Source organism: Eleutherodactylus coqui, chromosome 2 (assembly GCF_035609145.1).
Source record: "Eleutherodactylus coqui strain aEleCoq1 chromosome 2, aEleCoq1.hap1, whole genome shotgun sequence".
Taxonomy (NCBI): Eukaryota; Metazoa; Chordata; class Amphibia; order Anura; family Eleutherodactylidae; genus Eleutherodactylus; species Eleutherodactylus coqui.
Genome location: NC_089838.1, coordinates 300,200,007 through 300,266,249, shown reverse-complemented (window position 1 = coordinate 300,266,249; position 66,243 = coordinate 300,200,007). Strand labels below are relative to the sequence as shown.

Below are 66,243 nucleotides of genomic sequence, written 5' to 3'. Positions count from 1 at the left end.
ACGGGCATCCAGGGTTCCAGGGGACCCTGGAGCTTTGTTCCAGACACTTCTGGTGGCCAGGCATGTCTCAGGAGATCCGCAACTTTGTGAAGGGTTGCTCGGTCTGTGCTCGCAATAAGAGTCGGCGGCGTCCTCCGGAGGGTCCTCTGAGACCGCTACCGGTTCCTTCCAGTCCATGGTCGCACCTATCAGTAGATTTCATCACTGACCTACCAGAATCCCAGAAGTGCACCACTATATTAGTGGTGGTCGACCGGTTCTCAAAGATGGCACATTTTGTGGCGTTAAAAAAACTACCCTCGGCAAAAGAATTCGCCACGATTTTTGTAAAGGAAATAATTCACCTACATGGGGTTCCCCAAAATATTGTATCTGATCGCGGGGTTCAGTTTGTGTCGCAGTTTTGGCGTGCCTTCTGCAGAAACCTGGGAACGTCGCTTTCCTTCTCTTCAGTGTTCCACCCGCAGACTAATGGTCAGACTGAGCGGAAGAACCAAGATTTAGTGCAATATTTACGCTTGTTTGCTAGCGAAAAGGCTCATCAGTGGGCAGAGTTCCTGCTGTTGGCGGAGTTTGCACTAAACAACCGCCTTTGTTCTTCCACTGGGGTGTCTCCATTTTTTTGTGTATACGGTCAGCATCCTCGCTTCCTTACAGCAGTCCCTACTCCGTCGGTCTGTCCTGCAGCTGATGTCGCCACAGATACGCTTCGGGGGGTATGGAAAGAGGTACAGAGAAACTTGGAGGCAGTGGGGGCCCGTATACAGTTGCGTAGTGGGAAGAGTCTGTCTGTGTCTGAACCTTACAGGGTGGGACAGAAGGTATACCTGTCTTCTAAAAATCTCAAATTGCGGGTCCCATCCTTGAAGCTGGCGCCACGTTACGTGGGGCCGTTTGCCATCACACGTGTGGTGAACCCACTCGCCTACAAGCTGGGGTTGCCAGCCACATGGAGGGTTCACAGGGTATTCCATAAGTCGCTATTGAAACCTTTTGTCCCTTCGGTGATGCCCACCTCCGGTCCCCCTCCGCCCACCCTGGTCCGGGATGAAGTTGAATATGAGGTCCAGGAGATACTGGATTCTCATTGGTGTCGAGGAACCCTACAATATTTGGTGGCCTGGAAGGGGTTTCGACCAGAAGATCACTCCTGGGTGGCCGCACGTGATGTTCACGCTCCCGTGTTGGTACGGCGGTTCCACCGTCGTTTTCCGGATAAGCCTGGTCGAGTTTCCGGGGTCCCGGAGGTCCCCCGTCAGAGGGGGGTAATGTTACCATGCACGGTGGCGCTTGGTCCCGCGGCTGGCGCGCGCCGGTCCGATGTCGGCTCCGGCGTCCCGGAGCTCTGCTATCGGGGCTCTCCCGGCGGCGTGGAGCAGCCAGCGTGCAGCAGCGTGGGCGTGTCCACCCGTAGGGTGCCGCCCGCTCTCCTCCACCTTCCATATGCAACAGTGGCCACCATGTGACTGGTGTCTTTGCCGGACCCTTTCACACTGGCCTGGTCTTCTGCCTTTGTGCTCATGGGCAGCACATACAAATGCAGCTCTCTTTTTGTCTTCTGCGTCTCCTCTGCTGCTTCTCACGCAGCTAAACTTACTTATATTGAGCCAAAATGGCTGCCCAGAGTTCTAGGGGTCCATTACCATATATACTCGAGTATTAGCGGACCCGAGTATAAGCTAAGTCAATAAGTTTTACAACAAAAAACTGGTAAAACTTATTGACTCGAGTATAAGCCAAGCTATACTCCAGTATATACTAGGTAAAGAAAAAATGCAATACTCACCTCCCAGCCGGCATCTGTGTCCCCAGCGCGATGGTCTCCCCGTTGGTGCGGCAAGCTGCTTGAGAATTCTCCCCGCTGTCAACTCTTCGCTCAGCTTTGAATTCCCCCGCCGTCAGCGCTGTGTAAGTAAGTGCTGTGATTGGATCAAGAGCCAGCCAATCACAGCCGGCGCTCGATAAACCAATCACAGCCATTCAGTGATGTCATCCACTGAATGGCTGTGAATGATCAAGCGCCGGCTGTGATTGGCTGGCGCTTGATCCAATCACAGCGCTTACCTACACAGCGCTAAAGGCGGGGGAATTCAAAGCTGAGTAGGGAGATGATAGCAGGGAGAATTCTCAAGCAGCTTGCCGCACCGCATCAGCATCACGCACCATCACGCTGGGGACACAGACGCCGGCTGGGAGGTGAGTATTGCCTGATTTTTTTTGTTTTTTTACCTCACTCGAGCATAAGCCGAGGGGGGCTTTTTCAGCATAAAAAATGTGCTGAAAAACTAGGCTTATACTCAAGTATATAGGGTAATTTTCAGAAAAAAGAGGGTGTTTTTGTACAGTATTGTAACAACCTAGAAAAATTATATCATTTTGATATTATCGTAATTGTACTAACCCACGAAAAAAAGTTATCATGTCATTTATATGACACAGTGAACGCGGCAAAAAAAACCACAATGGAAGAATTAATGTGTTCTTTCTCCCTCCCCCCCCCCCCCAAAATAATAAAAGTTATATTATACAAATATAGAATTTGGATCATTATATATGTGCTCCAAAAGAATAAAAATGAACACTACAGCTCGGCTTGCAACGAACAAGCCTTCATAAGGCTATGTCGATGGAAAAATAAAATTATTGCTTTTGAAACGTGGTGATGAAAATCCCCAAAAATCGTCACGTCCTTAAAGAGACTCTGTCGAGGGATGTAAGTGTTATACTTACCTAACCCGTTGTTCCCCCAGTGTCAGTGCTGGAAGCCACCGATTAGTGCTGCTAAGTAGTCCGCCCACTATAGAACTAGAACGGGCGGACTACCTAGCAGCACAGCTTAATGCATAGAGTGACGGCTTCCAGTGCTGACACTGGGGGAACGACAGACTAGGTAAGTATAACACTTTCATCCCCAGACTCAACGGGTCACCTACTGTTAGCCCATAAGCTTAGTTTACAGTAGGTGACAGATTCCCTTTAGGTAGCAAACTAGGCTACGTCCTTAAGAATTAAGGATGAATTCAGGCACAGTGTTTTTCCTGTAAAAACACCACTGCACTTTTTGATGCTGTTTTTGAGTCAAAGGCAGAAGTGGATTCAAAAGGATGGGGATAAAAAGGAAGGACTCCTACTGCTGGACCCACTTGACACACAGTGTCCGACTTTTAGGACTCCTACCGATCCTGAAAACGAGTATAATACAGATGTCATCTACTGGGGAGAGGATGTAGAATGAGGGTCGCTTTTGAACTATAAGGTTTCCATTCTACAGACTATAATATAAACATTCAGCAAATACACCACTTTATTAGAGCCCTGACCTGACCCTTGCACAATTGGAGCTTTCCTTTAAGGAAATTAGACCCGTGATTCCCAGAGTGCAGTGACAGGGTTTCCGTGGATCAGTTTCAGTGTGCATCCACATTAGATGGGAAAAATCCAGTGATCGGAGCAACGTCCAACGAGACCTTGTCATCGGTGCTAACTAGCCAGGGCCAACTGCCAACCTTGTGGGGTTTTCTTGTGCAACGATGTGGAGAGTATACCGAGAATGGTGTTGTAGTGGCCCAGTACATGCTTTCCTGGCCCCCTCCATAATGCCATACATGTATTTCTTATGTAGATGCTCTGTGCAAAACTGTCTTGTCATTCTGTTATGTGTATTGCACAGCTGCAGCAAGTGAGAGGTTAATGTCTGCCAAGTGTGAGCTGACTGTCTGTAAATGTATCAATTTATGTCCTGTCACGTGGTATGAGGCTATAAATGTGAGTGCTTGAGAGCGGGAAAGGAGTTCAGAGTTCCATCTTGGCTTCCATCTGAGGTCCACATGGGGGTACCTTCAGCCCTCATGTGTTGAAAATGGAAGAGGAGGAGAGGTATCCCGAACGCAAGGATCAGCATGATCAGTAAGTGAGCCCCCAGAAAGAAAGAGAGTGTGAGCTAGTCCTAAGGCTTTCCTACACAAGGCCCAGTGCAGAGATACTCTTCTACTCAATTGTTCATGCCCAAGCGTCCTGAAGTCTGTGACCGCTGGGTGGAGGTACTCGTTTCCAAGTCTGTCTGTATATATCTATAATGCTACCTGCACTTGGAGCACTGTCTATCTTTGCCTTGGATTCTTGAAGTGTTTATTCAAATAAGGTTATTCCAGGCCCTGACCGTTCCCGGGGACCTGAGGTACTATATCACTGTCTGTGGCTCATTTATTTCCCCGCCGATGTTCATGCCAGGGGGTGCCGGAATGGTGGCATCACCCGTGACAACCACAATCCCTGTTCCACAATCTATCTATCCTAGGGGGGTCCGGAAGAGGCCCATCACTGCCCTGGTTTTGGCTGCATGCATCCCTCCGGGAGGGAGCTTGGTAAGTGCCGCCATGACAAGCCAGCATCTTGCCCTCCCAACTCCTCAGTGTATGCCATGAGTCCGGGGTCACCCTACGGGACGCTGCAGTGTGATCGAGGAAAAACATGTAGGGATCTAATGGACATAAACAACTCATCACCGAAAGGGGTCAGAGGAGGATGTGAAGTATTATTTAGATCAATAGGCACTGCACACCTCAGGCAAAATGCAGCTAAATACAACATTGGTGCTCCAACTAACATGTCCGAATGCACAACTAGTTGTTCCTGAGCACTTATGGGCTATAACAGCAGATGACCAATATCAGCGCATTACTGTCTAAGACAGGGGTCCCCAACTCCAGTCCTCAGGGACCGCCAACAGGTCATGTTTTCAGGATTTCCTCAGTGTTGCACAGGTGATGTAATTATTATCAGTCCCCAGACATTGCCGGCGGTGTTCTTACCATAGGATATCCTGAAAACATGACCTGTTGGTGGTCCCTGAGGACTGGAGTTGGGGACCTCTGGTCTAAGAGACACAGAAAGGCAAGACTTCAGCAGGCAAAAGAGCGCAAAATTTGGATCACTGAGCAGAGGAAAAACATCTCCTGGTCAGATTTATCCAGATATCCATTGCAGTGTGCTACTGGGAGGTCAGAATTTGGCACAGGCAGCATGAATCGATGACCCCTTCCTGTCAGCTGATCAGAACATGTCAGTACTTTCATCTAATTGATTGCAACTACAAGTAGCTTCCTGGGCCAAGTAGCTTTCCTGCAGAAAAATGTCAACATCTAGTGGGTTCAACGCCGCGATAAATGTCTGCAGTTCTGAAGGCCAAGGGAATTCCAATGCTCTACTAGATTGGGGTCTCTTCTCTAACGAACAGGCTATTCAGTGTTTATGCGATTACCTAGTAGCAGTTCTGTAATATGATCACCGTCTATAGTACAAGGTCATCCAGGAAATAAGTGGTGGACCACAAAGTATCATGCAGAGCAGAAGATGTGAGTTCCAGCCCGGTGACCACCTCGGCACACCGCTCACATGATCACACATGCGGGGCGAGAGAAGGGCTGACTTCCCTGTTATCTCGCACACAGCCTATTTCCGTTATACATATAGCTATGTACAAAGGTTATAAATAGACAGAAAAAGAGAACATTCAAAAATAGGTAGAAGGGTAGAAAGTTAAAGACACACAGATGATTAATAGAAGTTAGAAAATTGTCCATAATGCCCCCAAAACCTGCAATGTCTTCACTGGACAGCGACGTGATGACTGGCTCTTGTAGGGTGCTGCACATTGTGTGCACCCTTCATTAATGCACATAATGACAATTTGCTAAATCTTAACAGAGTTATCTCTGATCAGGACTATTAACTGCTTAGATGCTGAACACATGTCTAAGCAGCCAGCTGGAGGAGGAAGCTCCCTCTTGTGAGCCATCAACATGATCAGGGAATACCAATGGGTTAGAATGGCAAGGCTCTCCAGGCTGTTATGTAAGGATGCCCATTTAGACCTGTCTATGGCAGGGCTTAATAGGCCACATTGAAAAGTACCATACAGTACACTGCAATGCTGAAATATTGCCGTATATGGTATGAGTGATCAAGCGAATACAAGTTCAAGCCTTCTGTAGGGACAAAAAAAAAAAAAGAAAAAAGGTTTAATAACGTTTTAAACACTAAAAAAATAAAAAAATCTAAAATGTTTAAAAAAAATCTTTTACTATTTTTACCAAAAAAAATTCATTAAGAACAAAATGAGTATCACCACATCTATAAAAGTCCATACTATTAAAGTGTACCTGACTTTTCAATGGGTTTTCTAAAATTCTCCAGGTCCTCCTTACCTTTTCCTTTGCTTCTCTTTGCACCCCGTTTCATGTTTGTAAATTCCAATTTTCAGGGGGTCTTCTCCATTTTTCTGTTGCCCTGCTGCGTGTAATTCATTTACAGGGAGGGGATGTGTAGCAAGCTTCTGCTAGTAGTTTGCTATCCAGCACTTTCTTGCCCGTACACACATACATGCACATGGTGTAACAGCAGAAGAGGCAGAAATTGTGAAGATTGTTATCACAGTGTCTGCAGCTCTGTCTGCCTGCAGCCTCTGATTGCATGGATCCGTCTGTGAAGGTGGCTCCTCAGGCTGTTGCTATGGAAACATCCCTGTGTCCTTGTTACCGCAGAAGCTCTGTACCTAAGGATAGAGAATGGATTGCAGAGAAGCTGGAGGGAGACCCCTAGTGGCAACCACTTCAAATGTTGTCTGAAAATTTAATGCCCCTTTAAAATACCCCACAATTTATCCTGAACGGTGATCACCGGAAGAAGCCTACTCAAGTGCTACCCCCATTGTTCACAGTGCACAGCAGCTCATAAAATGAAAAGTTCACTTCCCAAATGCAAAATTCTAGGCACATCGGTTAGGTGAAGCAATGTAGGCTCAGCATGGAGAAGTGTGCATGAGCCCTAGACTGTAGTTTCACGGTTGAGTCCCCCACTGATTCTGAGAACAGAGCTCCCCTGTCCCTCCTCATCCTCACTGTGGGCTCTCTGCACTCTCTGCAGTGAGGGGAAGATTGAATGGAGCAACAGTCGGGCATGCAGTGCGGCTCCATCCACCTTCAATGGGACTGCCGGAGATTGGCACATTGAAGAAGAATAGAGCAGCACTGCGTATGTGTGACTACAACTCCATTTAATCTACTCAGTGTCGGGGGTGCAGTGAGGAGAGGGGAACAAGGGAGCCCCATTCTTGTAATCTCAGCTGTGAGCTCCTCACCAATCAGACTTTTATATAGATGATAAAAGCTAATTCTAGGACAACCGCTTTAAAGAATTAATTTAAGAGGTTTTCTGGAACTTAAAAAAATATAATAGAGAGGAAATACAATAAAATAGAAAAATAATCCATACTCCCCTTTGTAAATGGCCCCCCAATCCAGAATAGGATTTCTGGTCCCTGTTGCCCTGATCTTAGAAGAAGCTACTGTAGTCACATGATGTTCAATGAGCACATGTCCGCTCAACCAATCACTGGCTTCAGTGGTCAGGTGCCATCATGGAACTATCACAGTCAAAGCCAGTGATCGGCTGAATGGTCACATGCACAATGAAAGGCATGGGAGCGCTGCAGCTCCTTCTGGGATCAGAGCAGCTGGGATTGAGGCATATAGGGAGATGAGTATGGCCTATTTTTCTATTTTATTACATCCCCAGGCCATTATATCTTTTTTTTCTTTTGTACTAGAAAACCCCTTTAAAATATTACTGTATTAAAGGGGTTCTCTTATGAAAACAACCCCAGTCCATATACTCTTTTATGGCATATCCCACCTGGGAGACCATTCTATGAGCCATAAAGCAGAGTTGGTCCTGTTCTCGAGGACTCAAGTAATTCTTTTATTACATGGATGAACATTCATCTGCATTCATCGTGCCCGGCTGGCTGAGGCTTCAGAATATAAAAAGGTTGTATAGGCTTCCTGTGGCAAAGTTGGCTGTTCGTTGGGAGTACCAGAAGCAGGATTGCCAATCAGCTGATCGCCCCGGGTCACGTTCTTCAGGGGATTGTCTTTGATGAGACAACCTGTTTATCTATAAGTTTTTATATTATAGTAAGACTTACCAATGCAGGTCAATGTGCATCGTCTGTTACCCATGTGCTGTCCGATGCTTCTCAGGTACATCTCGCACTCACGGCTAGCGTGCCGGAAGCCTCATTGTAGGTTTATAGCCACACAGACATCATTTTCACAAATAGTGGTGGTAATGTTTTTGTCTTCAATTGGACAAGAAAGAAAACCTGTTATCTCATCAGGTCGGTCTCTCCCTGGTGTGAACACAGAAGTGGGTGAATTCTCTCACCATTTTCCAATGAAATACTCAACAACCAGTCATATGAGGACCTGTTATTTCAACCGATGCAGTTAGTTGGTAAAGGGGTTGTCCCATCAAACTTACTGATCGGTGAAGGTCCAACCACTGAAACCCACACTTATCCCGAGCAAGAACGGCCATTTGCAGGTTCTAGAGATGAGCGTCAGCCTTAAACGAGCGTGCTCGCTCATCTCTAGCAGGTTCCCTAAATGAAGGGAGCAGCGGTCGCACATTCATGCTGCTGCTCAATTTGTTTTACTGGGACTGCTGGAGATAGAGATAGACAAGCGCTTGAACTAGACTATCATTATGCCGCGGGGGATTTCCCGCAGAATTTCCACCAGTGCCCGCCTGCATAGGATTGCATTACAAAACGCTATCCTATGCAGACAGCCGTGATTTGTCCACGTGAAAATATACGCGGAAAACAAATCGTGGCATGTTCTATTTCTGTGCGGGTCTCGCAGAGGCCCGCATAGAAATGTCACTCTCGACGCGCCGGCTCCGCTCTGCATCAGTAGGTGAGAGCCGCACTGGTCCCTGGGTTTTCAGTGGAAAATACTATTGACAGCGCTGCAATTACACAGAGGTCGGAGCAGAAGCAGTGAAAGTCTCCGTGCCGCCCTCTGTGTAGTAGCTGGCGCTTGTAACTGCAGGCACAGTTCGCATTGATTTCAATGAAAGACGTGCTTGCAGTTACAAGGACCGGCCACTACACAGAGGTCATCGTGGAGACTTCAACTCCAACCTCTTGGCATTTACAGCACTGAGAGCATATGCAGCGGCCGATCGTGGCGAGCCAATGTGGGGAAGACCACGGGTAAACAAGCTAGATGTCACTGGTGGCTCTGTGACCTCTCCCTGTAATTGTGGCAAAGGTGCCTGGCTCAGTCGCGCACAGTGGACAAAGGGTTATTACAGTCAACAATTATTGACGGTGGTTTGTCACGTGATGCCAGTACCTCTTTCTAGGGACTCCAAGAGTAAATGACGAAATAACTGACACGAGTCCTGGTAGCTATGATAAGCAAACTGGAGGTACACAGTTTACTTTAGCTTTAGGAATATTCAAAACAACAATTAGTCTTGCAGTAAGGCCTCATGCCCACGGCCGTGACGGACTCTGCCAGTGGAATTCAACAAGCGGAGTCCGTCACAGCGCCCCTCCCAAAGACCACATACTCACCTCCAGGAGCCGCTGTGCGCCTCCCGCCTGACATGCCGGCACGCATGCGCAGTGCAGCGCATGGCACAGCCGGCAGTGGGCAGGGACGCGTATTCACACGATACTTCTGCTGTGCTCACAGCTAAATTATAGCATGATGGCCGGCTTCCATTGACTACAACGGAAGCAGGCAGTGCGTATTACCGTGGTAAACAGAACATGCCGCGGTTTATTTCAGGCTGCGGAATTCCACAGCGTGAACATTGAGCTATTAGGTTCAATAGAAATCCGGTCATGGGCATTAGCCCTAATGGCAGAGGTATTGCTTTGCATTCAACAAATAACGTTACTCCACGGTTCAGTTAAGTACAACACAAATCAATCTTCAATGCTCCCTCTCTATTTGCACTTAGAGGTTACTGAGTAGAATTCCCACAGTCCTAGTTATCTGATGGGGCTTTGCTACAAGATTACATAGCAGATGAATGAAGTTGATTTAAGATGGGCCTCTTTCACTTTCCATGGCTTTACTTTTAACCGGGTTTTGTGTAACTCACTGATAAGAAGATAGGTCACAAACTTTCTCCTCCACACTGCTTTTGATTCAGAAGCTTGTTAATCCTTGCTTCCCTCTCCAGGCAACACCTCCTCCATGTCCTCTTCCTCCTCCAACTTCCTCCTCGCTACTTCTCTCTCAACTCCTCCTTCACTTCCTGTCCCTTTTCCCGTACTTACTCCAACCACATCCAACATCCTGCCTAACCCTGCTGTATTTTCCTGCTCTTGGTTCTCACCCCCCACCTCTACCAATCAGGGCTTGCATGACAAGCAACTAGAGATGAGCGAGCATGCTCGTCCGAGCTTGATGCTAGTTCAAGTATTAGCATACTCGATGGTGCTTGTTACTCGAGTGAGTACCACACCAAGTTTAACCCCTCCCCGTTTTGACCCCTTACCGCAGGTCCACAGCAGTATGCTTGCGAGAGAGAGAGAGAGAGAGAGAGAAAAAAAAAAAAAGCTCGGCACCGGGTGGGTCAAATACAAAAATGCTCGGGTCTCCCATTGACTTCAATGGGGCTCGTTACTCAAATAGAGCTCTTGAATATTATGAAAAGCTCAACTCGCTTAACGAGCACCAAAGCATTTTGGTACTCGCTCATCTCTACAGGCAACCTATCAGCAGCCAGCTGTTGCCAAGCAGTTAGCTTTAGCTTGTGAAGAAAGGGGAAAAATAGGTATTTCAGTCGATGTTAAACTTAAAGGGGTATTCCGTGGAAAATACTATTGATGACTAGTTGATCGGCCTGGGTCCGTCGCTTGGGCCCCCGACCATTCAGCTGCGTGGGCGCATGTGTAGTGGGCTGGAAGGTCCTCCAGGATAGCTACACAATCATCAGTTCTGTAACAACTAGCTATGCGCTCCTAGGAGACATAGAAGGTGCTGTACATCGGAAAAACTCTGTTTTGTGATATACATTCCCTAACACGTAATATACACGCTAACGCAGAAGCAGCATGTATGAAGAAGACATGGCAATGGAACGAGTGCAATAAGCAGTTATCTGTGGCTTCTATCAATATTATGGAAGCATCTAAAAATGGAGGATGCGAACACTGGCGTCCAGCACACACCTCATGTACTTGTCCCTGTTCCGCTCTTAGATCACCTAGGGGTGCATTCACACTGGCGAGAAAATCGTGCGAGTTTCGAGAGTTGCGAAACATACAAAACTCACACGAAAATACAGCTGATTCGTTGTAATGCGTGTATTCACATGAGCGATTTTTCTTACGCAGTGAGAAAATGAGACGGAAAAATCGCAGCATGTTCTATTGTCGTGCGCGTCTCGCACGGTAATAGAACGTGCAGATGTGCGGTTTCCCGCACATCGCACGGATGGAGTGTCCATGTTCTGTGCGATGTGAGTCACGCCTGAGAATGTCAGCGACTCACTCTCACCGGTATTAATGTGCCTAGATTCCACTGAAAGTACCTCGCAAGCTGAAAGAGTTCAAGCATTCTTCGCCGCAGATCCGGTAAAAAAAAAAAACGGAAGAAAAAGCGCTGAAGGAAAACGGAACCTCCAACGCAGATGATAAACCACCCTAAAGTAACGGAAAAAAAATCTGGTGCTGTCCTAGAGACATGGTCGTTACATGTGAGCGGGATAACAGGAAAGTCTCTCCAAGACCGGATTCCCACAAGCGCAAGCAGATTTGCGCATGTTTTAGCGGAATGGGTGTATTTTACTCTACTTTTTGCGCGTGCAAATTGTGTGCAATTACGTGTGGAAACACACGCCAGCCACTGAAATGGTCAACAGTTTCGTGGGCTTTCCCTGTGTTAATGTGCATATTTTTTTACGCAACCGAATTGCGCACGCCAAAAACGTGCATGTGAAAATCAATGTTTTTTTTTTTGCATATTCAGCGCACAAATTTTTTGTGCCACAAATACACATGCAAATACGTTTGTCTGAGTCCAGCCGTAGGCCTGTGTCACGCAAACGTATTTATGCACGCAATACGCAGCGAAAAGAACCCATTAATTTCAGTGGGTTCATTCACATAAGCGTATTTTGCGCGCACGTTTCTTTTTTTTGTCAAATTTTAATGAATAGGAGCACGGTGGCGTGCATATGGTTTGGAAGCGCGAAACGTTTGGTAAAACCCGCACATGCGTATTCAATTACGCAATAGCAATTTCGCAAATGCTCTCACGCCAGTGTGACACCGGCCTTGGGGCCATATTGGTTGGACCGTTATCACACTTGTAAGACAGCCATGTTCACCGTGAGCGGATTGCGATTTGCATTTTCAACAGGAAAAATGAAAAATCGCACTTGCATGAAATTCGCATGTACATACGAGCGTGCGGTGATTTTTTTCATTCTCACCCATGGGACACAATGGGTGGGATTTCTGCGGACTCGCAGAAAAAAAGAACACGCTGCAAATTTTCTATCTCGCAGCATCGAACGTGTAAATGGAAGCACGGAAGCAAGCGGGTCTACTTCACTGCGAGGTTTATGCGATTCACAACACGCAACAGTTGCACGAGAAACTCGCTCGTGTGAATGCACCGAGGCCTGTGTCACACGGCGTATTTGGGCAGCGTTTTGCACGCACCTTACGCAGTGAATAGAACCCATTGATTTCAATGGCTGTGTTTACATGCGTGTATTTTGCGGGCGAATTTCAGTCGCGCAAAAAAAATACGCAGCACGCTCTATTTTTTTTACGTACTTGCGCAGGAAAATAGCACATATTGAACTAATTAACCTAATTGCCCATTTCAATGAATGGGAGCATGCTTGCGTGATTTTTTGAGCGCGCAAATGCACACAACGTGATGTGCAGAAAATAGCACCCACTGATTGCATCAGGGTCGTTTACACGCACAGATTTTTCCTGCGCATCTCAGTAGTGTAAAAAAAACGTGCAGTAAAATAAGGCATGGGACATTTGCGCACCCAAATTGGGATGCACAAATGCACACAAAATACGTGAGATGCGTGAAACACGGCGTAATTATGCAGGAAAAAGAACACATCCAGAGCTCATTAGACTAATTAGCCATTACAATCGGTGCGTCTTTGTTTCCTGCGTGTAGATTAATGTGCCTTGCGGGCGCAAAAGTACAGAAAAATACGCACGTAAAAAAGCATCGTCCGTTCCTCAAATACGCATGCGCTTGTGTCTTATGGATCTGTGTAAAAGAAAACCTGTCTGGCGCTCCTAGTAAACGCCATTTTTATTCCGTATTCTGCTCTGGTAAGAGGGAAGCTACAGATTGGTTGCTAGGGGCAACAGGCTGGTTTTCTTTCAGCTTCACAATATAGACCTGTTATAAATATTTATGGTGTAAAGAAGTAAAAAAAAAATCTGGTAAAGTGTTTTTGTGTAATTACAGTACAAAAATGGTTATAAAAATGACAATAAAAAGCCATTCCAGATGATCTTCCTCTGTGCTGTCATTTCTCTCATTTTCCAAGATGGCGCCCGCTCCCTACAAGATGGATCCTATTTTCTAGTTCCTCAACCAACATGGCGGCTTTCTTCTACCTGCTTCGCCAACTTCAGTTCATCCTAAAGAGAGGTTGCTATGTCCTTCCTCCGCCGCTTACATTGACTCGCTTCCCTTGACAAAGATGGCGGCTTTCCCTCACGCGCCCTTTCGCAATATGTCCGTTGGCGGCCTTCAACCGTCACCAAGATGGCGTCAGCCCCTCCTCTGTTGTCTATGGTTGCGGGGATCCCTGATCGCGCGTGCGCAGTGCGTGGTGTGAGCGGTTGCGCACGCGTAGATTGTTCCTGGGGGGGACAGAGGAGCATGAATGGAGCAAGATGGCGGATCCTGTGCAGGTGAGGGGGGATCCTGAGGATGTGCAGGGATGTGCTGCAGGAGTGGGCAGAGCTGTAGTAGATGGGCACCACTGGGGGTCCGAGGAGCTCTTCCTGGGCCCTGTGTGAGGAGGTGTAGGGTGGCAGAGTGTCAGCACAGGGTGACAGCAGCCTGAGGCCTGCAGACTGAGCTGTGTGTATATAAACATGGGGGGATGTGTGTGCTCAGAGCACTGCAGGGCTGCACCGGGCACACACTGGCACTGTGCCCACCTGCTGCACTGGATTACATGGGTGCAAGCAGGGCATGCATGGAGATGCAGGTGGAGTCCAGTGCCAGCACTGCCCTACAGTGCAGTATCACTAGCCACCAGCTGCATGGTGCATAGTGCCCGGCTATAGCGCTGCCATCAGGTGCCCCCCTGTACTGATGCCTGTCACTCTGCGCCGTCAGACTGGCGATTGGAGGAGATTTCCGATTGGTCGTTTTTAGCACCGCAGTCATAGCGGCTGACGCTAATCCTCCTGTCCGTGATCGCCGCCGCGTGACGCGTTCTACGGCGAGCCTCAGCCCCTGAGTATCGGGTGATCACGTAACGTCGCCCCGTGAGAGGGGCGGCCGCCGGTCCTTTGGCTTGACCCTGAAGGGACTGTCCATTTATTGGATTTCCAGGGACGCAATAACGTTAAAGTTGCACCCTCATGTCATTTTTTTTTAAACTCCTTTTGCGCCGCGCCGGCTGGGGGTGATAATAATCACCGTATAGCGCTCGGCACAAAAATAGATGCAATAACGCAGTTCTCTAATAACGTATCGCCGTCTCTGCCAGTAGTGGTTGCAGGAGGGGCTTTGGTGATGGAGCAATTACGGTAAAAAAAGGAAATCGTTGGATTGTGCGAAACTGAGCGATTACCATTCGGTATAAACGCGGGCAGCAATTAATGACGAATGATAATTGTCTTATGCAAGCGTAAAAAATATCGCTGTTCAGTCGTTCACGGCGCAGAACCCTGAAAGCCCAACGATCCGGAGACCGAGCGAATGACAGATAATGGACACGATATTCTGTGCGTGTAAACAGGTGGCGGTTTAAAGCGTACGGCTTTGTCATCGTGCCCTCGCTACAATAATTTGTTCCTCCGTATAAAAGCACCCTTAGGGCTCACCCACACGGGCGTATGGTGCGCGCCTATTTTGTACGCGCAAAGCTAAAAACACATTTATTTCCATTGGACTACTCACACCTGCGCGCGTGTCCTATTTTGGCGCGTATTACGTTCCAGTGTAGGCTATAGAGAAACAACATACACAGCGGGTACCCGTGTAGATGCGTATTTGCTGTGTACTGCGTATTTTACGTGCGTAATTCGCGGAACACATCCGCCCGTGTGAGTGAGGCCTAAGGGGTTCACATTAGGAGTTTCATGTAGGGTAACGTGTTAAATGTATATGAAAGAAGTATACACACGTATGGCGCTTTAGGCCGCGCTCACACGAGCGTCATTTTATTGCGTATTACACGCCATAATATTATAATCCTCGGTGAGTGGGGCCATGTAAAGCGCATCACTTTTCATTGATCCATTCGCACTTGCGTATATTCGTTGTGCGCGATATGCGAGTAAAAGGACCGCAGCATGTTCTATTTTGCCGGCCTTAAGCATACGTTTATAAAGTGTATGCGTTAAATGGATAGCAGTACGTTTGTGTACTTTTTTTTTTTTCTTTTTATACATCAAAAACGGGAAGCGATACGTGGTTTTTGTAAAAACTTCTCGCACCCTGGTGGGAACGGCCTCTCGAGGCAGTTTAGATTTTCCTGACAGCGGGATGAGAGTAATGGCAGATCTGATTTGCGGAATCTGCACAGAAGATGCACAAATCCAAACTGCTCATAGGGAAGCACGAGCGTCCGCACATGAAATAAAGCGTGTGGATTTGTTTTGCAGACCTCTTGGTCCGGAAAACAAATCGCAGCATGCTCCATTTCACTGTGGATCCCGCATGGGCGGCTTCCATTGAAGTCAATGCAAGTCGTCTGATCCGAGGCCCATCTGCAATTCAATTGCGGACGGGTCGCGGGAGAGCAGGAGTTAAAAAAAACAAAAATACTCCACTGCGGAAGTACGTCGGACGGCGCTGCCACACGCATCTACAGTGAAGAAAATAGAAGACCCGGATGGGTGAGCAGTGTCCTCGGCCACGGGCAGAGCCATATTCCGCTGTGGGCTCCCATAGCACAAAACACGCGTGAATATGAACTCCATTCTTTAGAATGTATCGTACACACCAGCAATTATTTTTTTAAATGTATTCAATAGTTTTTTTTCCCCCCTCGCCACGATGCTGTGAGGTAAGCAGTCACGGCGTATCCTATATTGTTCCCCCCCTCGCCACGATGCTGTGAGGTAAGCAGTCGCGGCGTATCCTATATTGTTCCCCCCTCGCCACGATGCTGTGAGGTAAGCAGTCGCGGCGTATCCTATATTTTTCCCCCTCTCTCCGCGATGCTGTGAGGTAAGCAGTCGCGGCGTATCCTATATTTTTCCCCCTCTCTCCGCGATGCTGTGAGGTAAGCAGTCGCGGCGTATCCTATATTTTTCCCCCCCTCTCCGCGATGCTGTGAGGTAAGCAGTCGCGACGTATCCTATATTTTTTTCCCCCCTCTCCGCGATGCTGTGTGGTAAGCAGTCACGGCGTATCCTATATTTTTTTCCCCCCTCAGCGATGCTGTGAGGTAAGCAGTCGCGGCGTATCCTATATTTTCCCCCCCTAGCCGCGATGCTGGGAGGTAAGCAGTCGCGGCGTATCCTATATTTTTTTCCCCCCTCTCCGCGATGCTGTGAGGTAAGCAGTCGCGGCGTATCCTATATTTTTTCCCCCTCACCACGATGCTGTGAGGTAAGCAGTCACGGCGTATCCTATATTTTTCCCCCCTCGCCACGATGCTGTGAGGTAAGCAGTCACGGCGTATCCTATATTTTTCCCCCCTAGCCGCGATGCTGTGAGGTAAGCAGTCGCGGCGTATCCTATTTTTTTTTTTTACCCTCTCCGCGATGCTGTGAGGTAAGCAGTCGCGGCGTATCCTATATTTTTTCCCCCCTCAGCGATGCTGTGAGGTAAGCAGTTGCGGCGTATCCTATATTTTTTCCCCCCTCAGCGATGCTGTGAGGTAAGCAGTCGCGGCGTATCCTATATTTTTCCCCCCTCGCCACGATGCTGTGAGGTAAGCAGTCGCGGCGTATCCTATATTTTACCCCCTCTCTCCGCGATGCTGTGAGGTAAGCAGTCGCGGCGTATCCTATATTTTCCCCCCCTCGCCACGATGCTGTGAGGTAAGCAGTCATGGCGTATCCTATATTTTTCCCCCCCTCTCCGCGATGCTGGGAGGTAAGCAGTCGCAGCGTATCCTATATTTCCCCCCCCCCCCCCCCCCCCCTCCACGATGCTGTGAGGTAAGCAGTCGCGGCGTATCCTATATTTTACCCCCTCTCTCCGCGATGCTGTGAGGTAAGCAGTCGCGGCGTATCCTATATTTTTCCCCCCTCGCCACGATGCTGTGAGGTAAGCAGTCATGGCGTATCCTATATTTTTCCCCCCCTCTCCGCGATGCTGGGAGGTAAGCAGTCGCAGCGTATCCTATATTCCCCCCCCCCCCCCCTCCACGATGCTGTGAGGTAAGCAGTCGCGGCGTATCCTATATTTTCGCATCCCTCGGAACGCGTTGTTTTCAATGGGACAGTCAAACACATCTCAGGCCGTGTGATTTGTTGTTTCCCATTGAAATCAATGGGAAACACTCGCCGTTCCTCCAACACACGAAAAACAAGCGCAATTTCACAGTGAAGTTTGCATGAAAAACACCTCCCATCCGCAGGTAAAACGCACGTTGACACATTTCTCAGCCCAGTCTCGCGCTCGTCTGTCACTCCGGTAGCCGCGCGGCGTACAATATTTCATAGATTTGGGGCAAAAAAAGCCAACATGGCCTGCTGCAGAACTGATAGAAAAAAGGAAAGCTGCGAGTGATAAGTTCCCTCCTTTGTCTTGTGATTGTCGCAGTGATGGCGAGGAATCGTTTAAGCGATTGTGTAATACGACCTCGCTGAGGTGTGCGGCGGCGGATGTCGTTATGTAAACAGGCGTACTACAGGGTGGACGGGGCCTCGCTCTTATGGCTCTGGTTGCTAGGGGCAACAGTTAGCGCAGCTTTCGCTTCTATTTCTGCTGAGGTAAAGTGAAAGCTGCGCTGTGATTGGCCGCTACGGGCAACAGTGACGGCTTATTCTGTGAGCTCTCATCCGAGTGTGGAGTCGGCCTACTTTTCCATGAACGTAGCCGTGGACGACCCAATAGAAATGAACGGGCTTTTAGCACCATGTATTATATGCGTAAACAGTACGCACGTAAGACGCGGGCGACATAAGCCCGTCAGCGGCTGCGGTGTTCACGGTGGTAGATATGACACACGCTTCCGTCACGCTGTCCTGAAAATTTCCGTTTTTTTGATTCGCCGTAAGATTAGAAAAATGAAAATAACGGGACCATCTGACTATTCTGGGGTCTCTCTGGTTTCTGTCATGGAGTCTGTCATTTTACATAAAATAGCGCGGATGCTGCACTACATTTTTCCAGCGTTTATGGTTAAATTCGCCGACGGAGGTGTGACAATAAACTCGTTCGGCCGCGTTTTAGGGGTCCGATGGCCTAAACTAACAGCCGCAGGTTGGAGCCTCCAAAGTAGATGCAGTATAAAATAACGCACTCTGCGCCATTTCAGGTTAGGGAGAATGCCTGTCGGAAAGCTAGGCGGACCCCATTACAGTCAATGAGATTTGTTCTGCGCCATTTAGGTCCGGCATTTCCAGTCTTCAGCCCTGAGTAACAAATAGATGTGAACCGCCGGTGTGAAGGATCACTGAGGCCGGACAGATTTGTGCCCATGCAATACGCAGAGAACGGGTACGTTCACGTGCGTGTATTTGCCTGCGCAATTCTGTTGCGCAAAAAATGTCTTGCTCAGTGTCCTGTCTGGGGCGGCCTGCGCACGGGAAGACTGTCGCCCATATTAGCGGTTTACAGCAATTCGGGCGGTAATCGCCCCGTGTAAAAGTACCGCGACTTTACTGAGGAGGGTGCCTTCAGCAGCAGGAAGGGCGCTGATCGTGTTTAGTACCCCTCAGCTAGGCGCACATTGGTTTCGTAATTCACTTACTCTCGCATCGCGCAATTTTTTTCGCCCGTGTGAAACCGACACTTGCGATGTGAGAGTGAATGAAAACACAGAATTATGAAACCAATGGTTTCCTTCACATTTGCGATGTCTTCACTCATGCGATCGCAGCGTGTCCTAGCTTTCTGCGTTTTGCGGTTTTTTGCTTTTTTTTATCTCCCATGTTTCCCTATGGAACTTGCGATTTTCGTGTGCTGTGTTTTTAATATTAGAAACCCCTATTGACTTTCACAATAAAAATTTTTTAAAAACGCGATTTTTATCGCAGACGGCAGCCGACGATTGAATGACGAACTTCTCGATCGCCGTCCGTTTTATGCGGGCAGGGCATAAAAATGGTTTGTTTACACATCGTTGCGTGTAAACAGCAGCAGTTTAGTCGTTCAGTCACTGTTACAGTGAATGTGAATGACTAAACGATTTGCGAGCGAACGCACTCTTGATCCGCCTGTATAAGCAGCTAATTCTGTCATCGTTCGCTCGTGCGTGCGAACGATAAACCGCTCCGTGTAAAGCGAGCCGCAGGCCTCCTTCTCATGGCCGAATTTCAGGGCAGATTCTGCACCAAATTTTGTGGCAAAATTAATCATTTTAGCATTCTTTTGACTGCTATGTAAATCGTAGTTCGTACAGCGTGGATTTTACCTCACGCAGATTCTGGAATTGTCTGTTTTTAGCGCAGTTTCCATCTGAAATCTGTGTAGATTTACCTCGTTCACAGATGGTAATGCCCTTTTTAAACGAGCCGATTCTCGCTTGAACGAGCGAGTGACGTCCCCGCTAACTCGTTCACATTCGCGCAGCCTGCTTATACAGGCTGATCCGCATTGAGAAGCGTTCACTTCTCGTCATGTTCAGCAGTCCTATGTAAGACCCGAGCGGGGAGCGTTTAAACATAACAGTAAGTGAACGAGCGATGATGATTTTTATGCCCGCTGAAACCTCCTCATGGGCATCTTCGGGGGCTGGCGGTTGTCGCCATGCATTCCCAGAAGTAGTCGGATTGAAGTTTCCTGGTGGTGATCTGATTATCGGGACAGAAATACTTTTTGCTAGAAAAGCAATACATGATAGGGTGGGACTTAAACCGCCAATCGGTATCGGGTCCACCTACTGGGACCCCAGAGCGTCCCCTGGTGGACAGCAGCTGCTCATACGGTGGTCTTCTCCACTGCAAGAATGGAACTGGCAGCAAGTGCTAAGTGAGGGCGATTGTTGTGTCGTAAACCCGTCTGCCCGTGTAAATACACTGATGCCTAAATATGTCCCGCTGGTGACTCCTCGCCGGTCGCTGCGCACTTTTCGAGGAGCATGGTGTGATATCTCCACATGGAGGAAAGGGAGGAGATGAGTTTGACTTTGAAGATGACCTGAAGTGACAGCAAGTAGATAAACGAGGGTGGTGGCCCGTGTTGGCTAAGGTCAGGAGGGTACAACTAAAGGACAAGGACTAGACTCTCGCAGGCGGCGGGCCTTTGGTGATGCCCATGTGTTGGCATACGTTGCCTATTGATGTAAAAAGAATACTTTTATGGCCCACTCTTCCCAGTGCCAGGAAGAATAGCTGGGGGACATACTGTGGATAAACGCTGGACCGGTAACGATGGGTCGGAGTGATGGTGGATGAAGTGGTCGGTTGTGACATAAGGAGATTTGTATCTTTAGCATAGAATATTCTTACTATCGTGATCTGGGATCAGCAATCATATGGGTGATGATTGGGGAGGCCGGTGATTCCATGAGGGCACCATTACATGGCTGCGGGCTACGCTCTTGTCGTACCGCTGATTGCTAGGCTGCACATGCCCCGAACTGACCCTAACGCAGCTGAATACAAAGACAGGGCCTTATATGAGGTATGTGCTATATGTCAGGGATGGAGTCCGAACTACTTCAGAGCCCCCCTTAATTTGGGAGGGGGGGGTGAGGTGTAACATGATGACAGAATAGCGGTGCAGCGAATGCTGAGTCACCATGTGCCAGCGCTGGGTTATCTGGGGGTGGCAGATCACCCTCTTATTCCCCTCCCGCCCTCTTATCACATGGCACACACCCTCCAGCTTCCCAGTCCGTGGATCCCGCGTCACAGATATTTACAAATTTACTGTAGACGCTGGCATGTGACTGTCATCCCCGCTCCGCCGGCACACGCTGATAACACGCGGGGTCGGCGGAATTGTTTCCTGCTTTCATGCATATAACACATTGTGTAAGGCAAATTCTCATTTACTTTCTTTTGATTGTTCATACTTTTCAAGATCTCTGCTTGCAGTCAGTGAATAGCAGGAATATCCGTCCTGGTCGCTTGCTGCTCGTGTTGGGTTTGTTCGACCTGTAATATTGCCGCGGATCTGCCCACGGATTTAGCCCTGTCAATAGGCAAAATACGTGCGCCGCACTCTGAAGCATTTGTGCATGTACAGCTATGGAGAAGCGTTGCGAGAGTGAGTGAAAACGTATGATTATGGAACCAATGAATTTCAGTGCTTTCATTCTCATTTGCGATGTTTTCACTCCTGCGATGCTGCGTGACAAAAAATCACAGCATGCCCTTTCTTTCTGCAAAATCGACCATTGCTTCCAATGGGGCTGGCGGCAGCAGCGCCAGCCCCATTCAAAGCAATGGGAGAAGATCGGGATCCCCTGCTGCAACTGGGGTTCCTTCAGCCGTGCAGGGATGTGAGGTTGTCACATCAAGGGGTTTAACCCTGTTCTCAATGGGGCGGGCTACAACAGAGGCCAATGGGAGAACATTGTGATCTCTTGCCACAGGGGATTCTTTCATCCCCGCGGGGAGTCCCCTCATCACTGAACACTGTGGCAGCAGCAGGAGATCGCTGCTGCCCCATTGAAAGCAATGGGATGAAGGGATTCCCCGCAGGGATGCGAGGCTGGTTTCGCATTAAACGCTTTGTGCATCCACAGGGTTTTTAGAAGGCTTGTGAGCGCGATATCAGCCCGTGAATCCCAGCCTAATATCGCCCCCGCCAGTGTGCAGGAGCCCTTGCACAGAGAGAAGCCACTTATTAGTCACAGGTCCCGCTATTGCGCAGGATGACTAGTGGTCAGAATGGCTCCCTTGAATGATGTTCCGGACGATGTGAAAGAATGCCTACTGTATTCATGTATCCGTATGTTAATATATGTAGGCTCCGTATCTACACTGCTTGGGGGATATATACGCTGGGAAGACCTACATGTGTCCGAGGGGCGGAGATCTGCTAGTTCTTGGGGTCCCTGGTGGTTTTCAAGATGGCCGCAGCGATTCTTAAGCTCCGTTTACACCCAACGATTTATCGCTTGAGTTCGCTCGTCCGGCCTGTTTATACCGGCAGATACATCGTTGGGTCGTACAAACGAGAAACCGTTCACATTCGCTGTATAAGCGAGTGAGAACGACTGAGTGCTTAGTGAATGAGCCAACCATGATTCTGATGACTGCATTAAACGAGTGACTAATAACAATGAATCGCACTATTTATCGTTCGGCGTGCGATCGTACGCTGCGTTTACACTGAGCGATTATTGTTAATTTTCACTCGTTCCGTGCAAAAAGAGCCTTTAGACTACCTGAGCGCCAGTTCCAGCGCTCTGATTGGCTCCTCCCATGGCCGGTCTGTAAGCAGTGCCTGACTGCCAGTGCCCGGTATGTGTTGAGCAGTGACAGGAAGGCTGCGGCCATGTTGGGGCCCTCGGAACAAGTGGATGAGCAGTGAACGAGGTGGTAGCATAACGCCCTCCGACCCGCACTCAGCCAGCGGGGTGCCCATTCGGACAGCAGTAGCTCGTGCGCGGTTTGGACGGTTTGGGGGTTTTTGGTCGCATGGACCATCCTGCATGAGGATATCCTCATAGGCTATAATGGAATACATGGGCAGCGCAGGGCCGACAACACCGCTGGCTAAGTAAGGCCTCACGCTCCATTCAAAGCCTCTGGCACCGACTCGACCAAGCCGCATGATGGATGCCCGGCAGACCGCCATATAGTCGGTGGAGTCAGACGCCCTTCATGTCCATCATACGACAGATCACTCTCCGACCAGGATGGAAGAGGAAGACTGACTGAAGCTGAAGATACTGGGCAGCCGAGCCAAACGGGTTACATGCCTACTGGTATATAGGGTGGGCCACACAAAAGTATCCCACTTATGAAAGCGGTCATGAAAGGACATCTGCTTGTGACCCACAGCAACCAATCACAGCGCAGCTTTCACTTTACCTCAGCAGTATGAGGAATGGAAGTGCGCTGTGATGCGTTGCTATGGGCAACAGGCAGATGTCCGATTAAGCAGCTTTCATGAGAGTGTGGGATCAGAGATGGGCGACTTTTCTGTGGCCCGCCGTGTATAATGTGTGGAGGCGGCGCACGGAGCCGTCCTCGTCCAGTAACCGCTACTAAACGACTGGCGGTCGCAGCCCTTATGTGCAGTTACCGGGTGAGGGATGTGGGGGCTTCTGCTTGTGAGGGGAACGGAGCGGCGGGCCAAAACCAGCTGATTTCCAGTCAAACTCTGCACCAAAAGTGCTAATTTTGTTTTGGATGTGGAAATGTGGCTTTTGCCGTGGAGTTTTGTGTTGTGGAAGATCCGCCGCACCTCTGCTGCCCACGTACGTACTTTTGGTGGCTGCTTTATTTACTCTAACGACACCTTTAGATTTATCTTCTAATTGGTACGGGCTTTTTGGTAGCATTTTTTTTTATTTCACACATTCTTGTTTACATGCGTTTTCAGAAAATGGCAAAACTACCGCCGGCTCTGATTGCAAATAAAAAAAATAAACCGCCCCTCCGAAAAATAAAAACAAGAGCCCCCAAAGGACACGCAGTGAGTTTTTTGTGTTTCTCATTCACCCACCACTACCGGCTGGCTGCCATGTTTTTTACCATTTAAAAAAAGGCTAGAAAATCACCAGTAAAAACTGAATAAAAACCCCATTATGGCCCCTTTGCAATACACAGAAAATAGAACCATCGATTTCATTGGATCGGTCACTAGCGCATATGTTGTGTGTGCAATTGCAAAAAAAACCAAAACCGTAGCACGCTGTACTTTCCTGTGCATTTGTGCAAGAAAAACACCTCTGACGCTTGTTAAAGAACTTGTCCATTTCTGTGGCCCGGGAGCGTATTTTATTGCACGTCCTATTGCGTACGATTTGTGTGCGCAAAAAGTACAGTAAAAACGCAGTTAAGCATACAAATACACAACTTTCATTCCGCAAAACCGCGCAAATACGCTTCCTTAATGACATTTTCCGTTTCCCATCCTGGTAGTAGCTGGTTCGTGTCGGGGTAAAGCTAGGAAGCAGCACCTTCGTGTCAGAAATCGGCGCTCACACAACCCGACCTGTTTAACCAGATGATATGTCATGTGATCATTTTGGCTGTTTTTGCATTTTTGTAAATATGAATATGCTACAAGTAGCGCCGTATTCAGACGGCCGGATGCAAGTTACACCGGAGGAAGTCGGGCACAATTTGCATCAGGCTGCACAGAAAAGCCAAGTAGACCTGAAAGAAAGCTGTCACCTCTCCAGCCAATCACAAGCTGCCGCCGTCACATGCCTTATTACATTACCGCAGCTTGGCGAGGGCCCCAGAGGTTCACCGTGCACCTCATGTCAGCCATTATGGTATATGGCATTGCCATATATGTGGATGTGCCATAAATGTTTAAAATGGGAATACCCCTTTAACACCTTAGTGACATGTAACGTTCATGCAAACTACATGCACACGGGAAGTGTATGACGCGGGCTTAAGTGCTGAGCTCATTCAATACTAGATGGGTATCTGCTCAAGAGCCGAGCCCATTCTATACATAACAGGGGACGGCTGTGGGATATATCTGACACCCGCCCACAATGGCTGGGATCACAGACGACTCCGATCCCAGCCGCTTAACACCTGAGAAGGCCATGGTATCTGAGAGGAAGTGGGCTGTCATAGCAGCTGGGGGTCTAGTGAGGGGTGCCTGGCATCTCTGTACCCTTATTACACCCTGCCTGTGGCATAATGCACTGCAATACAGAAGTACTGGCCGATTCTAGTGAGACTTTCAAAAATATCTTAAAAATCTATTAACATTCCAAGGGTTCCCATTTACCGTATAAAACGTGGGGGGTTCAGATTAGTGCGAATTGTTCAAATATCTTGTTATTTCCCCTGACGGTGGAGGGGGTAAATAAAATAAATAAATCTAAATATACGGTACATATATACACTCAATGCCAGAACATTCTAGGTAATAGGATTAAATAATGATTGGGGATCGTGTGTGCCCCACAATGGTACAAAGACTGTAAGCACTCCACAAAAACTGAGCCCCCATGAAGGTCCATTGCCGAAACCGTTACACCTACGGCTCTCAGAATTTAGCGAGTCACTAAACAATTTTCTTTTTAGTTTTTTTAAAAGTAGTAAAACGTAAACTATATAAATTTCGGGAAAGGATTTTTACCAAAAAGTGAACATCATAAACCCCTCCCCCCCCCCCCCCCCCCCAAAAAAAATGGCTGAATTGGGGGTTGTTGTTTTTTTCAGTTCTACTCCAAAAAAAAGAAGTTTTGAGCTATGTCGACTGAAAGCTGGGGATGAAAACATGGCTGCAGCAACAAGCGGTAGAGTAGGCTGCTCATAAATACCTGTAAGGTAATTGTACATATTTGGTAGGGATTGCGTGCCAAGGCTTCCCCCACTCACTCCCCTCTCCAGACTGCAGGCCTTGAGGTGATCAGCTGATCTCTCTTGCCTCTCGCTCTCCACACCCCGGCAAACAGCTGATCTGGGACAGTAGAGGGGAGTCCTGCCAGGAGGACCCCGTTCTGTTATGTTCTTGTGCCCTTATAGCATCTTGGTCCAACCCCTTCACTAGACCCTATTGTGGATAGAGTGTATTGTTAGTAGATGGCTCTCACTTCTCTCCTGAGAAGGCATTGTGTCTGCGCTTTCTTGCCTTTTCTTTTGAGATCTAATTGGTTTTTCCAGCCTTTTACAAAATCTTCACTTATGCCAGATATACCGATCAGCCACAACCCCGTATAAGTCATTAATAGTGAAGTCCTGGACAATCCCTTTAACTCCTTCCCGCCGCAGCCCTTTTCTTTCTCATTTTCCTTTTTTTTTTTTTTTTCTCCGCACTTTCAAAAAAAATCATGCCTTTTATTTTTCCAGTGATGTAGTTACATGAGGGATTGTGTTTTTGTGGGAAAAGTTGCATTCTTAATGGTACCCTATAATATACTGGAAAACTTTTAAACATTCCTGAGTTGGGGGAAAATGGGGAAAAAATGCACTTGTACAATTTTTGGTGAGCGTTTGTAATATTTAACAGAAGTTTATCTTACTTATTATTATTATTATTATTATTATTATTAATTTTTTTTTTTTTTTTTTTTTTTTAAGAACCCGCAGGACACTTGAGCTCGTTTGATCGCTAATACTGTATAATGCAATACCGTAATATTGCGTTATACCGTATTCTGACAGGCAGTCTATCAAGACGTGCCACAGGCATACCTTAACAGGCAGCCCTGGGGGCCTTTTGAAAGACCTGGGCTGCCATGACAACGAAATGGCACCCTCTGATCTCACTGCTTGGGGCTGTTTGGAACCCCCAAATACTGATTCGGGGCTTTCTAAAGGGTTAACAATCAGCGTGAATGCTGATCATGGCTGTTGCCAGCAGGTGTCATCTGTTAAAGATGGCCAACACCCACTGTGTATGTAGAGGACTCGGCTCCATACACAGACACCCGACGTGTGCCGTATATATACGGCGCATATGAGGAAGTTGTTAAGCACCATATATGGTCACCGTCTTGGTCACCGTGAGTGGTCAGTTCTTGAGGTTGATGTTGGACAAGTGTAAGGATGACTGACAAGGGCCACAATGGGATATCTAGATAACTGGGTCAGAACATCTCCATAATGGCACGTCTTGTGGGATGTTCCTGGTATGTGGGAGTTCCTACTAGAAGTGGTACAAGGAGAGACAATCGGTGAACAGACAACAAGGCGATGGCCACCCAAGGCTTATTGATTTGTGTGGTGAGTGCCAATTAGCCCGTCTGGCCCGATCCCACATAGGGGCTACTGTAGACTGTGGAAGACGGCTTATGATAGAAAGGTGTCCGATCACGCCGGACATCTCCGCTTCCTTGAGCCGATATAGCCGTAGACCAGTCAGAGTGCCCATGCTGGCCACCAGTGTCTGCAGTGGGCATGTGAGCATATGAATTTCTTGACCTCCAGATCTCAGTCCACTCAGGCTCCTGAGAGAGAACAGGTCCGACCCATGGAGGCCGCACCAAGCATGCTGGTGGCAGATGTCATGGCCCCGTTCAGAGGACTAGTAGAGTCCAGGGCCGTAGGAATGTACCGACTCCAGCTTATAAATAATCTATATGCTAAACGCTGTATAATTAATTCTATACGGAACTCGTTGCATATTTCCTTTTGTAGGAATTTAGGGAAGTTTTGAAATATCCTGTAAAAATATGTTGTAGTCATCTAAGCCCATATTTATGCTAAGGAGGATGTGGAAACGGCTATGGGCCCTCGGGCGGTATTGACACATTGTCACCGGTTTGTATGTTCTACAAGTGCCTGCACTGCTTACATTATGGAAAGACAATGCTTACATAGGAAAGATGGCTTGTTCAACCCCTGCCGGGGGTTTCCAGCACAGCGATGGGGGTAATCACCGCCTGCTCGTCGCGCTGGCTCTGCGTCAGCCTCATGTAACTCCTCTTCTCTCCCCTTATTTCTCAGAGTCTAGCCCAGCTAGAGATCCTGTGCAAGCAGCTGTATGAGACCACCGACACCAGCACCCGCCTGCAGGCCGAGAAAGCCCTCGTGGAGTTTACCAACAGCCCGGAGTGTCTGAGCAAGTGCCAGCTACTGTTGGAGAGGGGCAGTGTAAGTACATGCAGGGGAGATCTACTATATATATAATATCTGTGTCTATAGAACAAATGCATTTCGTGCTAATACGATACCCATTTCTCCTTGCAGAGGTTAGGTGTAAGAGGTTTAACGCCCTAGGGAGGTGCCGTTTTTTTTTTGTTTTTTTTTTAACCAAGCGCGATAAATGATAAGTTAACTTTATTTCGCATATTACTATGATTACAGAAGTCCCACATTTTTGGCGTAATGGACGCTTTTAAAAGAAAAAAACAACAAAAAAACAGTTTTCTTCCTTTTTCTTTACGATGTTCACCATCCCCGGCCGTTACAGATCTGGATGACCTGTTTTTTGTTTGTTTTATTATAATAAAAGATGTAAGGGAAATTTTCTTTCTTATTATTTATTTATTAATTTTTACTTAGGCTAATGTCACATAGACGAGCGCGATATTGTGCCGTGAAATTCGTCCCCGTGTCGCGCTGTGGAACATTGCGTTTTTCCCACGGACACAAGGCATTTTTGTTTTTAAAAACACCCAGCATCACTTCAGGGAAGTAGTGATCCTCCAGCACGGCTGAAGAGCGGCAAGTGTTTCCCTTTGTTTTCAATGGGAGACCTCGCACTTACGCGCACCTCGCATGCTGTGTGATGTTTTTGCCGGGCCCGTTGAAAACCAGGAGTTCCGAGAGGACACCCAGACATAGGACATGCCGCTCATGTATATATTTGTGCATCTCGCAATGCACAAATCTTGCACGATTTTCTCGGCCGTGTGAAAGCGATTTAAGGATGACTTTTTTTGATCATTCCTCAAAGTGCTTTATTTGACTTTTTGTATTTTTAACTTCAACTGGAGGCCTTGACTCTGGGATGCTTTGGTTGCATTGTGCCTGTCAGTACAGAACATAGTAAGCCTTTGTATATGGCAGATCTTGGCGAGCTATTGGTGATCATGGCACTGACCACTGATGACAATGTCCGGCCTGTTGGTCTGACAGTGGGTTTAGACAGTCGGCTGATGGCTTAGGCTGCCGAGTGGCAGACCCCCAGCTATCAGCTACTGATGACTTATCCAGGGGAATGGCCATCAAAGAAAAACAGAGCAGCCAACCCTTAAATAGGCAACATTGAGAATTACTGTATACTGTAACACTGAAGTTCTAGTACAAGTTATTGCAAGTTCAACTTGCCTATGGGGACTAAAAAACAATGTAGAAAAAGGATTTTTATAGACATTAAAAAATAATAAGTTTAAAAAACCCTTTACCCATTTTTACAATAAATAATTCTAAAGCATTAAAACTAAGACCCATTTGGTGGTGGTGTGTTTGTAAGATCTGAACTACTAACATGTTGCACTATTTATCCCACACGCTGAACAGAGGGGGGTCCTCATGTCTTGGCCAGAGGGAAGAGCTCTGTAGCACCGACCCTGCATTACATAGACCACCCGTTGATGTGAATAGGCACTGTGTAATACTTCATTTCCATGTGGTGGTGCTTCAGTGAAGTTGAACACTTACTACCAAGTTTCCCCATAGATTACTGCCCATTACTGGGGGTCCAAGCAGAGGGGTACTGTGTGATCAGCTTACTGTCAATGCAGAAACCCATTTAAGGTCATTTGTAATCTTTTTTTTTTTTTTCTTTTGCCGCAGTCTTCATATTCCCAGCTACTTGCTGCCACATGTCTCACGAAGCTGGTGTCCCGGACCAGTAATCCTCTGCCACTGGAGCAAAGAATTGACATACGTAAGTACACCACAGTAGGCAATTGTTGTAGTGTGATGCTGATCCATTAGGGGAAGTTAATGTAAGGCCACTTCCACACAAACGTTTGTAAAAACGCTGCGTTTTTAAACGTGGCGTTTTACACCGTTTTAGAAAGGAGTTTTTGACAGGATTTTTAACGCACCCCGTCATTGCAATGAGTGATTTGGTGCATCAAAAACACACTGCACAAAAATAGAACATGCAGCATTCGTTTTAGCGCGCATTAGAAACGCTTCGCTAAAGTGCTCATCTGAGAAGCCCCATTGAAATGAAGGGAGGCTCAGTACAGCATTTTTAGCGGGGATTACAAAGGCCCTCTAAACGATGTTAAACGCCTGTGTGAGAGAGGCCTTACTCTGCCAAAGCGTAGTTACTCTCTGTAACCCCTGTTGGGGCATATGGACATCATAGAGGGGAGTCCTTTGAGTGGCACTCTGCTCTATAAGCCTTAGTGAAGATTGGATTTCACTCTTGCAAACCCAGCCCATATTACACAGACCGCTACCGTATATATTTGATTGGCTTCCACGTACCAGTACATTTCTATGATTCAATTCCCCCTGTGATTTCAGTTGAGCATCGGTGGTTTCTGAAGCTGGGCCTGTGGCGATCAGCTGACAGTTGTCACTTGGCTATTTTCCCTGTAGATGGGGCCACTATGGCAGCTCCAATATAATGCACATAGGTTTATAAGATAAATGGCTCAGTGATTAGCACTGTTACCGTGCAGACGGGGACTGATGTGTCGCTATATAAAGGAGTAAATAAATATAAAAATCTATAAAACAATCAAGTTCCTAAAACGTCCTCTTTTTATTTCTGTTTTGTAAAGTGAGAATGTAAAAAAAAAAGCGTTTAACCACCTCAGGACCTTCGAACGCATATAATTGTCCTGTGGTCCTGAAATGTGTATGGAGCGGGCTTGGGCACAGAGTCCGCTCCATACCCGGCTGCCATAAGCTGTTTCTGATCGATCGCTGAGCTCGGTTATTGGCTGCAGCCCCTGTGACCGGGCGGGACTGCAGCTGTAACCAGAGCCATGGAGCGGGGGGGGGAATGAGCACGAGACCGTTTGTTATGTTAGTTCCCTGGCAGGGGGTTGTTCATAGATGGTACAACTCAGACAAGCCTTGAAAAAAATGAAAATAAAGCTATGATAAATCCTTGGTCTTGAAGTGGTTGAAAAAAAATAATTGAGCACGGTTTATTTACTTTTTACAATCATTACTTATATGCAGAACGACACGTGGATCGGTACAACCTTTGAACAGTGCAAAATAAAATTTTAATATATTAAGATTTTTATTTTGCCTCTTTAAAACAATCCTGCAATCAGGATTTCAAAATTGACACAAGCCGACAAATTGTGCAGAATCTGAACAATTATCGTTCTGCCTAAATGCACAGACTGAGCGACAAACGGTAATATGTTCTGTTAGCGTTATCTCTTATCATGCGTTAAAACTGAACGGCGATCGGCCCGTGTAAACAAGCAGTTGTTCATGTATGTTGCTGCTCCAACCCCTGAGTAGTGGGCAGCGCTTGTAACTGCAGGCGCAGATTTAGTTAAAAGCAATGGCCACTGCGCCTGCAATGAAAAATGCCAGCATGCTATGGAGGGTTATTGCTGCGGAATCCGGAGGTGGATGCTCGCTCCGGATTTCGCAGCACAAAACCGTTTGGTCACCTGCTCCGTGTGCATAAGGCCTAATGCAAGTGACTGGTTGTGTTCAGGGGTTCCATCACAGCGGTTTTCAGCAGCCCTGACGTAATCCTACAGTGTGGTAACGAACGCTCTCTGAATGATCCTTCTGGATATGTAGACTTTATTCTTTTTTGACATGTTTGGTTTTCGTTGCAGGGAACTATGTATTGACTTATTTGGCCACCCGCCCAAAACTTGCTTCTTTTGTTACCCAAGCCCTGATTCAACTCTACGCCCGTATTACCAAGCTGGGCTGGTTCGACAGTCAGAAGGATGAATATGTGTTCCGCAGCGTCATCGTGGATGTCACACGCTTCCTACAGGTTAGTGGTCACTGACCTCACGTCTGCTGCACTAATGTCATGCTCATTATGTATCCTATCGCCCTGCTGGGGTTCTCTGCATCCACTGGAATCACTTTAGGGCGGTGTGCCTACACAGTCTGACATAGTTAAGTTAGGCCTTCTTCACACGGGTGTATGCAAACTGCGAGCGCCATAAATGAGTATTTAGTTTTTTATGCACGTATCGCGTATTTTACTGTACTTTTTTTGCCCACAGAACAGGACATGTTCATTTGTGCGCAGAACACAAACATGCCCCTATTTAAATGGCCATTTAGCCTAATGCACACGTACATTTTGTGCACGCAATACCCCGTCAGTGTGAAGGAGCTCTTACTGCAGACAGTGCCGGACTCTAAGGACAAGGAGAATGATAACAAATAATTTGTCAATGTATTTGTAAATTTTCAGGAGAAATAACAGAGGAACAACAGAAAGCATAGTTCTAAAAGGAAGTTCCAGAATTGTTATATCTTGGGGAAATATTTAGGGGAAAGAAGGGACTTGTTATTTGTATAGTGCTAATTTATTCATTACCCCCCCAGCAAGCTGGGTGCTCATTTTACCAATCTCTAACAAAACATGATAATTGCAGGAGTAGTAACTAGAGATGAGCGAACGTACTCGGATAAGCACTACTCGTCCGAGTAATGTGCCTTATCCGAGTACCGCTGTACTCGTGCTGAAAGATTTGGGGCGCTCCGCTGCTGATAGGTGAGTCGCAGCGGGGCAGAGCGGGCGGGAGAGAAGGAGAGAAAGATCTCCCCTCCATTCCTCCCCGCTCTCCCCTGCAGCTCCCCGCTCCGCAGCTTTACAGCGGTACTCGGATAAAGCACATTACTCGGACGAGTAGTGCTTATCCGAGTACGTTCGCTCATCTCTAGTAGTAACTCATTGACATAGCTGTAGGAAGGCTTGTTTTTAGTGGGGCCAGTTCTATTTTTTTAATGTCACCGCTCCGGAGTTCATGTAAAGTGCTGTATGACATTTATTACGTCTTTTTGACGGGGAGATGAAAAAATGTGAATGAATTCCGCCATTGTTTTTGGGTTTTGATTTTACAGTGTTCAGCATTCGCTAAAAAAATAACTTTTTTAATCTGATCCGCCCGATTACTGCGATACCAAGTTTATATGAATGTTTTTGTTTTTTACTACTTTTGCACAATAAAAACACGTTTTTAAAGAAAATACAATTGAATCTGCTTCACCGCATTATTAGACACTGTTTTTATTTTTCCGGCGGCGGAGCTGTGAGGTCTTGTTTTTTGCAGGAAGAGTTGTAGTTTTTATTGGTTCTAGTTTGAGGCACTTGGGACTTTTGGGTTGTTTTTTTTATTGCATTTTTGGGAGATGATCAAAAAAATAATAAAAATGCAATCCAAGTTTTAAAACTTTTTTTTACACTGTTCACCATACGAGATCAATAACTAAACCTTCTCATTGTCTGGGTCGTTCCAAATGCAGGAATATCTGTTATGTGGTTTTTGTTTTTTTTTATTGTATTTTATCCATTTAAAACAGTTTTGTTTTTTTGTGGGGAAAAATATTAAAACTGGATTTTTTTTCTTTAACTTAAACGTTGGTGAACCTTTTGGACACTATTTTCAAGTGTATAAGTACACTGCATTACTTATACAGTGCATTCTAGTAAGCCTATGATAGCAGCCTATTAGACTCTGTGGAAGGCTGGGCTTAATAGGCTGTGTTACATAGTAGACCTGGAGGCCATTGTCAGTCTTTCAGCTGTCATGGGACCCATTGGTACCTTGTGATCGCATTGTGGGTTGCCGATGGGTAACAGAAGGAGCCCCTACAGTTGCTATTGATTGTGGCATGTACAGGGTTAATCTGCCCGGATCTGAGGTTTCTCCTCTGCTGGCTGTCAGTAGTAAACAAATAAAATATGTATGTGCAGGTTTAAAGCCCATTAGTGAGGTCAGTGAAAAGGCGTTGTGCGGTCTCTAAGGGGTTAATCTGTTTGTGGGAAGTGTGCCGTGTGTCTATGTAATGTGCACACAGCTTGTAGGAAGGTCTGTTTGGGTTTATCACATGCTTTGGATTATGATCATATGAGTTGTACTGTTTTTGTTGATTCTTTGCAATCTGTATAAGCAGTGGACCTCACAGTGTAACCTGAAGAGGAAACCGGCACTGAGAACCGTGCTGGGCATCTACTCAGACCAGTGTTTTATATGCCAATCTGAGTAGAAGCCGTTGTCCAGGAGAACGTATCAGGATAGGTATCAATAGTTAAACGGCCAGGGTCTGCCACTCAGGATCCCTGCCAATCACTTGATCGCTGAGCCAACTGTCAGAGTGGACATCACCGGAGGCAGATAGTGTTGTCTGTATTGCAGCAGCCTGATTTAGAACCATAGAATGGTAGAGTTGGAAGGGACCTCCAGGGTCATCAGGTGCAATCCACTACTCAATGAAGGATCGCTAAATCATCCCAGACAGATGTCTGTCCAGCCTCTGAAGACTTCCATTGAAGGAGAACTCACCACCTCCTGTGGTAACCTGTTCCACTCATTGATCACCCTCACTGTCTAATATCTAATCTGTGTCTCCTCCCTGAAGTTTCATCCCATTGCTTTTCCTTGTACAGATGAGAATAGGGCTGATCCCTCTGCACTGTGACAGCCCTTCAGATATTTGTAGACTGCTATTAAGTCTCCTCTCAGCCTTCTTTTTTGCAAGCTAAACATTCCCAGATCGTTTAAGCGTTCCTCATAGGACATGATTTGCACTCCGCTCACCATCTTGGTAGCACTTCTCTGAACTTGCTTGGTTTGGTACTGCAGGCACAGTGCCCTTTAAATTAATTGGGATCTGTGCCTGTAGTACCCAGCCAGGTCGCTACAATGTTATCTGCTTCCAGCACTGTCCACACTGACAGTGATCCACTGATCAGTGGGGATTCTAACAGGAGGCCCTCACCAATCAACCATTGATGACCTATCCTGAGGACCCTCTAAGAGCACTCCAGTTCCAGACCCTCTAAGAGTACACCCAATGCATTAAGAGGCACCCATCTGTTAATAAATGTTGTGCAAGTCAAGACTATCCCATGTTCCAGTATGTGGCATCTCTGGCACAAATCGTAGTAAACCCGATGGGCTGCAAAGGTCCCGCCCCTTTTCTCAAGTCCTGACAATTTTCAGAAAAGCGAGGGTTGCTAAAAGGTAAAAAGCTGTATACAATTGCAACTTGTGTGCTAATGTTCAGGAACTAAAAAATTCTTTTTAAAATCAGATGAGATAAAGGTAACGCATACGCAGGGGGCCAAGAAAATGTATATACATCTCAACATGAACAATATCTATATAAAAGCTTTATTACTGGATTTATATGGGCACCAGAGGCTTTCTCAGTCATCCAGCTACTGCCATCTTCAGAGACCACATATTACTACGTATTCCCACCATAAGTCATTTCAAATTTTAGAAACGGGCATAGGTAACCATTATATGGGGCCACCCTGTATATAGATGGCACAGGATCCACCATTCACAAAACGTGATGGTCACAGCTCACCTCATCCCCACACAGACCACAGCATGCCTGGAACCGTCTCCCAAAGAAGTCAACGAATCCTCTCCTCTCCTTCGTGTCTATGGCCTATGAGGGTGCTGTAAAGCATCTCTCTAAATGCTAACTGTCCCTCAGCCAAGATGGCCGCCCCCGTAGGCATGTGCAGGAAACAGAACAGAAAATAAAAACACATTAGTCAAAAATATCACTATGTAGTTTTAGTAGATAAGAAGTCCAGGTGATACATTCCCCGATCTCTCTTTGGTGTGATCAGTATGTAACATTTGTCCTCAAGCTGGAAGACTCGCCACATGCAGGGACATTCCTTCAATCCGACAATCCAGAACTGGCGACTGGTTCCGGCGTAGAACTACAATATAATGAAGCAGAAGCCTGAGCAAAGCCAAACGGGAATGTGAATTTTCTGCCGTCATTTTGAAGGTGGTAGTCATATATTTTCTGTGAGCGTCCCGTAATTCAGAATATTTGTAACTCGTTTTTGCCTGACGAAGGGAATCGGTTCACTTGTGTTCTTTCTAACATTCTGGTGTCAGAAAGAACAGATGTGGGGCAGATCAGTTTATGGTCAGTTTATTCCACATTGACCTGTAATGGGTCAGTCCAGTTGTGTTCTTTCTGACATTCTGGTGTCAGGAAGAACAGAAGTGGGGCAGATCAGTTTATGGTCAGTTTATTCCACATTGACCTATAATGGGTCGGTCCAGTTTCCAGTAAGCTATTCCGGTTTTTAGAAACATGACAGAAAGTTCAGACATGGACTAATGCACTTGGCTTTCTGCTTTTGATCCCTTGTTTATAAGCATGCACTGACACTTGTGTTCCTCCACAGGACAGCGTGGACTATTGCGTCATTGGAGTCAGTATTTTATCACAGTTGACCAATGAAATCAACCAGGTAAGCGACTCCTCCTGGACGTCTTCCAGAGAGGTTATCACTTGAAATCGCTCATGTGTTGGATAAACCCCTGGGGCTGCATGTACATGTAAGGACTTCTGACATGCACTGCCTATGACACACCAGTTATCTTTTAGTAACGATGATCTATCCTCACGGTAAGTCATGAATAGTTCATCTGTGGGGTCCGGTGCTCAGGATCCCCATCAGTCAGCTGATCGCTGGGCCAGCCATCAGTGCAGACAGCGCTCTCCATATTGCAACCACCCAAGTTGTTACAGCAGGCACAGCTCCCGTTCTATTCAGTGGGGACTGTGCCTGTAGTCCCAAATGTGGCCGCAGACGTGTTCACAGCGTTAGCTGCTTCCAGCACTGTACACGCTGATAGCAGGCATGGCAATCAGCGGGAGAACCCGAGCGTCAGATCTGTCGATGAGCTATCCTGAGGATAGGTAATCAATATACTAAAGTCCCGGACAGCCTCTTTAAGATGCCCGTACACATTTTCAAATTTGACGTGATTGCTGACGACTGACCGCTGCCTCTTTTATCGCCTGTCGCAGACGCATTCTGTTTTCCACCAAGTTCTTGATCTGACAGTTTATTCTGGCATCTTAGCGGTCGGCTCGTTCATACAAACACTCTGATATACAGTAAACTCAAAGGGGTTGACCCACAAATACAAGTTTTCCACGATCGACAAGACAGGTGAATACTTGTCAATCAGTGATTGTCCGACTCCTGGGCTCAGATTGTCCTGAATGACCGTAAATGGCGGTTGCACATTTGCACTGCTCTTCTATTCGTTTTCATGGGACTGCTGGATCTAGCCAAGCGTTTGTACTTGACTATATATAGCAGTCCCATTGAAATGAATGCGTGTGCTACTGCTCCTCCAAGCCAGATCTCAGGGGTCTGACATCCACTGATCAGCAAGTTTATTCCCTTTAGTGGAACTACCTCTTTAACCTCTTAATTTAAGAAGATCCTCTCAAATTAAGACTTGCACCACATGTGACCATCATCATTTACTAATTTAACCCTTAAAGGGGGCTATTTGGGGTCAGACTTCTGTTCCCAAACCAGCACAGCCTGCTATCATAACAGAAGAAATTGTCGCCTTCCCTGCAACGTTTGTCCCACCACCATTCAGCCCCCGATGATCTTCACTTTCAGGTGCAGGGAGTTAGCGATGATGTCACTGACAACAGGGTCATGTGACCACAGCAGCCTTTCTCTGGATGCTTTCAGCCAGTGACTAGCTGCAGCGGTCACATGACCTGGTGTCATATCGTCACCGTCCTACTCCCAAAAGTGAAGATCTGCAGGAAGTTAGTTGTGGTAAAACTGAAGCTATGGGGGAGCGGGGAAGGTGAGTTATATATTCTGTTATGTAGCTAGAGCAGACTGAGCTGGTACGGGGAAAAAAGTGTCTCTGGATAACCCCTTTAACAACCAGGCACTTTTTAAGTAATATTAGTGGGGTTTTTTGGGGGGGTTTTTTTGCACACTTCATTTAAAGGCCTAAGGCTGGGTTTACGCAGGGCGGAATTGTTGCGGAATTTCTGTGTGGAGAGTCCATACTGCAATTCTGCCAACGGCTCCTAATCCTGGGATTAGCCAGCAAAGTGGACGAGATTTTGCAGAAATCCCGTCCACACGCTGCGGCCAATCCATTGCGGCTAAGCCGCACGAAAACTGACATGCGATGCGGAATTCAATTCCACGGCACGTCGGTTCTTTTCTTGTTCCCGCAGCGGCCTCTTTCCTTTCTATGGGGAGAGAAAGCCGTAGCGGAATGCTGGCGGCGAAACCGCTCCAAAACTCGCCGCTATAAGCTGCGGGTTTTGAAACTGCACTTTTCTTGCGGAATTCTCGTTGTTTTTCGGTAAGGCCATTCTGCGAGAATTCTGCTGAAACTCCATCCCGTGTGAACCCAGTCTAAACTTTCTTTATTTTGGCTATCAAAATGATACACGGGGCTGTTTATTGTTACCTTTTTTGGATAAAATGTTTTTTCTTAGGAAAAAAGTGTAAGGAAAATTTAAACCCTTTTTTTCCCCCAATTTTTGTAGTTCTTTATTTTTTAATTTGCATATTGACACTAAAATAAAGTATTAGAATTGGTGTACTGTTTTATTTCAGTCACTTTGATGTATATTATGTATAGTCTTGGGTGAAAAGGGTGGCCTTACCACTGCCTCCACTCACTGAGAGCGATGTAGACTTCAGAAGAGATTGTAATCTGCTTCTGTCTCCTCCGCCGGGGCATATAACCTGCTGCTGGTAGATAGCAGGAACCGTAAAGAAGCATCGCCATAAGGCATCCTGCTCCCAGCATCGCTGCCAAAGAGCTGATTTCACCAGGGGAAGTCGCGGGCAGCCAGGCATTTCTGCTGCAGGGAAGATGTAGTATAACATGACGGCCATTCAGATGAATTGTCATCCGTGTAATATAAGGACAGCTCTAATTCTCCAGAACAGGAGCTGCTGTACAGCTGTCTTACTGGCTCACAGAGAGGGTCCATGTATGACACCCACATACCCTAGTAGGGCCCATTGATTGGGGTTGTCTTAATGATACAACCCCTTTAAGACACTGGTAGTGAAAGGATTATCCCAGAGTGTAATTTCTTGCACAGGCCATAAATATCTCATCAGTGGGGGTTTCAACTCTGATAAAAGAACGGAAAAGCATTTTTTCCAACACATATCTATCAAGATTAACCATGCGAAGTGCAGTTGGCTCAGCTCTTCAGACCTTCTTCTAGGATCAGCGGCTCAGGAGGTGCTCAGCAAGCAGAGGTACAGGCACAGCCTAAGCAAAGATAATGAAAAGCGGCACTCGCCAAAAGTCTTTTTACAAACGCAGCGATATCTTTTATTCCATATTCAAGAACACAGACCGGAGGGAAGACACGGTGCAATAGGACGACAGCCGTTTCACATCTATCAATGCTTTCGCAGGCTCCTGGGTTTGAGAATGCATTGGTAAATGTGAAACTGTTTTCATCCTATTGCACTGTGTCATCCTATTGCACCGTGCCCTCCGTCCGGCCCGTGCCCTCGAATATGAAGTAAAGGATATCGTTGCGTTTTTAAAAACACTTGTGGTGAGTGCTGCTTTTCATTTTTGCTTGGACTGAGATCTATCAAGATCTTTCCCTTATTTGTAAGACACAAAGGCAAGGACCTTAAACTGGTGGTAATGCGATATAAAAAGCCCATACGTAGATGTACATACAGACGTGCTCAAGTATGTACAGTACACTATCCTACCAAAAGTAAGTGGACACCTGAGCAAGAATCAAAAGTAGTGTTTATTTTCGTTTGTTATTAACTAGTGGGCCTCCTTTGGCCCTAATGACACCGGATACACTCTGTAACATACTTTCTACTACTGTCTGATACACTTCAGATGGTATTTCCCTCTATTCATCCTGCAAATGTCTGATACACTTCAGCGTGTATTTCCTTCTCTTCATCCTGCAAAAATATGATAAATTTCCTCAAAGATGATGGGTGTGACTTCATATTTCCTGACCCAACCTTTAAGTTCGTCCTAAAGATGTCCAGTAGGGTTCGGGTCGGGACTCTGCAGGCCGGTCCAATCGTGGAAAATCCATATCCTCAAACCAACGCAAAACAGCGTTGGATCTGTGACAAGGCACGCTGTCTTACTGGATGTTTGGCCAACCATTCCCAGAGTATTATCACATGGTCAGCAGCACATTATTGTCTAGAATGTCACAGTACACCTACATGTTCGTGGCTCTTGTCACTACAACCAACGGACCGAGATCATGCCATGTAATACATCCCCAGACCATAACGGAACCTTCACAACAGACTCGAGCAGAAGATGTTTCCCAGATTCCTCCACATCAAGGTACCTCCATCTGATGTGAAGATGGAGTCGTGCGATTCATCACTCCATGGAACGTTCTTCCATTACTTCACTGTCCAATGACAACGCTCCTTGCACCACTGTAGATGGGTTGATGTATTGCGCTGTGTGATGGATGGCTTGAGTGCAGCGGTATAACCCGTATGTTCAATAGTGTGCAGTTCACTATCACAAACTATGGCTGACACCATCAAGGGTCTGCATCCTACGTAGCATGGTTTAGGACAGGTGACTTGTTAATAAGACATGATCCGTTCTACTGATAGGATAATGTATGGTTAAGGGGGACAATGTAGAACAACCTTGGTTCAGCTAAACCTTATAACAAAGTGGAGCAGTGAGATTTGTGGGCCTCTTGTATTTCTGCAGGCAGACGCCACGCACCCTCTGACCAAGCACCGCAAGATTGCTTCATCTTTCCGAGACTCTTCTCTGTTCGATATCTTCACACTATCTTGTAACCTCTTGAAACAGGTATGTATGGAGAACCCAAGTAACACAATGTTATAAATGTGTACCTTCAGTGATATTAATACATGGCCTGCTCGTCCCATATAGCAAGTGCTGCAAGCAAAAGGTAGCATTGCATGGCAGCCATTTAAACAAGTCACCCAGAGCGAGTGGCAGTACTTGTTAGTAGGTCATCGAGGGAAATCTCGAGGTGTAACCTGAATCTTTTTATTTCAAGGCGTCTGGAAAGTCATTGCTTCTCTCCGATGGGTCTCAACAAGATCTTCTTATGCAGCTTCTCAAACTCACCCACAGCTGCCTGAATTTTGACTTCATTGGCACCTCCACAGACGAGTCGTCCGACGACCTCTGCACAGTACAGATCCCCACAAGCTGGCGTTCAGGTGAGAGAGAGAAGAGGAGGTATAAGTTCTTGTAGAATTACCCGCAGGGATGTCCCGGCACCGTCTCATGTAATGTTTCTTGTCTCCGCAGCTTTCTTGGACTCCTCAACACTACAACTCTTCTTTGACCTGTATCATTCCATCCCTCCCAACTTCTCCCCACTGGTGAGTGATGGCTGGTAGAGGAAGAGATAGTTTAGTTCTCTGTTTATCACAGATGGTCGTTACTTGTAGCTTTTCTTCACCTCCTCAGGTCCTCTCATGTCTGGTACAAATCGCCTCTGTCCGTCGCTCCTTATTTAATAATGCTGAAAGAGCCAAGTTCCTCTCTCACCTGGTGGACGGAGTGAAGAGGATTTTAGAAAATCCCCAAGTAAGTATTTGAAGGGTTTGTATAAGGGGGTTAAGGCAAAATATGTTAAACCCCTTGGCGACATCCGATGTACATGTACATCGGATGTGCGCAGGATTTGCATGAAGTGGGCTTGGAAGGCAGCCCCCTCCCTAATTGGTGGGTGTAGGCTGCCTTTGGTATCGTCGTAATCATGCAAAAATTGTGGAATTTATGCTGCAGTTTGTACGCCATGAAAACAATATGGTTGTGTCAGTGATGTCATTTTTGCAGGCCGCAATGGGCCACAGTAAAATCGTTGCCAGTGGTCATATTTACTGATATACTAGCACAAAATACAAGGGCAGGAGTAGAACCACAACCCTCAGCATGCAGATAGCCAAATTGCTAAATGAAGGAGTATTGCATAGGTGCAAAATACTGATGAACAACCACGCTCACCTACCGCAGATTTGGGTGATGGCTGAATATTATACCTGCACGTACAAAGGCCGGTAGACCAACTGATACGTTAAGAGCACCATGCAGGCGTATAACCTATTAATAAAACCACATATGATTCAGCTGGGTGAGTTGCCCGGCATCTCAGAAGTAAACCACTGCAGTACTGCCACCCCGGACCCTACCGGCATTTAAAGCCAGACGGCTTGCCACAAAAATAGCAATAAATCCAAGGTAATTTGTCATCAGTAACAAGGCTGCACTGATAAAAGATAAATGACATATTTGCAGACATTTACTCCATCCCACAGTTGCACACGACCTCTTCTTCAGCTCCTTGGACCTCCGCATTCATTTAGATCCCTCAAAACTAATTCAGACAGCAGCACTCAAGGAGGGGAGGTGGCAAATGTAGCTGTGAGTCCAGGAGAAAGGGATCCCCGAAGATACCGTCCTCCCACACACTCTGGTATCTTCATCTTGTTTGCACTGTGCGTGTCGCCAAACCGCGCCAGTGCATGTGCAGTGCAAAGCAGCCACCATTAGTGGAAACCTTCCTGCGGATCCCTTGGTTGCCCAAAATCCACTTTAAGAAATGCTGGGAAGATAGTAAGGAATAGGATTTCCCTTCTGTTATATCTTCACACCACACAGGGACTAGCTGTGAACCTGCACACAAGACCCCACAGGGCCGCTCACTAGATGTATCATGTGTACAGTGCAAATTCTAAGATCCTTGTCTGGTTTGATCACTTATATGGCTAAAGATCACTGTGTTTCTGCCCCCCAGAGCCTGTCTGACCCCAATAACTACCATGAATTTTGCCGCTTGCTCGCACGACTGAAGAGTAATTACCAGCTAGGGGAGTTGGTGAAGGTGGAGAACTACCCTGAGGTCATCAGACTCATTGCAAACTTCACAGTCACCAGTCTACAGGTACACTAAAGTGAAAAACATCTTTACGCATGGGTGGTTACATTTATGTTGTCGCTTTCTTGAGATGAAGTTACCTGTTACACAAGGGAGAATGTATGAAAACCCCTTCTGGTTTGGCTACACTAGTGGGCCTTCAGTCATACTGAGGGTGAGCAGAGCCGTTTGCAGGAAATTCTATGATGGCTCACAGAGTCTCCTGCACGGCACCATTTAGTACGCCTCAAGTGCTGCACTTCTAGTTGTTTTCTCCTGGAAACAGTCGGCTAGGGGAGAGTATGCCTTTGAAATATGGGATGTGGCACAATTGTTTTTTATTTTCACTCTGACCGATTCTGCATGGAGGAGAAACAGCATTGCATGAAATCTGAGGCATACAGAAATGCAGTTAGGGATCCATGCACCTCTTCAGCTGCTCCATAAGGCTATGCTCACATGGTTGGCGGATTATGGGGCAGAATCTGTGCTAAAATCTGCATCACTGTCTTTACTTTACAGATTTTTCTGACACAGGTTTCAGAAGTGACCTATCCCTTCTTAACGCCGATCAATATCAGAACTTCAACATACAGAGTTTGCCCATTCACAATGCTAAATGTGTGTGAAGATTTGCGGCGCAAACACGGATATTTTTGGCTTAGCTGTGGATTTTTGTCCTGGTTTTTGGGGTGTAACCTGCGCAGAAAAATTCAATGCAGATTCCACCGTGTGCGCATCCCCTTACTACACTGCAGCCATCATACAAGTGCATGAGGGCGAATAAACATAGGCTAGTGAGGTTTGGGTCAACCTTTATCAACCATTTGTCCCCTCGTTATCACACGTTCTCAGCTGAGTATACAGGTGGCTGCAAGACGTCTCTGGTGTTTCTAGAGGAACAGATGGGTTACATGTGAAATCCAACCTGCCTAATCCATGCTGTGGCGTGCCAGAGAGCGTAGTTATGAGTACTACCACAGATTTGGGTCTGATGCTGTATTTAATGATTGTTGTGTACGGATGTGTTATCTGAATATAATGCTTACACTTTTATATTTGCTTTTGATCAATGCTGCTCTTTTTCGTTGAGCACCCATCTGTTGAATAATGAACTTTCCTTTGGATTTTTTTCCAGCATTGGGAATTTGCACCCAATTCGGTTCATTATCTCCTAAGCTTATGGCAGCGTCTTGCCGCATCCGTGCCCTATGTTAAGGCAACAGAACCTCATCTTCTGGAGACGTACACGCCAGAGGTGACCAAAGCCTACGTCACATCCCGCCTGGAGTCCGTGCACATTATCCTCAGGTACAAGAAGAGCGCTGCATAGCGGGATCTTATTCCGTGTCTGTATTGAACACATCGTCCAACACTTGGTGTCAGTAAAGTTAGACCGTTCCACGTTGGCTTCATCTAATGCTTAAATTTAATTTTCAGTTTTTTAGTTATTGTTCATTTAAGCATGCATCGACTTTATTAATAATCCTGCAATGAGAATGTCTTCTCTCAGCTGAGATCTCTGTGGTTATACTAAACTACGACCTCTTTAGAACCAAGGGCATACCTGGTGTACAGGGTGTACGGAGCAGGCTCAGGAGTTGAGTCCCCTCCATACCTGGTAGGTGCTGGATGTGTTAGACAGCTGACATAGCCAGGATCGGAGCTAACTTAAATACACTGCAATACAGGAGTATTGTACAAACGATTACGTGTTAAATCCCTATAGTGGGATGGCAAAGGGAAAGAAATGTAAACAATAAAAACATTTAACATAATTTGTATCCCCACATCTGTAATAGTGATGAGCGAGCATACTCGCTAAGGGCAATTGCTCGAGCGAGCATTGCCCTTAGCGAGTACCTGCCCGCTGGAGCGAAAAGCCCGTTCGGCTGCCGGCGGCGGGCAGGGAGCTGCGGGGCAGAGCGGGGAGGAACGGAGGGGAGATCTATCTCTCCCTCCCCCCGCTCTTCCCTGCTGACTGCCACAACTCACCTGTCACCCACGCCGGCACCCAAACCTTTTCTCTCGAGCGGGCAGGTACTCGCTAAGGGCAATACTCGCTCGAGCAATTGCCCTTAGCGAGTATGCTCGCTCATCTCTCGTCTGTAACACTCTGAATTAGTATTATCTATTAATAAGATTATAAAGCATGCATGATGAATGCATTATAAAAATTACATAATCCAGAGTTTTGGGGCTTATTATTATTAGACCGCCTCCCAAAACATTGAACTAAAAAATAATCAAAGTTCTTTTTCAAAAGTTATGGCTCTTGGAAGGTACAGATGAAAAATGACTGCGGCTTTACTTGACTAAGGCCTCCTGCACACGGATGGAAATTCCACGGTGGGATTTCCTGCAGAATTTCCGCCCGTGCCCGCTGCCATAGGATTGCATTGGATAATGCAATGCTATGCAGACAGCCGCAGTTTGACTACGTGCAATCTCACGCGGTAAACAAATCGCGGCATGTCCTATTTCTGTGTGAGCCTCACAGTGGCCCGCACAGAAACGTCACGGCTGACGTGCCGGCTCCGATCTGCACATGTGCCGGCTGGGCGGCAGTTGGCACGTAGCAGAACGGTGAAGACGCTGGGAGGAGGTGAGCCGTGGTGGTCACTGCAGGGGCACGGGTCGCATCATGCTGCGAGAATTCTCGCAGCTGGATCCAAACTGGCCGTCTGCAGGAGGCCTAAGGGCTTGTTGCACCAAAGTTTTTTGATCTGAGATCAATAAAAATCGATCGAAGATCAAGTAAAAAAAATCGCTGTTTGAGCCCTTGATTTTGGCTGATCAAACTAGTTGAGTTTAGCCTAGCATCCAAAATTTAAGAGGGCTGATAGGCTTTTCCTGGACGATGAAATTACACCCATGTTTGCTGCTGGTAGCGGCCATGTTTTTACTATAATTATGAATGCTGGGGCGATCACCTGACTACAGTCACCAATCGCAGTGCAAAGTACATTTCTTCTAGGTTCAACATTTGATTGCAGATAAAGTGAACTTGGTTTTGCTAATCTGAGATCAAAAAGTGTTGGCGCCTGCATTTTTTTTTTTTTAAAACCAAGTTCAACAACTGATCGCAGCTTAGCTAAACCTGGATCAACAGCATGACTAGTGCAACCAGCCCTAAATGTCTTAGAATGTGTAATCCCAGAATGCAGCCTCTAACTGCGTGCTTTCTGCAGGGATGGCCTGGAAGACCCTCTGGATGATGCAGGGCTTGTGCAGCAGCAGTTGGATCAGCTTTCCACCATCGGGAGATGCGAGTATGATAAGACATGTGCCCTCTTGGTGCAGCTGTTTGACCAGTCAGCCCAGACCTATCAGGAGCTTCTGCAAAGTGGATCTGCACCCAGCATGGAGCTGACTGTGCAGGAAGGTAAGCAGCTCATGTTCGTCAAAGAAGCGGGTGAAGCTGCTAATTGAAATTCCTAAATGGAAATCTACATGTGAGAATGGCTGAAATAAAAAACTAAAGCGCCCTCTGCCAGCCAGGGCAGTCACCCACTCCAGACACCTCTTAATGAGCCAGAATGGTGCCATGCAAGAACGTCCCCCACTTTGGGTGACCCCAGAGAGTCTATAGTCCGCGCTGTTTCTGCTTATCTCCTCACTCTTGGTGTCTGGCTGTTTCTGCTGGAATCACTATTTTTATACAATAAGCTGATGCCTCTTTTTTTTCTCTCTCTCAGGTCGGCTCACTTGGTTGGTTTACATTATTGGCGCAGTGATAGGAGGCAGGGTGTCTTTTGCTAGCACTGATGAACAGGATGCCATGGATGGAGAGTTAGTGTGTCGGTAGGTTTTGTTTGAATGGTATCTCCACTAGTACCTTGAGCTCTCTACTTGCAATCCATTATAGCAGTTGACTAGACCATGTATGCTTGCCCATTTGAATGGTCACCATCTACCCCTATATTTCCACTACAATAGTCATATGCAACTTCCCTCAGCTATAACAGTGGATTGCAGAAGACTTAGCAGCCAGATCTGTGGTGAACTGCTGCTGATGACTCCCCTTACATGAGGGTTTGTCCAGCTACCATAGGACAAACCCTATCTGCAATAATAGGAAGGCATTTTAATATTTTCCGAACTGCTGCAGACCACACCTCTGCTTGCTGGATGTGAAGAGAAACTGTCAACATACTTACTGTAGATTCACCTTTCACTCTTGATTTAATAATTGTGAATAGGGAAAGGGAAATTAATATTGACATATAACTAATGGTTATAACATCAGGAGGTTTAATTTAAAGGGGTTATCCCAAAATCGAAAGTTATTCCCTGTCCACAGGGTAGGTCGCTCATGCACATTACTGCTCCATTCACTTTCAATGGGGGTGTCGGAGATGGCCAAGTACAAGCACTCAGCAATTTCCGTCAGCCCTATTGAAATTAATACTCTGAAAGAGGCGAAGGCAAGCCGCCACAGGAAGAACCAGCAGCCATTTCCCAAAGCTGAGGAGCGGCCAGAAGGTGAAGTGACTTCTACCAAAGAGCTCTTATAATCCATGGGCCGAAGATGACGGCAGCAAACTGAGTGGAAGGGGAGGGAGACTCCCTTTCTGCATGGGGCTCGTTCCCGAAAGAAGGTGATTTGTCCTCTTCCAGGTCCATCATGCAATCTGCTGGACACGTGAGACTGGTCCCCAACATGGCTGCAGTGATGACAAGAAGTGGACAGGGGGCCCCGTTCTCGTGATCGGTGAGGATTCGAGCAGTGAGACCCCCACTGATGATAAAGTTATCCCTTAACTTGTGCATAGGGGATTACTTTAGATTTTTGGATAAACCCTTTAAGAGCCTTTTACACAGCTCAATGGCCAACCAAGAGTGTTCATAAGAAAGTATGTTTGCCCAATCATCAGGCCATGTGAAGGGGCCACCGATCACCCAAAACACGAGCAAACACATCTTTCATGCGGCACCAGAAATCATTGTTGGCAGCACGTCTTCCCGTGTTAATGGGATATGAGCTGCCAACTGTGATGATGGAGTATTAGGGACAAACAATTGTATGAGCGACTGTTTCTCGCCCATACTTTGTAATTTGGCTTATGTGAGGATGGGCTAACTGAGTGCCGATCTTGTTGATCAGTGAGCATTACATGGATCCCATTGACTTTTAGTCTAAACTAATCTATTCTCCTCAACAGTGTGCTGCAACTGATGAACCTCACAGATTCACGTCTAGCCCAGGCTGGCAACGAGAAGCTAGAGCTATCAATGCTGAGCTTCTTTGAACAATTCAGGAAAATATACATTGGGGATCAAGTGCAAAAGTCATCCAAGGTAAGTGGTCAGAGTCTTGCAAAATGTGAGAAAAGAAGGAATAATGAAAACAAAGGTTTGGTACCGTGTTAGCCAGTAGAGCAAAATGTGATTGTTACCAGCAAGAGAAACCAAGTAATCTTGTAGATATGATACCTTTTAATGGCTAACAAAAATACATGATGTTACAGCGAGCTTCCGAACCAACGCAGGGCTCTTCTTCGGGCTTAAATTAAATAGATTCGAAGAGGCGTGAATATTTATGTACACTTATGACACACATACTTATGACAAGGCACAGATATGGATGTGATTGGTTTGCACGTAAAGGAATACTGCAAACATTTTCACTAGACACTGATAAGGGAGTGAAAGTTTTATGGTCACTGAATTAAGGCCCATTTAGACACACCGATTATCGCTCAGAATTCGCTCAAAAACTGTCTTTTGAGTGATAATCATTGTGTCTAAATGTGCCCATCTTTCACTTTTAGGCCAAACGTTGTCATCTGCCCGGGGAGAGCTGATTACAGCTGATAACATTGTATCAGCTGTCAGCCCCTCTGGCAGAACAAAGCGAAAGTAATTGGGGAACAGCGTAAAGTCTGTTCCCTGAATACAGCTCCCGGCAGCTCACACGCTACTACTTGGTACTAATAGGCATTAATACCAAGTAGTAGTTTGTGCAAAATGATCGCTCAAAGGCCATCTTTTGAGCAATTATCTTTGCAGTTTAAATGCACCTTTACTGTTGGGGGGGGGGGGGGTCACCAGACCAGGAATACTGCAACAGACATGGATGTGATTGGTTTGCACTTAAAGAAATACTGCAACAGACATGGATGTGATTGGTTTGCAAACATTTTTAACTAGACACTGATAAAGGAGTGAAACTTTTATGGTGCCTGAATTACTGTTGGGGGGTGGGGTTCACCAGGCCAGCAGTCTTATCTATGTTCTAGATGTCGCATACCTCCCATTCACGCATGAGACCTCTATAACACAGATAAGACTGCTGTCCTGGTGAACATTTTCCCTCCCACAACAGAGAAGAGCCCTGCGTTGGTTCGGAAGCTTGCATTAACATCATGTATTTTTGTTGGCCATTAAAAGGTATCTATCTACAAGATGACTTGGTTTCTCTTGCTGAGAACAATCTCACAAAAGAAGGAATGCGATGCCACTTTGTGCTTCATGAGCTGGGGTGCATCCCTCGCCAACCAGATGTGATTGACAGCTATCTCCGTTACTACCCTGCTAAATGGAGAGCTGCCAATCATAATGTTGGGTGAGAGGTGCCCTCTGGTTCACATAGGCTGGCTCAACACATTACAAGTCTTTCTTGACTCATTAAGGAGTGTCTGCCCACTATTGTCCCTGTTGCTATGACATGTGCATCACTAATACACTACTGCCTTCTCTCTTACAGCTTTATCGTCGTCTTTCAGACGTTTTGGGTCTGAATGATGAGACTATGGTGCTGAGCATTTTCATTGGCAAAATGTGAGTTATTTTCTAGCTTATAGGAATGCGATTTATCACAATTACCATATAAGTTATGTTGTGTAAGAAGAGAATAGTAACCTGTTGCCTTGTGTTTCCCACAGTATCACCAATCTCAAGTACTGGGGTCGCTGTGAGCCCATCACATCAAAGACTTTACAGCTGCTGAATGACCTGTCTATAGGATATCCTTGACTGTGGGGGATAAGTGTAGCTACACCGGTATTAGACCCTGGGTTACATTGATCTGAAGGGGAATGGCTCTTTGTGTGCTCATGTAGGATGCTTACACATTGGGAGTCAGCAGCCTGTGAGCCTTTGATCAATGTTATCTCTATGATCTATATGGGGAACGTTATCCATGCAGTCTTGATTTTGTGAAGACTGAAGGAGCTGTAAGATATTCGCCTCACTAGAGGAGTCTTTTCTTTATCCTATGCTGCTTTTGTCCTTAACCTCTCGCACATACAGCAGTGTAAGGAAGCTGGTGAAGCTCAGTGCCGTCCAATTCATGTTAAACAACCACACGGTGAGTAGAGCTGACGAGATTTACCCAGTGGGAAGTAAATAACGTTTATCATGTCATTGGCTCGTGTAAAAAGTTGTCCAACATTTGGAACCTAAAATAAATAAATTACGGTGGGAGGTTTCTGGGGGGATTTAATAAATAGCATCCCTGGTGCCTGGGGGGATTTAATAAATAGCATCCCTGGTGCCTGGGGGGATTTAATAAATAGCATCCCTGAGCCTGGGGGGATTTAATAAATAGCATCCCTGGTGCCTGGGGGGATTTAATAAATAGCATCCCTGGTGCCTGGGGGGATTTAATAAATAGCATCCCTGGTGCCTGGGGGGATTTAATAAATAGCATCCCTGGTGCCTGGGGGGATTTAATAAATAGCATCCCTGGTGCCTGGGGGGATTTAATAAATAGCATCCCTGGTGCCTGGGGGGATTTAATAAATAGCATCCCTGGTGCCTGGGGGGATTTAATAAATGGCATCCCTGGTGCCTGGGGGGATTTAATAAATGGCATCCCTGGTGCCTGGGGGGATTTAATAAATGGCATCCCTGGTGCCTGGGGGGATTTAATAAATGGCATCCCTGGTGCCTGGGGGGATTTCATAAATGGCATCCCTGGTGCCTGGGGGGATTTAATAAATGGCATCCCTGGTGTCTAATTTGTTAATGCCTACATTCCTGGGGGAGTTTACCTAAGAGAGCTGTAAATGGCCTCCGTCATGTTGTGTCTGCAGTGGCTGGAGCAGGAGAATGGAGAGCTCTACTATGAGATTTAACAAATGTGGACAGTCCTAGTTTGTACTAGTTGCATCAGCACATTGTAACACTGGGATGTGTCCATTGTCTTGCAGAGCGAGCACTTTTCCTTCTTGGGAATCAACAGCCAATCCAACTTGTCAGACATGCGCTGCCGGACTACCTTCTACACAGCACTGGGACGCCTTCTCATGGTGGATTTAGGTACTGCCTTATATTTAAACGCACTGATAAACCCTAGTAGTGATCAGATCCAGCATTTGCTATATTTTGCTTCATCTATAGGAGAGGATGAGGAGCAGTTCTCTCAGTTCATGATGCCTCTCACCGCTGCCTTCGAGTCAATGGCCCAAATGTTCAGCAGCAACAGCTTTAACGAACAAGAAGCCAAGGTAATAAGGACAGCTGATTACTGTATCACTACACCGATAACTGTCGTTATATTGAATCATTGTAGCCTCACTTACTTGTAAACGGCACAAGCGTGTTTGCATCTATAGATTCCCAGTAGCCAAATTAAATTGAAGTTAATCATGAAATGTCCCAATGCTACCACAGCGCTTTACACCTAGACATCTGTACTGAGACACTTGGGGATGATGATGCAGCATGAAGCCTCAGGAGGTTGCCTCCTATGAACTGAGATGCTGACGGCAAAAAAACTGTAAGGAGTGATGTATATTCTCAGTGTAGCCTCCACAAATGGTAGAAAATAAGTCTTTTTAGGTCTAAAATTATTAGTTAATGGTTGAGGCTCTGTTTACCTAACACAGAGCGCTCCAAATCCCCTGCATGAACATAGACTTAACAGCTATGTAAACCTTTGCACTCCTTTTTTGTATGTATTAATGTTTTTGGAAATGAAGGCTTTTTGTAAGTGGATTTCATTAAAAATATTTGATTGTTTTTGATATCTATACTTATAGAGCCTCGTGTGGCGCAGAGTATGCTAAGGCAGCAGAAATGCAGTCCTAAGCTCTCGCTCACAACCTGAAGGTTGTGAGTTCACTCCCCGCTCAACGTAGACTCATCCTTCCGAGGTCGGTAAAATGAGTATCCAGCTTAGTGGGGGGCTAATAAAGTCGGCACTATACAAAAGAGGCAGTATTAAAAATAAATAAAAATTAAAATGTGTGTATGTGTTATCCAAGGCATGGCAGACTGGAGGCAAATCTTAGTCATAGCAAACTGACAGCTCCTTCCCTAGCCCTAGAGGAGCTCCCCTGTTGTAAACTTGCATTTACTGGCTTTTCACTGAGCTATGCTGGACAGAGGGCTGTAATTCATTTCTGGTAAATCTATTGTGCAGAAACAGAGAGTAGACCATCCTCCATCAGAAGATGGAGAGATAGCTCTATAGTATTATGCTGCACAGCCTCTGAAAGAGGGAAGGGTGAGCTAAACTTGTGTGTGTACATTCATGAGAGAGATCAGTGCTGGGAACACCCCCCTTCCTTTCCCCAAGCCAGAAACTTAAATGTAGAAGAGCCTGCAAGCAAAGTATGAAGCTTTCTAAATGCATGAGAAGGTAAGCTCAATGCAAGAAAAAAAAAACTAATTAGTGCATCATTTTTTTTTCTGCAGGGACTTGCTAAGATATTTGTGTATTGATTTTTCTTACACAAAGGTTTCCATGGCCTTTAAATGGTCAATGACTTTTCAAATCTGTGCTTATGTGATAATCACTTTAATTACCTAAAATGTTTTTGTGTTGAAAAATGATTCAAGTGCAGTTCACTAGGGGTCTACCTTCCTTCTAATTTGCAGTCCACTGGGTGTTGTCATGTAAAACCCAGCTCTAGTAGCAGAGACACGAAGACAAATAACGGGGGGTTCTCATGCTGCTCATAGAAGTCTATGGAGAGGAGGAGGAGGAGGAGGAAGCTGCTGCACCGAGAGAGAATCAGATAAACTCACACAGTTGTCCTGCTGTAGCTAATAGGGTTTACTGTTTTACAGTTACTGAAACCACATATGCACTGCTCAGTACCGTTGTATAATGTCCTCTATGCTGATGTTATGTATGAAGATGTGCTATAGAGATAGGAGAGCAGGAGAACTTCTTTTCTATGTGCACATTGTATGGAGACATCATAGCAGCTACTTTACATTAACCAGCTCAGGGAAGACTGAGAATTAGAGATTGTCTGCAGCTGGAAAAACTACTGATAAATGCAGGATATGGTCATTTTAACCCTTTCCAATCCAATTTGTATCCTGGTTTTCCTAGGGGGCTTACTCTTTTTCTGCCGTTATACAACAGCGCTATATGCTGGCTAAAGCCAGTACTGCATGAGGTGACACGTTGGATAGGCTCTGACAGCAGAGAGGCTGGCAATATACAGTAAGAGAACCCCGATTGATGTCTTCCAACATCGGAGCAGTACAGCCTTAAATCATAATGTTTACAGAGGTCAGACAGTGGATTGGAAAGGGTTAAATGATATTGTTGGCTACTAGGGGCAGCTCACTGCATACTGTAATAGCAAATCCAATGTATAATCGGTATACAGTAAACACCTTCTAGTGGCAGTTACCATTTAGAATTTTAAAAAATGGGGTTGGGCATTGACGATAACCCTTGACATTCTCTTCTTCTTTTTTTTTTTTTTTATAGAGGAGTCTGGTTGGACTGGTGAGAGATCTGAGAGGAATCGCCTTTGCATTCAATGCTAAGAGCAGCTTCATGATGCTGTTTGACTGGATGTATCCTGAATGTTTCCGAATTCAGCTTTAGGATAGTTGGGGTATACAAATATACATTGACACCTAATGCTGCAGTATCGCTGGTCTTGAGATCCATCAAACCGCTCATAATCATGTATATTGTTCCTGTCTGCGGATGGCGTGACTTGGGGCCCTTCTACACGTAGTACAAGTATCGTTCACATAATCTTTGCATCATGCAAAAGCGAACAATCATTCAGTGGTTGCCCCAGCAACCTAATTGTCGAGACTAGCATCACTCTGTGGACACCCTAGACCAGATGAAGGTCCCCAGGTCTGTCTTGTCATATTTCTCTACATAGTGACAATATAGAAGTATTCCAATATAATGTAATTATAAAAGATAATGTTCAATGAACGTTCCATTATGGGGTGAAAATCAGAGTAATAAGAATGGTGCCGCTATCAGTCCATGGGAGCCCGCTGTGCCACACACTGGTTTGGTTTTAGTCCAGATTCAGAGGTGACGCCTTAGTAACCCTTGTCTTCATCCTTTCACCCCACCAGTTGGGATCTGAGCTACGCTGTTGGGTCCCCAGGCTATTGCACTGGAAATGGTTCCAGTAACATGGCTGCTGACACAATAGCCCTAAGCATGTGAACAGAGGCGTAGTCAGACCAATCCAGGTCACGGTAGGTAGCGTAAGGCGCCTGTCCACAGACTTAGCAATATTTTGCCGCGGGGGAGGGCACTGTAAGGTCTCCACGATGAGCCTATCTATGTGATAGGCTCACCGCGGAGAATTGCAGCATGCCGCGATTTTAATGACTCGAGCGGAGAATCGCTATTATTCTCCACTCGTGGACGTTGGGCTGCGCTTTCCATAGTTATCCTATGGAAAGCGTGTCATGCGATCTTGCTATGACATCTTGCCGGTGGACAGGCAGCCTAACTTCAGAGATCAAGACACACAGAACAGGCTCAGCAGGCCAGAGGTCGGGGCAGACAGCGGAATGGTCAATACAATAAGCAGAGGTCAGGAGTGGAGAATGTAGAGAAGTCCGATATAGCCAGAAACCTAAACGAGAAGTCAATATAAATGAAATAGCTGGACCAAAGGCTTGGAAACCCTGATCCTTTCCCAATTGAAGGGTGCGTGATATAGCCAGGGATTCCTCATGTTTGACGTGGAAGATTTAGCATGGGTAGGTGCACACGATTCGGGACAACCAACACAGACTGGGCAGACACTGGAGCCAGGGGTCAGCAGGAACGAAGAGAAGGACGTGCTTTACACAGTCATCAGCAGTGGAAGGAGATTAAGATGACAGCCGTGAACTGTAACAAATGGTAGGCTTAGAAACTACAACTTGCCCTGCAAAAAGCAAAAGTTGCTGCTTTGCTGTATTGCAGTATGGCAAGAAGAACAATCCAAAAATTCTGTGGGTCCTGATGGCCAGAATAGCCTGGTCCTCCAGGGCTTAATCTTCATTCATAAGAATCGTGGGACCTGCAGTTGAGGCAGCATGATCTTATCGATGGGGTTCCTGAAATCCATCATCATACGCAAGACCAGTGCCGCATTATAGGAATTGATGATGCAAGATAAAACCAGTCCACCACAATCTAGTCAGGAGATTCCTGTGGACATTCAGAAGAGATGGCCATGTTGTTCCTTAGCCCTCCTCAGATACCCAGCATACATGCCCATCCTGCAGAGAGCGCTAGAGCTCTGGTTCCACGACCCGGCCTGCACCACGCCCATCCTGAAGCTCATGGCAGAGCTGGTACACAACAGGTTTGTTTTTTATTCCATTTCCATCTTCTTACTTCTTTCTTGACCCGTCAGTGACCTTTAGGTACATATCTGTCTTCCCCTGCAGGTCGCAGAGGTTACAATTTGACGTCTCGTCTCCAAATGGCATTCTTCTCTTCCGAGAGACCAGCAAAATGATCACAACTTACGGTACGTCGCCTAATGTCCTCTTTCTGATGAACCTTGTCATGTTGTCTTTCCAGCTGTTCTGGGGTTAATGTACGCACATCATTTTCACCATCAGGTAATAGGATCCTGACTCTGGGCGAGCTTCCGAAGGAGCAGCTCTACGTACTGAAGTTGAAAGGAATCTCCATATGTTTCTCGGTGCTAAAAGCTGCTCTCAGTGGTAGCTACGTCAATTTCGGGGTCTTCCGCCTGTACGGTGATGAAGCTCTGGATAATGCTCTTCAGACCTTCGTCAAACTACTGCTGTCTGTGCCACACAGTGATCTGCTGGTAATTCTCTTCTGACTGTTATGCCTTCTACCACAAATGTCTCCTTCCGTGGAATGTTTAATGATATAAAGGTTGACATTATAGTAACACTTCTTTAACCCTGTAGTGACCAAGCGCGGTAAATAGCAGGTGCACGGATTAAAGCGAGCCGTGCCTGCAGTTACAAGCATTGGCCACTTCAGAGGTTGGAGCAGAGACTTCTGCTCTGACACCTGTGTAATTGCGGCACTGTTACCGGGCACACAATCAGCTGATCGGTCGGGGTCCTGATCGACAGACCCCAGCCAATCAACTGTTGATGACCTAGCTTGAGGATAGGTAATCAACATTATTCTCTCTGGGAAACCCCTTTAACACAGTAAACAGTGTTAGAGTCATTTTGACGCAAAGTAGGCACGTCCAAAAATTGCATCTAAAAGAAGCAATGGTTTCCTAAGGGTTCTTTGAGATGAAGGTTTTTTCCCTTTTTTTTTTTTTTTTTTTGACGCACCGAAAATAATCGCGTGGCAAAAGATAGCGTAATAGGCGCGTTTTTTTGACACCGAGATTTCTCTCGGTCAAAAGATAGGACAAGTGCTGTGTGTTGACGGCACAAAGCCGGCAGCTCCCGTAGACTCCTATGGGAGACGGCTGGCAAAAGGGAGGGGGAGCAGCAAACTCTCGAATACTAGCCACAACATCTTCGTGGCTGCTCTCCGTTCACATGATTAAGCGCTCCGATTGCAACGAAGAAGTTTAAATGGCAATGGTGGAAATGCTGCTTTTTTGGCATTTTCTCTCAGAATAAAATAAAAGTTAAACAAAAAATTATTTGTACTGCCGAAATGGACGGAACATACAACTCCTCCCAGAAAAACCCAGACCTCACGCAGATACATTGATGGAAACATGTTTTTGCTCTTGAAATGCAGGGATGAAAAAAAGACTTTAATTTGCTTAACCCTTAAACGGCTTAATGCAGCGATTTTGGGACCAGATGGCTGACAGATTATTAGATATCCTGGATTATCGGACAGTCTTCTTGCATAGCTTGACATGGCACTAATTAAACATTGTCAGACTGCGCAAGGAGACGGCCCACTCATACATTTCCAGGAGGAATAACAGTGGAACAGCACAGATATATAAGAGACAAGTATTTACTAAAACAGACATGTTAGAGCTGACGGACCCTCGTTAATGGTGCATTTGTAGTGAAACGTGGCAGAATGTTGCCGTACCAACAAGTCTGTCCGCAGCTCCGGACTCTGCGGCGTTACATTACACTCACATGTGATTGGCCGTTCTACTCGTGAGATTACAGTCTTATGTTTGGGTTTCTGAAGTTGGGGTCTTCTGTTTTGTAGGATTATCCGAAGCTCAGTCAGTCATATTATTCGCTCCTGGAGGTGCTGACTCAGGATCACATGTCTTTCATCGCCAGCCTGGAGCCACATGTCATCATGTACATTCTCTCCTCCATCTCCGAGGGCCTCACAGCTCTGGGTAAGGCAGGTCCTGCTTACTTTTTCCTTGTAATCTCCTTATTTTGTGTCATTTTCTGATGGACCGTGTCTTGTGTTCACAGACACCATGGTGTGCACAGGGTGCTGCTCATGCCTGGACCACATAGTCACATACCTCTTTAAACAGCTATCTCGCAGTGGTAAGAAACGGGGAGCGCCGCCGCCGCAGGAGAGTGAACGCTTCCTCCACATCATGCAGCAGCACCCGGAGATGATCCAACAGGTGACACATCCATCATGCAGTACATACCCTATTACAATGGGCGAGACCCTAACCACTATTTTGGTAGGGATTCATCCCACTGCCGGGGACATGGCAGAGAAGGATCAAAGATATAGTGAGAGGTCAAATATATATACACTATCAATAGATACGATTGTTGCCTCCCTATTGCAAATTATAAACATGATAAAAGTCAACAAGATGTATAACCATATCAGAAAACACGAGGCCACATTCAAGTGAATGGGACTGGCTGGAGATCCCTGCACTGCTATGCTGGGAAGACTTAGAAGGGGACACAGCTCGTTCAGTGCTGCGTACCCTTCAGTCTCAGGATTAGTCCACTTTACAAGATGGAAGTAAACCCGTTTAAAGCTAATTTAAGTGGATGTGTGTTCGGCCGTACTCAGGTCTGTGTCCTGGTTTGTTATCATTGCAAACCAATACACAGCGCTGGATCCCTCAGGAGACAAACCCCTGCAGCGCCCAGTGGACTCCATTGACTTATAAGCCAATGTTCTCGCATGGCGGATACGCTGCATATTTTCTGCTGCCAATTTGCGTGCAGCGTAGTACAAGAACGGCAAAGAAAATAGAATTGATAGACATCTCATAAGCTGCGTTAAAAAAAAAAAAATCTAAAGTGTAAATTAGACGCAAGACGGATTTTGAATCCGCATCCGGCACTATTTATCCCGTCAAAAACTATGGCCTCGGCTCTTAATGGGGCCTCTGTATGTTTTATGCATGATCTTTAATTTCCATTTCTACTTTCTTACTTCTTCCCCCCCAGATGCTTTCCACTGTTCTCAATATCATTATCTTTGAAGACTGCCGAAATCAGTGGTCAATGAGCCGGCCATTGTTAGGACTGATCCTCCTCAATGAGAAGGTAACCAGTATATAGCTAATTTACACATCATACAATTTATTATGGTCCTTCGTCCGCCAACTTGAATGCCTTTTGTCTGTTAGTATTTCTCGGACCTTCGGAGAAGCATTGTCAGCAGCCAGCCCCCGGAGAAGCAGCAAGCCATGCATTTATGCTTCGAGAACTTAATGGAAGGAATTGAGGGGAACCTACTCACAAAAAACAGAGACAGGTTAGTAGCGTAAAGGTAGCGTAACACGTTGTTCTAAACGCTCTACTCATTGTACATTTGAAAGGAGCAGATATGGTAGAATACATGACAGCCCTGCAAGCCTTCACTAGGCCCTGGGCTGCCATGGCCACCATGGGCATTCCACGATCGCATTACATGGGGGGGGGCAGTGGTGAGTCAGAGGGGGGAATTACCAGGCATGTAAGCTGTCAAAAAAAACCCTGATCGCAGCTGTTTGCGGCGGTTGTCATCTCCTGAACCTGCTTCATACTCTGCTCTGTCACAGACATAGGACAGGGTTTATATCCATTTTATCTAAGGTCAAAACAATTGCTATTTTTTTTCATCCCGTATCAGTCAGGCTTTGCTCATGGAAGTATGAGAGTCACAGGGTCAAATCAACACACTCCCAAGAACGACGCCATTGCTGTCCACAGGTTGTGTGTGGTATTGCAGCTCAGCACTACTCCCTTCAATGGAGCTCAACGGCAACACCAGACAGAACCCTGTGGCCATGTTTTTCTAAACCCTTTAAATACAAGTGATCCGTGTATTATCATCTTCTTTGGTTACATTACGGCGTACGCAGTACACAGCAGTGGCTTCTATGGAATATACGAATATACGCCCTGACTTGTCTCTGTCCCTTCTCTTCTCTACAGGTTTACGCAGAATCTTTCAGCCTTCCGACGAGAAGTCAACGACTCAATGAAAAATTCAACCTGCGGCCCCAACAGTAATGAAATGATGAGCTGACCTCTCCCCACACCTCCAGCCATCCTCTTCCTCATCATCTTCCTCCCCTTGTATAAAAACCCTGCACATTTTTTGGTAATGTTTTGAATTCTTTCTACGGACAGGGGAAATATTTGGCGAGTGGATCTCTGCCTCCTCCCCCCCCCCTCTTTCCACAGAGTGGAGGCGGTTGGGTTGCTGATGAGCGAATGTTAGAGTCATGCCTGTTCACCTGGACTTGAGCCCCTATCGGAAAAAAAAAAATTACAATATATAAATATATATAAATATATATATTATATGTATGTATGTGTCATTTGGAGTGACAAGTAAAATCACCCCCTCCCCCCCACAGATTCCCTTTTACCCCCCTCAGCGTGGATGAACGGAGGAGTGGCAGAGCATTACATTGTTAGAGCGAAGCTCTGCAGAGACTGCACTTAAAGGGTGAACAGGTTTTGCAAGGACATTTTGTAATAAACAATCCTGTATACTGAGGGAACGAGCCCTCTCTGCACTTTTTTGTGACTGTGGGATGCATGATATACAACAAAACCATCTCTCTTTCTTTCTTTCTCTCTCTCTCTCGTTGGATCTTTGGCGCCTCCTGGATGCAACCAGAGAAAATGCAGCCAACCATACAGCACTTACACGACTCACACTGAAGTATTGGGAAAGCAGTAGTTTATACACAGTGCTTATTATAGCCTGCGGTGTAATCCAGGATTGCCTCACTTGTCCCGGATGGATCTCTCGAAACTGTAACATCTTGACATGACATGCTGGTTATTGTTGCGTTCAGATATGAAGGATGCTTAACGTACGTAACCTGCTTCTTTACTGATGGTTGCAAATACTTAAAGGGAACCAGTCACCATCTTTTTGCAGCCCTCACTGAAAGATAGTACAAGTCACACTGATTACAGTGATATGACTGCCGTGTGTATCTGTGCAGTAGCTTTGGAGAAACTTGCATTTTGTTAATAGCACCCAGGAGTAGTCCTAAATATTCATGAGCTGCACACTAGCCACACCCATCCTCCAGCCAGTGATTGGCAGCTCTCTCTATAGGCAGACAGCAGTCAGCCAGTGACTGGAGGACAGAGTGGGTGTAGTTAGCCTGCAGCTCATGAATATCCAGGACTACTTCATAGTCCTATCTGCATGTGCTGCTACTGATAAAATGCAAGTTATACTCTCCTTGGTCCCCGCAAGTCCCTGGACGGTGGCTCTGGGTCTCCTCACTGACATAGTGTTTACAGGCTGCAGCAGCTTGTGACAACCTGTAGACAGGCTGCTGCAGCCAATGACAGAGCTCAGCGACTGATTGCTGAACTCTGTCATTGGCTGCTGCAGTCTGTAAGCATGTTGGTGAGAAGACCCATAGCTGCCAGCAAGCGGAGGCTGCGTGCACATATAGTGGATTTTGGTGAAGATCCACAGCATATTTTGCGCCGCGGCTTCTACAGGGTTACAGTAAATTTTTATAAATCTTTCACAAATTTTTGATCATGGCCGGTTCTGCTGTTGACTCTGCTGATCTGTAATGAGGGGGCTGCGGCGCTCACCTGAGTGCTGCATAGAAGACTGCTGAAGCGATCAGCAGGGTCTCGGACACCCACTGATCAAAACTTTTGACATGGCGTTCTGATATGTCAAGAGTTTATAAAAAGTGCCGTTACTCTTTTTGATGCGGATCTGCACCAAAATCCTCAGAATTTGACACTGATCCACAGCAGCTTCCACCCTCTTCAAAAGAAGGGATGTAGTCTGCTGCAGATCTGCCTCAAAATCCACTGCGGAAAATGTACATCAAATGTTAAAACGCCCTTAGCTTAGATTTACGCACAACATTTCAATGAGTGTTTTTAGGATCGGGAATGCTGCAGCCGGATGTTAGGTCTACTTGCAGCATTTAGCGAATTCAGCATCGCTCTGGGAACGGCGTCTTTATGGTGTGTTTGTATATTTTTTGTGAGATAAAGGCTGCTGGAGACGCTGAGCGCACAGGGCGATATTAGAAAAAAAATGTTCTTCCCCCAAGGTTTTAAAAACGCTGCAGAAATAATGTGTATTACGAAACATACTTGAAGCGCCGTAAATGAAAGAGACACGATGGATACAATTGTTATACTCTGCAAACTCTTGATGGACACTCTGCAGAATAGGCCATGAAAAGTAGATCAGCGGAGGTCTGCTGTCCTCTGGGATGCTGCGCTTGTGCACAGAGCTGATTTCTGCAGGAAGCAGACAGCAGACTTCCCCCTAGTGGCTAGGTTTGCTGTTGCAGGCCAAGTTTCCAATGAATAGAAGCTTTGCCTGTAAGACCAAGTCTGCTGCCGTCCGCTCGGTACTTGAGCACATCGGCCCAGAAAACAGCTGATCGGCGAAGGTCTTGGGCAGTGGAGCCCCACCAATCTGCTATTGATGGCCTATGCTATGGATAGGCCCATCGGTAGATTACATCTGGACAACAACCTTGACCCCTTAAGGATACGGCCTATTTTGGCCCAAAGGACACAGCGATTTTTCTGGGGATTTTCCTCTCCACATATTAAACCCCCTCCCCTCCCCCCCCCCCCTCCCTTTTTTTTTTTATTTATTTTTTTAACATTGTTGCCTTCAAAGTCCCATAAGACCTCTGTGAGGGCGGCTTCTTTGCTTAATGAGCCGTAGTTTTTATTGGTACCATTTTGGTTTACGCACGGCTTTTTTTTAAATCACTTTTATTGAATTTTTTCAGTTTTTGCTGTGCCGTGGATAGTGTGTTCAATTTATTGTACAGGTCGTTACCGATACGATAATACCAAACAGGGAAAAGTGCGCAAAAAGGGGTTTTTTGGTTTTGTTTTTTTTGGGGGGACCTTAAATATAGGTGCTCTGATCGTTGTGATGCATTACGGCACTTCTGTAGTGCAAGGAATTATCACACATAATACTGATCGCAGGCCCAGACACCAGTGTGTGGAGTTCAGTTGCTATGGCAACCCATCAGCCCTCCACGACGACATCACAGAGGCAGCGTGCTACCTGTGAGTCCCTTACATGCCTTGATGCACATTGATTGTAGTACTTCATGGGTTAAGAGTCTGGATCAATGAGAGCATCGATCCCCGCTGTTGCAGCAGGAGGCCAGCTGTCGGTGACAACCGGCAATAGGTCACAGTTTACATCCTGTGCCGTTAAAAGGTTAAAGTGACTCTCTGGTTTCAGGACATTATTTTGTGCTAGGACCAGGGGGTTGTTATATTACCCGGGCCGAGCCACGGGCTTCTGAGCCTGGTTTCAGCCTGCTGAGACCATTGCAAGCTTCAGACTCTCCCGAAGCCACACAGTGCATTTGTAGGCCACTCAGACCAATACTGCACTTGTAAATCGTTGGTTTTTATACTTGTGATGATAGATGTGTGGCATCGCTGCACTTGCTAGTAAAAAGTTGAGAATTGCATTCAAATGGAAATCACATATACATGAGTGAGGTGGAAATAATGGGTGATCCTGGAGCAGAATCTCCCCAAAATAGGGCATTCTTCAGTTTTTCTATCTCGGCCTATCAGTCATGTAAATAAATGGTGTTCTTGTCTGGAACTCTCCCATGTAAATGCAGCCTTGGACTATCAATGCACTATACATGCTTTTCTGATTGGGCAGCATTGCTCACATGGACAGTTCTGGCCAATCAGAGCGCACTGTACGGTATGCATTAGGTAGCTACAAGATTGCGGTGGCCATCTTGGATGGCAGAGGATGGGATCGTGAACCAGCGTATCAAAGGAACAGCAGCAGGTAATATATACACACCCTTTGTCCCGGACTGGATTATCTTTACCTGGATGAAGATGACTGCATAAGCTTCTCTGTCTACCTGATGATGTACCATTAGTATAAGACACTACGCACTGCTCTGATTGGCCAATGCTGTCCACATGAGTGGTGCTGACCAATCGGAGCAGCATGTAGTGTCTTACACTACTGGTGTGCACTGGGTAGTCAGAGAAGCGGTGCTGCCATCTGTGTTTGTCAAGGCTAAGAGGGTTGCTTTCAAAGGAAATCTGGTGCGGTTACCCTCATTTGTCTGGGGTTCTCTGTAGAATTAAAGCCATGACCCAATTAGATGCCATGGACACCTACTCCACGCCATAGTGTGAGTTTTGCCCAGAAGTTCCTGTAGGAGGAAACCCTTCACCATGTTTAGTGTGCCCAAACCACAGGGAGCTGGAGCCCGAGGCAGATATGTACAGGGCGCCCGTGTACGTGTTCTTCTGAAACTCCGTGGTGCTTCACAATACATTTACTTTGAACTTTGACTCCAAAGGGCCTTCCGAGTCACGGGGGAGGCACTGCGCTGGCATTGTGACTTGGAGCGCCATTCACAATCAAGCTTCAACATATGGCGTTAGAGCGTTTTAGAATAACACGTACACGGGCGCACCGTACATTCCTGTGCCAGGGCAGGCTCCCTGTGCTTTGTGCAAAATTAACATGCTGATAGGTTTCCCTTAAAGTCTGTCTTTGTGGGAGTGGATAGGGGGCAAATTGGGCATTATGTCCTTTTGATCTGTCTGTAAGGCCGGATTCACGTGCGCCGTACTCAGTGATTCGAACGCATTGATTTCAATGCACAAGAAAAATGGAGAAAGTCCAGCGTTGGGTTAAAAGCTTGCAGTCTTAGATGACCCAGACAGACATGACGCAACAGAGTGCGTGCCATCTTCCATGTTTCCCCTTCATCATGGACATTTTCTCCATTTGCCTGTGCATCGTTGTGGCTTCCAGCCGGTCCTTGCATGGGAGCGATTGCAGAGGAGCTGCTTTCTGGTTTGCATTCCTCTTATGGATTTCAATGGGTTCGTTTACAAATGCATACTTTGTGTGCGCAATGCTGTCATGCAAAAAAAAAAAGTGCAGCGTGTTCCATTTTCCTGCACCTCTGCCCAAGGAAATAGATATGAAACTCATTAGCCATTTCAATGTACACGGCTGTGGCTGCAGGTTTGTGCGCATGCAAAAAGTACCGTAAAAACCACAATAGTGCTCATAAACACACACAGCCTTGTGGGAATCTGGCCTAAAGGTCTGTTTCCTCTTTTATGGACTAGAGATGAGCGAACGTTTTTGCACTGGAGCACCGCTTTTTCCGAGTAACCGACTACTTGGGCGAAAAGATTCGGGGGGTTACGGGGGGGGGGTATGGGGAGTCTTGCTTGTCAGGTTTTTGGGGGTTTTTTCCCAGCTAGTCAGATTATTGCTTATTTGTCATGTGATTGGCCAGAAAATCCAGGTATTATTGTCCCTGAGCCCGCTTTCAGGTGAGTGTATTTTAACTCTGGCCTTAGTCCATGTGTGGTGGGCCGTAATATGGCGCTAATGTAAATCTATTAATGTGGCGGTATTATATAAACACAGCATGACCTATTTTGCCTCCGTAGTTTTTTCTATTGGACAAATACGGTCAGCGTTTGCCCGGTAGAAAATAAAATGAGTAAGAGCGAAGGGCGAGGCAAATACTGGTAACAGACAGTAACATCGGACCACAGCCGTATGGAGCATACGTTACAATACGCTCGGCTGACACTGGCCTTCTAAAGCAACTCGGACGGAGGACATATCCTGCATGGTCTATTGGACCCGGTACTGATAGACTCACTTTAATGCTTGGCTAGAAATGGTTTAGAGCGGCTTCATATACAGCATTTATCGTACAAGTCCTGCAGAAAATCTGACGCCGGACCAGAACATTTGCGCAGCACGCCAATTTATGCTGTGGATTTCAACCCTTGGGGCTAAAATCTACACCAGGGCCTCTGCACAAACGTTGGCCAAGTCAGCACTATTTAAATGTGTTAAGTTGCCCTTATAAGGTGGCTTGTCGCAATGGGACTGTGGCAGAACTACAACTCCCAGCTGTAGTTCTGGAGGGCCACTGCTATAGCCTGCCTGGGCTAGTGAGTGTCTCTGCACGCACACATACAGAGGGTGGACAAAGATATGGAAATGCATTAAGTTACATGGGATTATAAATCCTATTTCAATAAAACATGTAGGAGCTAGAGTTGAGCGAACGTACTCTGCGGAGCTTGATTTGATGCTCGTTTGACTATTAGCGTACTCGATGGTGCTCGTTACTCAAACAAGCATCAAGCTGCGTTTGACCCCGCCCCAGTTTTTGGCACCTCCCCACCACAGTGCGCGTCATTGGCAAATTTTTGTCTGGCAGGAGAGAGAGAGACAAACCTAGAAAAAGGAAAAAAAAAAAAACTCAGCCCCCAACATCCCACATACAAAAATGCTCGAGTCTCCCATTGAAGTTAATGGGGTTTGTTACTCGAGTAGAGCTACCGAATTTTACGAAAAGCTCGTCTTAAATGACACAGACTCGAGCATTTGGGTGCTCACTCATCTCTAGTAGGGACCGATTTTAAGTGGAGGTAATATGACACACATGCTGATGGACAGAAGGGAACACCTGTCCAAGCAACAAGGTTCCATTGGTCAGGGGTTTGAGCCACTCAGCTACTGTTACCAGCTGGATCCCAAAACCACCCAGAGCAGGGCAAGAGGTGAAGTAAACACAAATTTGGTGAAAAAGCTCTCAGCCAAGCAGGGGTCAAAAGGGCAGCTCAGTGCTAATGATTAAACTCCCATTAATTTTGTACAGCGTTTCCATGCTTTCGTCCACCCCCTGCACATATAGTGGTGGTTCCCAATGCAGGAGATTTTTAATCCCACGCATAATGACCACCATAGACATGGTGTTGTCAGCACTGGACTGGATCTGTTCTGCAGTACCTCTGTACATTAAACAAGTAAAATAGGAGCCGTCACCTCTTTTGCCTTGTCTATTTAATACGCTATACACTCACTTTATGGGTTTGTAAGGGGTATTCTGGTGATTTGCGTTGTGTAAAGCCTTGTCCAGAGTAGTCATGGCGGTAGTCACAAGTCTTGCCACTGCCTGGGCCCATCTCCAATATTACAGCGGGTTGGTGGGTTACTGTTCTTTGCCTACAACTTCAATACTGTGTGCTGTAGGGGAGAACATCCTTTT

General features: G+C 46.3%; 1 protein-coding gene across 1 annotated transcript; it reads left to right on the top strand.

Annotated features, from left to right (window-relative positions):
- Positions 1–13,689: 13,689 nt before the first annotated feature.
- On the top strand, positions 13,690–59,693 carry XPO7 (exportin 7). The gene is made up of 28 exons (XM_066593483.1): positions 13,690–13,765; positions 27,752–27,898; positions 29,546–29,639; positions 31,522–31,688; positions 36,096–36,161; positions 40,438–40,542; positions 40,757–40,922; positions 41,014–41,087; positions 41,176–41,295; positions 42,506–42,652; positions 43,764–43,936; positions 45,817–46,010; positions 46,324–46,429; positions 47,791–47,926; positions 49,335–49,408; positions 49,513–49,596; positions 49,877–49,937; positions 50,782–50,890; positions 50,972–51,078; positions 53,304–53,392; positions 55,045–55,152; positions 55,238–55,320; positions 55,415–55,629; positions 56,976–57,114; positions 57,197–57,357; positions 58,151–58,249; positions 58,333–58,460; positions 59,123–59,693. Exons 1-28 carry the CDS (start codon positions 13,748–13,750, stop codon positions 59,214–59,216), a joined length of 3,264 nt encoding a protein of 1,087 aa, XP_066449580.1. The 5' UTR covers positions 13,690–13,747; the 3' UTR covers positions 59,217–59,693.
- The last annotated feature ends 6,550 nt before the right edge of the window (positions 59,694–66,243 follow it).

Coding starts and splice junctions, on each gene's coding strand:
- XPO7 (XM_066593483.1), top strand. Junction 40,923..41,013: donor CCCCACAAGCTGGCGTTCAG/GTGAGAGAGAGA, acceptor TTGTCTCCGCAG/CTTTCTTGGACTCCTCAACA. Junction 41,296..42,505: donor GGATTTTAGAAAATCCCCAA/GTAAGTATTTGA, acceptor TCTGCCCCCCAG/AGCCTGTCTGACCCCAATAA.